The sequence below is a fragment of the Rhineura floridana genome, chromosome 1, assembly GCF_030035675.1.
Source record: "Rhineura floridana isolate rRhiFlo1 chromosome 1, rRhiFlo1.hap2, whole genome shotgun sequence".
NCBI lineage: Eukaryota > Metazoa > Chordata > Lepidosauria > Squamata > Rhineuridae > Rhineura > Rhineura floridana.
The window spans coordinates 83241267-83313355 of NC_084480.1; the positions used below are offsets into that span (position 1 = coordinate 83241267).

A 72089-nucleotide genomic window follows, 5' to 3' on the forward strand; every position below is an offset into this window, starting at 1 on the left:
TTTCCTACACTCCAGTTACAGAACCGAGAATGAGTTGCAAGCAGAACAAAAGGCTTGTTTATGTTTCCAGTCAGTATCGGATACTAGCAAACAGAGATTGGCAGAACAATATTTGTTCTTCCTGGAGGCAGAACACTCTGTACCTGAAAATGAATTGGGAACTGAGTAACTATGGGAGGGGCTGAAGATGTAGGGTTTATTAGGGGTGGGGGTAGTAGAGTATAGCTTAATAATCAAAAAGAACCTGCTTGAAAGGCATTTTCAGATTGTTATTTATAATTAATTAATCTATAATTATAATATAAACATGCACTTTTAAACATACCCTTTCCCTTGTTTTTATAAGTATGCTTATTTCTACATTACTTTCTGCCTCTTTTAATAGTGCATCCTATACATGTCTACCAGGTAAATAAGCACAGGATCACAGCTTAAAGTTCTGTGGGTGATATCCAACTAGTCATACTGAGAGTAGACCCACTGAATTCAATGGGTGTCAGCTACTTGACCCCTATGATTTCAGTTGGTCATCCTTTTGTTATTATCTCAATAATGTTTTGAAGTAGGCGAGTGCAAATCTACATATTCTTTTGAAGGAAAAAAAAGCATTACAGCTGAATTGTGGACATTGTGCCTACATCTGTAAACTCCATTGACTCTCTTCAGAGATGCTCTTCTATGCACTCAGTGAACACTTGCAGGGGAGGGTGAATCCCTCCTGCCGGTGCCACCCCTGATGTCAGTACACCTCTTTGGCCCCTCTTCCAACTGCTATGCACTCAATTGAATGTATAAAAAGGGGCCCTACAGTTACAGTAGTAGGGGCTTCAACATGATCTAGAACTCTGAACTATCAGGGACCTGGCTCAAATGGAAGCTCCTCTATGCATAGAGGAGCCCCTTTCATGTTCTCCACTAAGTGTGTAGGTGTTGGGATGCATCATGTGCACTGATGGGGGGGGGCAAAGCCAGCAGACACAGGCCTACTCCCCCTCCAGCATTCGCATGGAAGAATAATAGAACAGAGCTTATGTACACATTATCTAGAAGACCTGATTAGGCTATTGTATTCAGACACATGTAGATAGCCTATGTTGTCCATGCTTTATATATTTGCTGCAGGAAGCCCTGTTGTTTTCCTCAGCAATTGTGATGTGTAGAGCTGCTCATAGGCTTGGAGATAATGCCCCTAATCCAGCTCTAGTTGCCTGCAATCACTAGTGGTCCTAGATGGAGATGCACATCCCCACTTGCACCCAAGCAATTCAATGGGGCATAGATATGAATTCACTAGTACATCTGCATTTGCATAGATGAGTTTTACAGTGCATGCATAGATGTGAATTCAGTAGTACATCTGCATTTGCATCAGCTATACATGTGCAAGTCTTCTTCCACAGACAGTTCAAGAAGTTTATTTTACCTTGCCTGGTTAAATTTCCTCCAGATGTTGTCGGCTTTCTGAGGACCATTTGCTTCTCACTGTCTGCACAACTATAACCAAATGATGTTGATCCCAACAACTGCTAACAGCACCAGTTTAAACTGCCAGGCTATATAGGTGAGATGGAAACCCTTTAATGGGAGGGCACTAAAGTCACCCTCATTGTCATCTATGTGCATCAGCTCCCAGTGACATTGTCAAAATGGCCCTTCCCATTTTGCTGCCTGATTGGCTGCTTTATTTGGGAAATGGGGAAGGAACATTTCAGGTATGGGGGGGCTCAGAAGAAAATAGTTGAAATGTTGGGGGGTTGTTTGTGTGTGTATAGGCCAAAAGTAAGCCAATACAGTGTTGAAGGGTCACAGCTCTGTGACAGAGCATCTGTCTTGTATGCAGAAAGTCCCAAGTTCAACCCCAGGCATCTCTGGGTAGGGCTGGGAGAAACCCTTGGGACATAGTACCACTGTAATTGCTTTCTCAGGTGGTGAGGAGGTGGAGCCAGCAACATGTAGCACTCTGCCTTTCTGCAACACTGTCTTGGGTCTTTTAAAAAAAAGGGAATTCACACACACACAAACCCTGCCTTTTGTGGCTGAAAAAGTTCAGTCTGAGGACCAGGCAATAAGCTCAGCATGGGCCCCACCTAATGATCTGTTATGGGAGATTCTTCACCCTTGTGTTCCGTTATCATTGATTTTTCTCTGGACTTTTGTCTACTGGCATTTTTATTTTTATTTTTTGGTCACTTGTCTACACTACTCTTCCCTGCTGGAATTATTGAAACAGACTTGGCTGAGTCTCCAGGTTCTCATTATCTTGGGTTAAGGTGTGTGATCCAGATCTTTCCCTGCTCAGCGCTTTCCCAACCACTGCCTTAAGATTGATGAATTATCAGTCACAATCACCATATTCAGGCTCACTGACATTTGCCTTGCTCAGTCTACAGCAGCGATTGGGAATGCAGCCCCGAGGGCCAAATGCAGCCCTCCTGGCCTCTGTATCTGGCCCTAGGGACTTTCCCAAGCCACACCCCCTCTGCAGCTATAACTTTTCTTATCAGACCACAACAGTGGAAACTGGAGGCTCCAACTTCAGTGTGGCCATGAATCAGCTCTGGATTTTAGTCTGAAATTTCTAGGACCTATCCAAGGTGCTCAGCCTATTTTTTTTAAAAAAAATAGATTTCAGGACTACAGACAGCTCCTTGAAAGTTTTCTCCATGGATTCACTGACCTACTGACCAGAGCCACCACTCTCCACTGGACCACACCCCTCACCAATCCTGCTTTGCACTCTCCTAGAGTCTTTTTGCTTCTCCAAGGCCGTTCCCAGAGTTCATTTGGGAAGAGGGTTTAATTGTTAAACCACACTGAGAATTGTAGCTCTGTGAGGGGAATAGGGGTCTTCTAACAACTCTCAGCATTGTTAACCAACTACAGTTCCCAGGATTCTTTGGGGAACACATGACTATTTAAAGTGGTAGGATACTGTTTTAAATGCCAAGTGCAGATGGGCCTGAAATACGCCCTTCAACTCTGACAATGCTTCTTGTTTGCCTGGAAGGAAGATAGAGAGGGCTGTGTGTAGAAATTAGCCTATTTTACGAAGTAGTGCTGAACATTCATTGATTTGCCTGCTTTTGCTTTTGGCCCTGCCATCTACTGGCATGTGGCCTCCAGAAGGGAATATGGCTCTCAGGCTGAAAATGATGCCCCATCCCTATAGAGTCTACAGCCAATTCAACAGGCCCACAAATATTGAATCTCATTTGCACAAGTGCTTGCCACTTCCCTTTGTGCTGCCACTGGTACACCTAAAACTGTTGAGGCCATCCTTCTTACTGTTTGTGCCATCACAGTGCTGTCCACTTGCCTTCTGGCTCTGATCCTGGAGAAAGCAAAATTCACACTGAGCCTTGGCCTGAACTGTGCCTCTTCTATGTCTCAGGAGTGCAATGCAGAGGAAGCCTTCCCTGCCCATCTTGTCATTCCTCCTCTCCCTAGCTAACAGGCACTGAGCTGGTCAACCAAAGAGCAAGGTATGCAACAAAGCCATGGGCCTACACTGCAGAGTTGACCATTACAAGCCAAACGAATAGCTTACATTTCTTTTCCTCTTCGCACGGGGATAAATGAGGCTACTCCTGGAAAGAAGAAAATGTTGCTTTTCATTGAACTTTTTTTTTTTTTTACAAATAACACAATAACCCACTTATAATGAGTGGTGTGTCACATACTATCTCCCCATTTTTGAAAAGTGTTATCAGTTTTGTTATAAATGGCTCTGGAATGACAAATGCTGTTTGAACTTCACTGCAGAAGAGCAGCATCCAAGAGATGGTCAACCTCAATTCACTTCAGTTCAGCTGTTGCAGTTTTTCAGCAGCAAAAATCATGAATTTTTCTATTCTGCTGTTTCTTTGAGAAAATTACATAAAAGTTACTGCAATGTACTATCCAAGGTGAAAATGACATGACTATTTTCTGTACTAGAATCTAAAGGGGAAAGTTGGTACCTGCTGGATATGTGTCATATATGCAGAATACTATGGGAGATTGTTCAAACGTTTAGGCCAGAAGACTTTGGCGCTACACTACTGTCCAAATTCACAAGTGCATTATGGATTAGATCCTCAGTAGGTATAAAACTGACTTCACTGAGTAGTCTTCTTTCAAAGTGAGAAGTGTTCTAAAGAGAGCAGGTGTGCCATATTCCAGAGAGCCATATTCCATAAACACTTCTCTGAAATGTTACCAGTTCTACGCACAGGACCAGCCAGACAGGCCCAGCTTTGCAGTCTCAATGCGTTTGGATTTGTTAGGCACTGGGGAACATTTTGGGACAAGCTGGGCCTGTACAAAAGGGACAGGCTCCACTTGAACCAGAATGGAACCAGACTGCTGGCACTTAAAATTAAAAAGGTAGCAGAGCAGCTTTTAAACTGACTGAGGGGAGAAACACGACAGGAGCTGAGGAAGGTCCAGTTCAGAATAAACCTCCCCCCTGGGATAAAAACCAAAGAAATGATGAAATTTTAAAAGGGGTAGGCCTAGAAGTAGGCATTGTGAGAGCAGGGGCACAGGATATAAATTCAGAAGAGCAAAATTACCACAGGCCTAACCACAAGTGCCAAAGACACTTGAAGAGAGACACTGCTTACAAGTGCCTGTACGTTAATGCTAGGAGCCTCCGAACCAAGATGGGAGAACTGGAGTGCTTGGTCTTAGAGGAGAGCATTGATATAGTGAGCATAACGGAGATCTGGTGGAATGGAGAAAACCAGTGGGATACGGTTATCCCTGGATATAAACTATATCGGAAGGACAGGGAAGGACGTATTGGTGGCGGAGTCGCTCTATACGTGAAAGAAGGAATTGAATCCAGCAAGCTGGAAACCCCAAAAGAGGCAGACTCCTCCACAGAATCGTTGTGGGTGGTGATACCATGCCCCAGGAGGGACTTAATACTGGGAACGATCTATCGTCCCCCTGATCAAAATGCTCAGGGAGACCTTGAGATGAGATATGAAATTGAGGAAGCATCCAAACTAGGAAATGTGGTAGTAATGGGTGACTTCAACTACCCGGACATAGACTGGCCGCATATGTGTTCCAGTCATGACAAAGAAGCAAAGTTTCTAGATATTCTAAATGACTATTTCCTAGACCAGTTGGTCATGGAACCGACCAGAGGGACGGCAACCCTGGACTTAATCCTCAGTGGGGACAGGGACCTGGTGCGAGATGTAAGTGTTGTTGAACCGATTGGGAGCAGTGACCACAGTGCTATTAAATTAAACATACATGTAAATGAATGAATGAATGAAATATTTATTAGTCAATAGACCTTCAAGTCGGAAAAGATACAAATATTAGTATAAAATACATAAGAACATCCCGTCAAAGGACATTAAAACTTATTTAAATAGTTATTAATAAAATGTACTTAAACAGATTAAAATGATTAATTGATTAATCCGATCTGATTATCTCCTTAGTTCGATATCTATACACAGTAAAGTCGTATTAAGATAAAATTAAATTGTTTATAAGATGGGATAAAGCCTAGATTCCCAGCCTCTAATTTAAGGGTAGGGAAAATTCTTCCTTATCTGAATGGCTGTGTTGATAAATTTGGCCACAGTCGAGGTGATCTTTTCGTTGTGGCCCTGTAGAACAATTATTAGTAATGCTTCAATTGAACGGCCGGGAAGTTTTGATATAATTGGTAAGAGAAGATCTTTTCTAGGTTTCTCATATAGTTTACAAGAGAATAGAACATGGGAGATGGTCTCTATTTCTGAGTCGTTACAAAGACAGTACCTGTACATTCTCGGTATTTTTTTATATCTACCGGAGAGAAAGTTTGATGGTAGGACGTTGAATCGGGCTAGCGTAAATGCCCGTCTGTATTTAGGGACGAATAACCAGTATAGGTATTTCATCCCTTCTGAATTTGGAATAATATTCATGCCCAAGGCCCTCGGAGAACAAGGACCATTCATTGAGCTTATTATAGACTGGTTGTCGATGTCTATTAGTCTGGATTTAACCATGGTTCTAGCATTATGATAGTCCAAATCTAATATTTCTGAAGGGTGGAGACCCATCGATTTTAGCTTCTCCATAACCTTTGCTGTCCATGTTACATTCGATAATGGGTCATTTAAAAAGCAGGCCAGGTAAGATTCAGATGTTAGTAATTTATAACAACGGATCCAGAAGTAGATGATTTGTTTCCATATAAGGCAGGACAAGGAGTTCATCCCAGCTTCTAATAATAAGGAAGCTCCTGAAACGCAGCTAGGGACTCCAAATAGAGATCTTAGTGCAGAGTATATTATTCCATCCAAATTTCCTTTATAATAAGGAAACCAGACGGGGGCACCATAAGTCAACATTGGGATGATTTTAAATTTTATAAGCTGTATTGCTGCTGGGATGTATTTTCCTCCGTTAGTGAAAAAAAAACTTATAGTTGCCCCAAGATTTTTATTTGCCTTAGCTTTTAAATAAAGAATATGGGAATTCCATAGTCCAGTCTCCTGGAAACAGATCCCCAAATATTTGTACGAGTTAACCTGTTCACTTATTGTGTGGCCCATCTTCCAAATGTGTCTGTCTTTTCTTCTCGAGAATATCATGATCTTAGATTTGACATAATTTATCTCTAGAGAATTTTCCTTGCAATAGGAGTTAAATCTCGTAAGTAATCTATTGAGTCCAAGGCGAGTTTGAGATATTAACACCGTATCATCAGCGTATAATAGTATTGGAACTTTTGCTACTCCTACTTTGGGGGCATGAAATTGACTGTCCTCCAAAATAGTAGGGAGGTCTGCCAGATAAAGGTTAAACAACATTGGGGCTAGTACACACCCTTGTCTCACTCCCTGTGTGGATGGAATTTCATTTGTAAGATGGCCCTGATGGTTGCAGCGGATCTGAACTGTAGTGTTTTGATATAGAGTTACTATCAGCTGTAATAGTCTCTTATCAATGTGGTAAGAAGCTAATTTGTTCCTCAGGCGTTCGCGGCAGATGGAATCGAACGCTGTTTTTAAGTCTATAAACGCTACATACAGTTTGCCGCGTTTTGGCTTAATATGTCTGGAAACTAATTGTGACAATAAAAGACAGTGGTCTGTGGCAGACTGGCCCGATATAAAACCTATCTGGGCTTGATTTAGAATGTTATTAGATTTAACCCAAGTGTTCAAAATTGTACTCAGGAAGGTAGCATATACCTTTCCCACCACAGACAACAGACTGATAGGTCGGTAATTAACTGGGTCGTCTCTGGGGCCTTTCTTATGTATTGGGATTATATATGCCTTGAGCCAGGAGGTAGGGATTCTACCTGTATTATTGATTGTTGTAAAAAGAGTAGCAAGCCTGGGTGCCCACCAAGTAATACCACTTTTAAGAAGTTCTGGGACAATCCTGTCAGGACCAGCTGCTTTGCCATTTTTTAGGTTCAAGACAATTTCAGCAACCGTTTCAGGTTCTACAGAGGCCCATTCAGGTGTTACGCTAGTGCCAATTGGTAATAATGTGGTGTTTAGTGTTTCTGTACTATTAAACACCTTGCGATAATGTGATTCCCAGATTTCTGCAGTAATATAACTATTATTGCTAGCTATTTGGTTAGAAGAAGCCCCAGATACAATTTGCCAGAATAGTTTGGAGTTGCGAGTAGCAATGGCTACTTCAAGCAATTGCCATGATTTTCTTATTTCATCCTGGTTTTTTTTGCCTATGAGTTTCTTATAATCTTTACGTAATTTATAAAAAATGGGTGGTAGATGTCTTTCGTTATTTCGTCTATAATTACGGTAAACTAGTACCAGCTCCTTTTTTAGAAGTTGGCATTCCTTATCAAACCATTTGTTCTTTGGAGTCTTTTGATGTGAAGGTCTGAAAGGGCCTTCTACATATAACTTTGAAATAATTAGACTGGCTAATTGTTCGTAAATATCTAAACCCTTAGGCGAAATACCCGATGAGTCAAACCGTAATGTCAAAGGCTAATCTGGGGAGATAATACAAGTTGTTCAAATTTTTGAAGATGCTGGGGAGTCCAGTTAGCTCTTTTATAGATATCCGGAGTTGTTATAGATGTGCATAACTCAGGTTGAATTGTTAGATAAACATTCTCCCGAACCCTAAGGGAATATTCGAGGGGCAAATGGTCACTGTCCATACGGTCAGCAACTTTAAGGTGATGACCTAGTAGTTCCTTCCTATGGGGAATAATTATGTAATCTACAACACTTGACCCGAGGGGGGAATGGAAGGTAAATTCTCCCCATTCGTCGCCATGCGAGCCATTTAAAATGTATAATTGGTGTTTTGCAACAAATTGAAGTAGCGCAATTCCTGCTGTATTCATTGTCTTATCTTTCGAGTGTCGAGCCTTGGTTGTAATTTGACTTCTATTGACATTTGTGAGTAGGCCTGGTTGCGGAGTATTAATTACACAAGAAGCAGTTCTTGCATTAAAATCCCCAGCAAGTATTGGGTATGCTTGTGGAAAACATGATGTCCAATATTCAAATATAGATTCAAAATTTACCCAACTTGATATAATGTCATCTCTATTCAGAGAGGGAGAAAAATATACATTAAAGATTATTATAGACGTTTGTAACAAATTGAAATCTAAATGTAACGTGGCTAACATAAAACCATCTTGCGTATTCCCCATATTTGGGAGATCTGTGAGTCTAACATCTAATTTAGTTGAGACCGAAATACTCAGGCCTTGCCTAGCCCTCCTTTTTTTGACCTTTGGTAAGGCTGGGGTAACAAAAGTAGAGAAACCATTAAGATAAATCATCTCTTCGCTCCAGGTTTCCTGAAATAGGATTATATCAAATTTATTTAGGTAGTCCTGGAAGCCTGGGACTCCAAGTTTTGATTTCCAACCCGCGATGTTCCAGGAGATAATTTTTAAGGAATGGGGTAAATACCACTCTGTCAATCTATCTCTTGAATACCCTCTGTTAAAGAGGGGGATGCCACACAGCAATTCTCCACCCTTTTTTTGAGGCTTATCTTTGGTGGAGCTTCATTTAATAATTTGCATGTTGTTGATCCTAACTCGTGTGGCTCCAGATAGCGTGACGCCAACCAGTCAATGGGGGATGTTCTATGAGTGGAGTAATCATAATAAAGTTCTCTTTGATAAGGTCTCTCTGGGCGCCTTGTGTGTAAGGATTTGGCTTTAAGGTTGTCTTGCGCGGGATGTTGAGAATCACTTATATTATGAACAACAATGACTGGCTTATTTTCGTTAAGGAAGATTTTATCAAATAATTTGTCCTTTGTTTGGTTCAAATCTAAAGTATCTTTATTTGATTCCTTATTTTCTGATGAAATCCGGAGTGAAGTTTGTCGATAAAATTGTAATGTTTGTTGGGGTGCTTGTGAAGCTAACAATGTTGTTTCTATGTCTTTAATTACATTCCCGGCCCCGAGTTTTTCATTTGATGTTTTTGCAGTCTTATCTTCTTCACATCTCGCTGCGATGGAAGCAGTCCCCGCCGACTCCTGCAGATGCACCGCGACCAGCCGACCAGCAAGTGCTTCAAGTCGCGTCAGAATCTCCAGTCTCTGGGCGAAAGGTAAGTGACTAAAAGAGAGCAACAAAGACTGTTCCTCTTCTATTTCGTCTAGAGGATCGTCCTTGAGTTGTAGCCCACCCCGTGGTAATGGTTTAGCTGGAGTGGCTGAACTTTCTTGAGTTTTTAAGGCTAGCAACTCTTTTTTTGTAGGTTCTGTTTCTATAGCTGTGTCTAAATGAATATTTAAGTTGAGATGTTCTTTAAATTGAGGTCTTTTATTTTGTGACAAAGTATCAGGTATTAAGGTAGGTAGAAAAGATTGGGAGCTTGATGTAGTAATCCTTGGTGACTCTAAGTCAATCAATAGGTCATGGTTCTGTTGATTCTCATGTCGTTGTTGAATATGGTGAGTAACATTCGTGAGAATCACTTGGTTTACCTGATTTTCAAAAATTCTGGTGACAGTTATTCCCTGATGAGCTAATGCCACCTTGTTCTGTCGGATATACTCTGCCGTAGTGCGCAAGTTGAAGACGATCATGGCACGGGCCTTGTGGCCGTTATAGTATAAGTATTCCACCTGTTTAATTTGATATGCTTTTAAAGGCTCTAAATGGGCATCTTGTAATATTTTATTCAAGTGTCGTTTTCTTTCTTTAAGGGAAATGACACCTGTTGGTTTTGGATAATTCAGAAGCGCCAATTTACATAAATTTAGGACCAATTTCCACTGTGTGAGAGGTTTCATTGCTTTGATATCTTGTTTTGTTTTCATTTGCTCTTTCTCTTTCACAAGTATGTTGTGCCACGGATCTTGTGGATTATTTTCACACTCGCTAATGTTAACTGGAGAGTTACTTACTGAAGGTAGAATAAAAGGGGGATTATTAGATGGAAAATCTTCGCATTTAACGTGGGTATTGTCTTTGTTGGCTTTTTTTGGAGAGAAAGATTAGTTTTCTTAACTGAATCAAGTTGAAGTTTGTCTAGGAGGAGAAAAAGCCTCTTGAAGTTCATTTTGTTTCCTTTAAAATGCTTTTGGGATTTCATATTTTTGCTTTTTTTTACATTTGTTACATTCCGTCTAGATCTTCTTTTTTTAGATTTAGTTGCTCTTGTCATTGTAGGTTTATTTTCACAGGAAATATCCGTTATAGGGCTGGGTATTCTGTTTGTAGGAGCAGACTTTTTTCCCGTTGACAAAGGAGGAGAGAATAGTGCTTTTTGCTGCAACTCCACTAATATTGTGAGTAACTTATTGCATTTGCTTAGAAAAATCTTCATTTTTTCCAGTTCTGTAGCATACATAAAAAGCCACCCTTTCAGGGAGACGTCTTGACCTAAGTTAAAAACGTGCTCCAGGTCAAAGATATTAGATCCTTCTTTGTTTAATAAGGATTCCTTCTTATCAGTCTCTGGGTGCAATAGAATTTGCTCTGTTTGTCTTGTCTGGGATGTAACAGTTTTTTCTTCTAAGAAGCTTTCATTAGACTGCAGTATGTTGTTTGTTAAAGAATCCTTTCCTCTCTCGCCTGGAGAGGTCATTGCTTTAGTTGCCAGCTGGCTTTCGGCCAAATCTATTTCATCAGCTAGGCTTAAAGCTACAGGCTCCGTTCTCAAATCTTGATACGGAGTCCTAATATTTATAGACCAGTCCAAAGGAGAAGATTCCAGGTGCAATGCACTCTCCTCCTGGCGATGTTGAAGTTTGATGGGAAGTTTAGTGAAAAAGGAGGTAATTTTCGTTTGGAGTTTACAAGCCTTAATTATCGTCTCGGCTTCCGTCTGTAAAGGAGGAGTGGGCAACAGTTCTTTCCTTCTTCTCTTAAGTTTCTTAGTTGGAAGGTTATCATAGCATGGAGAGCCTCCCAGGGCTTTCCGCCCTTTTCTTGTCAGTACCATTTGAAGCTCCGAACTTAACTTTTATCAAGAATTCCACTTGCAGATAAAAGAAACAGTGTGAGTAGAAACAGTGGGAGTTGTTTTAACTGCACTCTTGCAATGATTAAGCTTTTTAGACTGTTCTGTATTTATACCTTGTTCTTGTATCTTATTACTGTCGGGCAGCTAGTAATACACTCCTCTTCTTTATTTAGCTTTGGTTATCTCTTCTCAGCAGATTATTCAAATGCAACAATTGCTAATAATAACAAAGGAATACTTATCCTCTCGGAGCTCTATTCCAGTACTACCTAGCTCGGCGGCCATCTTTTCCCCAATCCCATACATGTAAATGGCCAATTGCCAAGAAAATCCAACACGGTCACATTTGACTTCAAAAGAGGAAACTTCACAAAAATGAGGGGATTGGTAAAAAGAAAGCTGAAAAACAAAGTCCAGAGGGTCACATCACTCGAAAATGCTTGGAAGTTGTTTAAAAACACTATATTAGAAGCTCAACTGGAGTGCATACCGCAGATCAGAAAAGGTACCGCCAGGGCCAAGAAGATGCCAGCATGGTTAACGAGCAAAGTCAAGGAAGCTCTTAGAGGCAAAAAGTCGTCCTTCAGAAAATGGAAGTCTTGTCCGAATGAAGAAAATAAAAAAGAACACAAACTCTGGCAAAAGAAATGCAAGAAGACAATAAGGGATGCTAAAAAAGAATTTGAGGAGCACATTGCTAAGAACATAAAAACCAACAACAAAAAATTCTATAAATACATTCAAAGCAGGAGACCATCTAGGGAGGCAATTGGACCCTTGGATGATAAGGGAGTCAAAGGTGTACTAAAAAACGATAAGGAGATTGCAGAGAAGCTAAATGAATTCTTTGCATCTGTCTTCACAGTGGAAGATATAGGGCAGATCCCTGAACCTGAACTAACATTTGCAGGAAGGGATTCTGAGGAACTGAGACAAATAGTGGTAACGAGAGAGGAAGTTTTAGGCTTAATGAACAATATAAAAACTGACAAATCACCGGGCCCGGATGGCATCCACCCGAGAGTTCTCAAAGAACTCAAATGTGAAATTGCTGATTTGCTAACTAAAATATGTAACTTGTCCCTCGGGTCCTCCTCCGTGCCTGATGACTGGAAAGTGGCAAATGTAACACCAATCTTCAAAAAGGGATCCAGAGGGGATCCCGGAAATTACAGGCCAGTTAGCTTAACTTCTGTCCCTGGAAAACTGGTAGAAAGTATTATTAAAGCTAGATTAACTAAGCACATAGAAGAACAAGCCTTGCTGAAGCAGAGCCAGCATGGCTTCTGCAAGGGAAAGTCCTGTCTCAGTAACCTATTAGAATTCTTTGAGAGTGTCAACAAGCATATAGATAGAGGTGATCCAGTGGACATAGTGTACTTAGACTTTCAAAAAGCGTTTGACAAGGTACCTCACCAAAGACTTCTGAGGAAGCTTAGCAGTCATGGAATAAGAGGAGAGGTCCTCTTGTGGATAAGGAATTGGTTAAGAAGCAGAAAGCAGAGAGTAGGAATAAAGGGACAGTTCTCCCAATGGAGGGCTGTAGAAAGTGGAGTCCCTCAAGGATCGGTATTGGGACCTGTACTTTTCAACTTGTTCATTAATGACCTAGAATTAGGAGTGAGCAGTGAAGTGGCCAAGTTTGCTGACGACACTAAATTGTTCAGGGTTGTTAAAACAAAGAAGGATTGCGAAGAGCTCCAAAAAGCCCTCTCCAAACTGAGTGAATGGGTGGAAAAATGGCAAATGCAATTCAATATAAATAAGTGTAAAATTATGCATATTGGAGCAAAGAATCTGAATTTCACATATATGCTCATGGGGTCTGAACTGGCAGTGACCGACCAGGAGAGAGACCTCGGGGTTGTAGTGGACAGCACGATGAAAATGTCGACCCAGTGTGCGGCAGCTGTGAAAAAGGGAAATTCCATGCTAGCGATAATTAGGAAAGGTATTGAAAATAAAACAGCCGATATCATAATGCCGTTGTATAAATCTATGGTGCGGCTGCATTTGGAATACTGTGTACAGTTCTGGTCGCCTCATCTCAAAAAGGATATTATAGAGTTGGAAAAGGTTCAGAAGAGGGCAACCAGAATGATCAAGGGGATGGAGCGACTCCCTTACGAGGAAAGGTTGCAGCATTTGGGGCTTTTTAGTTTAGAGAAAAGGCGGGTCAGAGGAGACATGATAGAAGTGTATAAAATTATGCATGGCATTGAGAAAGTGGATAGAGAAAAGTTCTTCTCCCTCTCTCATAATACTAGAACTCGTGGACATTCAAAGAAGCTGAATGTTGGAAGATTCAGGACAGACAAAAGGAAGTACTTCTTTACTCAGCGCATAGTTAAACTATGGAATTTGCTCCCACAAGATGCAGTAATGGCCACCAGCTTGGATGGCTTTAAAAGAAGATTAGACAAATTCATGGAGGACAGGGCTATCAATGGCTACTAGCCATGATGGCTGTGCTCTGCCACCCTAGTCAGAGGCAGCATGCTTCTGAAAACCAGTTGCCAGAAGCCTCAGGAGGGGAGAGTGTTCTTGCACTCGGGTCCTGCTTGCGGGCTTCCCCCAGGCACCTGGTAGGCCACTGTGAGAACAGAATGCTGGACTAGATGGGCCACTGGCCTGATCCAGCAGGCTCTTCTTATGTTCTTATGTTCCTTTCTGGGCAACCTTTCAAGGGCCACATGCCAGTGGTGGTTAGGGCCAGAAGTAAAAGTCGGTGAAGCAATGAATGTAAAATTTACCTTTGTACAGAAGGCTACTTTCTACACACACTTTCATACCCCTCTCTATCTTCCCTCCAGATATCCAAGAGGAGGTAATATCTAGTTCAAGGACATATGACATCCAGGCAAAAACACTTGGGGTGGGAAGCAGGGCAAGCAAAGGGTGTGGCCTACGGAGAGTCCCAAGGGCCACATAGAGAGGCTAGGAGATCTGGACCTAGCCCTGAGGCTACCCACCCCTGAAACAGAGCATATAATTATAACGAGTGGACTATAAAGTCTACCCAAAATACAGATGGACTGATTTGTATGAATTAGATTTTTTCTGTCTCTGTCATCTACACCTAGAACTTAAAAGAACATTGTGCAAATGGTATCACAAACAACAACAATATTTACAGCCCATCCTTTCCTTTCCATTTTATCCCCACAATGACCGTGTGAGGTAGGTTAGGCTTAGAGACAGTGACTGCCCTAAGGTGACTCAGTGAGCATCATGGCTGAGTGGGGACTTCAGCTCTGGCCTCCCAGGTCCTTGGCCAATCACTCCCCCACACTGGTTCTTACAAATGCTAAATGCCAGCATATCTCATAGACTACTACCATCTTAATTTTTTTCTTCCTCCTCCAATATATCAGTAATTGGGGTGTCAACACTCAAATCACAATCAGCTTGCAGTTTGTGGCAAGTCCTCAAAAGATCAGTGATAAGAGCTTTGGGACATGCCAGCAGCAGTACAACAGGAGGCTTATCTCCTGACAAGAAAGGGTCATGTTTATCAGAGCAAACAGTCCAACATTAATATTAGATATGCACATAGACCCTTCCTTTAAGGTGTGCTGTGCATGCATACTTCCAAAACTTGTCCCTTGAAATGAAGGTCAAGATTTGTTTTCTTCACTGTTGAGAGGGTGTTTTTTTTTAAAAAAAATCAAAAAGAATTCATTTGATTCAGTGCAAAGATCCTTCACCAAAGATTCAGAAGAGACTACCTAGAGTGACCCTCTGGCAGTGACTTGTTAATGTCACATTGGGTGGAAACACACCAGCTGCTTAAAAAGTTACCAACCATTTTTTCTCTGTGCGATTCAAAACAAATATGTCCCAATATACACACCTTTATCATTTATTTCTCTTTGATTCTCTTTTGGTCCTAATGAATCCGTGTGCACACCAGTGGGCGGAACAGATTATTATGCTATACTCAGATGTGCATTCCTTACTGATTGCCGCTCCACCTTTAATGTCATCATCAGTCTCTCAACTGTTGTGCAGGTATGCAGGTGTTTTCCACATGCCCACATGCCCCTTTTATTTCCCTTTCCTCCCTTTTTTCCCTTTTTACTTTTTCAGAGCGGTAATTTAACGCTCATGTGGAAGCGTTAGCAGAAGAAGATGATTACAGCGGAGCATACCTCAGTCTTTTCCTCCCCACCTGTATTACTTCCACCTCCTACTCCAAGTTTTCAATTTCTTCTCCCATCTCCTTTTGCTGGGAAAATGTGGCAGTGATGGCTATGATGACACTGGGAACGGGAAAGAGGCATCACAATGGGGTTGTTGCTTTACATGGCAAGGCAGTGATGGGTTGGAAACCCTGCGATAAGTCAATAGGATGATAAGTCAATAGGCTGAAAACATTGAGGCATGTGTCTAGGAATCGTGACTGTTTGATTTCACTCCTTGGGACATGTCACCGAAGCACTATCTGACGAATGGAAAAGAAGGAGGGGGTGTTTTTACAGGGAAACTTAAAAAAAAAAAACAGACTATTGTCTGCTTATCAGACTCCAGACTATTGCCCACTTATCAAGAAGAAGGAGCTGTTTTATTAAAAACATTGAATTTTACCTTTGCTTTCTTCTTTAAAATATGGGGGGAAAGCCTTTGAAAAAAGTTTGTTTTGCCGATTTACTTCCCTTTTGCGCTCATGTGAAAATATGTTCATTTGTGAAAGCACCATTTTGCATTTTCATACAAACACACAAGCAAAGTAACACTCATTTCCACAATGCCTAATACTGCTGTTCTTTTTTGGCCCACAGAGTCTCCCCTGATCCGGTTCTGTGGGTAGGCTAGTAACATTGCAAATACAAGATCACTGCTTTTTTTCCCCCCTCAGAGCGTCTACTGCTAATGCGCTTTCAAAATATTGAAGACTTTAGAAAGTACGCTAATATGCAATTCACAATACACATGCTATATACAGTATATATAAACGCTGTATTGTATTATTTTCCAAAGGGGTGTGTGTGTGCACAGGTAAACAAGATGCAAAGCATCATGGATAGGGAATTGTAGCTTCCAGGGCTGGAACATGTGAGGGGGTGGGAAGACAGCAGAAAACTACTTAGAAATAACAAATATGATAGAAAAGGGATAGGAAACAGAAGTAGAGCTTTCATTTTAATGCAGAAAAGAAAAGGAGCCACTTTTGTTGTGAGGAGCCTCTCCAAGGGAGACACCAGGCACAGGTGGAGGGTAGGACCCTGGGTGAAATGCAGCATCCAGTCTATCACATGATCAGGAAACCCAAAGCAAAAAAAAGTGTACAAATGTTGAAAACTAAGAAAATGAATGATATTAAAGGCAGCCTAGGTATCAGCAATGCAGAAATTTTTGTTCCACTGCTGCATCCATTTGTCCAAGGAAGGTGGTGAGGGTGGAAAGAGGTTATATAGACAATCAGAAAGAAGAGGATATAGGACCAGAAATGAAATGAAGCAAGTAAACAAGTAGAAGGTTTCTGCAGGTCAGAAGCTGCAGTACACACTGCCCAGTTGCTGATGTCAGAACATTGTGCACCGCCAACAGCAAAGCTTTTCCACTAGACGCACAACAGACTAGGATGGATTAATCCAGCAAACAGTTTTGACATTGTTGTGACGCAGAGTTCAAGGAAATACGCATCCAACACCCCAAACCACAGATTGTGGATTAAAAACGGGCTGGGTTGACTAACGTTGTGTGTTTCTGTTTTCAAAATACAGAGTTGAAGACACAGAAAACCTTTCAAGCGCAAATGTGTTTTCATGCACTTCAGTGTTAGACTGATTAATTTTGCCTCATAGCAATTCCCACTTACCAGGCACTTTTATAAGCAAGAAAAATATTATCTAAAAGTGTGATACTAGTTAAAGCATCTCTCAGTAAACAGAGATAGAAGGATTAAGGATAGATGTTATTTTAAAAAAATATATTCTTAGCATGGAGGAAAAAACCATACCCTACAGTGAAAGTAAAAAATGATTGTAAAATCTGAAAATAAGTGATAGTAGTCAGCTTTGAGTTCTCTAATGACAATTGCACACTGATAAAAGAGGTGCACCAAGAAATCCATACTTACACATCCCTTTTGGATTTTAAAATTAAATCTAGCCACTAATGGACTCAACAGATGTAATAACACATTTTGATTTGATTATTTTTGCAAACATTAAGAAATAATTAGGAAAGCCTCCAAACTTAGTCAGCAAATTAATAGGTCCAGGAAGTTCAAACTGGATTTGCACTATATTTCCTTGTCATGTTTGTTCTTGGGGTGTTGGGGAAAAAGGCTTTAGCACAGATTTCTGATCATCTCCAGATAGAGAGAAAACCTAATCCACTGGTGGTGGTCTCTCTTTTCCCCTTCTCATTGCCCTGCCTACTTTAGTAGTAGTAGTAGTAGTAGAATTATATCATTTATATCCAGTGCTTCCTCCAAGGATATTGGACCCTCCTTTTTTCTCAAAACCATTTTATGAGGGAGGTGAAACTGAGGCCCCATCTATACTATATATTTTTATTTTTTATTATTATTATTATATATTAATATCAATATTAATATATATAAATATATTATTATTATTATTATTATTATAAAATAGCCTGCTCTTGACCAATAGGTCCCAGGGCAGGTTAATGAAATTTAAAAAGTATTAAAAAGAATAAAAACTTACTGCATCCACAGGAATAGGGTGGGTCCTGAAAACATACATCTCAAATACTGAAGGTCAGGGTATTATACATTCTAAACAGTCCTGGCTTCCCACAAAGAATGTAGGGAGCTGTAATTTGTTAAGGGTTCTGAGATGTATTAGGAGACCTCTATTTCCCTGGTTTATCAATCATTTCATCTTCCCAGGGAATTCTGGGAGAGGCAGTGTGGTGTAGTGGTTAGAGTGAATCCTTACTCAACCATGAAGCACACTGGGTGACCTTGGGCCAGTCACTGCCTCTCAGCCTAATCTACCTCACAGGGTTGTTGTGGGGATTAAATGAGGAGGTGGAGAGCCATGTACACCACCTTGAGTTCCTTGGAGAAAAGGTGGGATATACATGCAATTAATGATTCAATAATAGTAGCTCTGAAATCCTGTTCATACAGTCGTCATAAGTCGGGATCGATTTGAAGGCAGTCCATTTGCATTTTTGAGGGGAATTTGCAGGAATACCTCTCTCCTGCAGAGAGCAGGGATCAATTTGGTGTATACGAGGTGAGACAGTAGTTTATGTATCCTGGTCCCAAGCTGTACAAGGCTTTGTACACCAGTACCAACACCTTGAATATATGTCATTATAATTGGCAGATTGTGCAGTTCTTTCAGCAGCGGCAAAGCATGGTGGTGATAGTCTATTCCAGTGAGCAGTTGACCCACTGCATTTTGCACTAGCTGTAGCTCCCAGGCCAACCTTAGGGGCTGCCCCACATAGAGTGCACTGCAGTAGTCCACTGGAAGGCAGTGGTCAGGCTATTGTGATCCAGAAACAGCTGTAGCTGTATTACTAGCCAAAACTGGTAAAAGTCATTCATAACTACTAAAGTCTCTAGTGACAAAAATGGGCTGCATTTCCTCAAAGGCAGCCATCTTCTTCAGAGACAAAAGTGGGTTTGGCCAGAGGCAAAGTAGTTAGAGCAACAGATGTGACTCTTACCTTTGTACAGTAGACTATATTCTAGCCGTGCAACACACACACTCTCCCCACCCATCATCCTCTCTCCAGGCATGCAACAGGCATCTCAAGAATATGTTCCAGCCAGGCAAAAGCACCTGAGAAAGGTGCAGAGGAGGGCAAGTGAGGGCTAGGGAAAGGTCTGTGGAGAGTCTTGAGATCTGGATAACAAGGCCTGGAGAGCACCACATCCACACTTCAGACCTGAAGTTCTTAGGGAAAAATAAAATTGATGCTGCTAGCACGAAAAATTATCTCACACAGGTTTCATTTCTATTTCATGTGCTACATAGTGTTTTGGTGATTTTGACTTTTCAGTGGATGTGTGTTTTAAAGTTAATGCAGTTTCTCACTGCGGTTTCCAAAAGCTCCCTATGCCTGGAATCCCATTATTCCTAATTAAAGAGCCATTTTATTTTCTTGCCAGTGTATAAGTTCCATTAATGGTAATGGGAATTATGCATGTGCAGTGATCTGAGAACAGCCTCCTAAGGTATTGTGTAAATATTTTACAGCTGATTGGGCACTGCCGTCTAACTGAGCAACATGATATTCTGTTATAACACCAGCGTGTAAAGCTTCAGTTGTACAATTGGGCCTGTGCATACTGGTCTGACTCCTTCGTGACTAGGAACAAAACACTCTACTCAGCTTTATCAAGCAAATCAGAGACAAGAGTAGAGCATCTTGTTCAGTAGTGAGGGCTACACTGGGTCATGGACAATTTGCATATGATAGGCAAATCCCTGTTGTAAATATAGTGCTCTGCTGGGCAGCCTTGACTCACCTACATCTTAAAACATTAAATCAATCCAGATCTCTACAAAACTGAGACAGCAGCAGATCTTTGGTCTTCCTTGTATTCTAAAGCTTAGCAAGTGTATGAAACATGGCAATGAAGAAATATCCAATGTACATTTAATTCAGCTAAAATCCATGCAGTTAAAGAATTTAATATAGGTTATTCATGAATGTTTTGTGGAACTGCAATTTCCACAACCTCTTACTGAAGTTAAAGGTACTAACTGTCCAGCACCCTGATAACAAAAATTGCTTAGCTTTGCCATTTTGTATGCCTTAACTCCTCACAAACCCTTGCTTTATAGCCTACATGTAATGCGTCAACCAAATAATATATGTTTGCACAAGATTTAAATGTTTGTTTAAAACATTGTTAAAAGTTAACAGAATTAATCCCTGTTTTGTGTCAATCGAAAAACCTTCAAGAGATGTACTAGTGTATCATGTGGAAAAGAGGAACAGAGATGCGGCTTTGCAACAATACTTCAGTGATACGTTTGGATTTGATGGCAAGAAAATATCTGTGATGGAGGAAATTCCTATCAGACTTTTATTATATGACTATGACAGCAAGATTTTTGGGTGCGTAAAGATGGAAGATGGAAGATGGACCCAATATGGATAATGACAGAAGAGCGATTTAAAATTACTGGACTTAGTAGATTTGATGAGTTGGATTAATTGACATGTTTATTTAGAAAAAAAAATTGATTGACATATATCTCAAGGATTGGAAACTTCTCTTTGACTTTTTGTGGAAGATTAAAATGATATGATGTTAATGAGATTTGAAACCAACTAAGATAACCGTTGGAGGAAGGTGATTTTATAATCTATTAAGAGATAGGTTTGTTATATATTATAGATTTATAGCTGAACTATGACAAATTGGAAGTCAATATTCGTTCTTTTATATATATATATATATATATATTTCTTTTTGTATTGTACTAGTTATTGATTTGTGTTGTTTTCTTTTTGTATTGTTTTGGTTTTGAAAATTGGAATAAAAATTAATTGAAAAAAAAATGTTTGTTTTTGGATGGAAGGATCACTTGCCTGGCCAGAGGAAGACAGCAGCACATACATACAGTTATTAAATCTTTTCTTAGCTAGAAAATTAGTGTCAAATTGCATAAGCCTATAAACTATGTCGGCATGAGACAGTCTCATTAATTTGATGGCTGAAGGTAGGCTTCTCAAGCAGCAGGTTTCTCATCCTCTGATTTTTTTTCTTTTTTAATCAGCTAAAATAATGAGCTGGGGGTTGAGTTGCTTAACCAGGCCAAGAGAAGAAGAAAGCCGAATCATCTTAAAGCACCAATCCTGGATTTAATAGCCTACAACAAAACACTAAGCAGGTCAGCGTCATGGTTCAGCAATTCCTAAAAGCCCTGTCTGCTTCTCAACAGCTTATCAGCGGTCAGTATAAAAGAGCTCCCAATGAGCACTGATTTACAGCACTGAGGGGGGTTGCAGTGAAAATGAAGGGCAAGGACCATAATGTGCTTAGCACGTTTATTGTTTTAAACAAAAAATAAAATCCATAAAACAAAACCCAGAAAGCTCAGAAACAGATTCTGCTCTTGTGATAGAGATATCTTGCATTTTACATTGACATAAACAGGTCACAGTGCCTAGAAAAGCTTAACAGACAACTCAGCAGCAATCTGGTTTGTTTTTTTCTGGGTCAATGTCTAGCTTTATCTTGTTAAGCCAACTAATTGAACACAAAACCATATGATACAAATGAGACAAGTGCATTAAATAAGACAAGGTTGTGAAGGGGGTGGGGAGGATGGAACAGGTGTCCTTAAGTGGGGTTCAGGGAGAATATATTTTCTTCAAACTTGTTCAATTTAACCTGACCATATTTATGCTAAATCATTGAGATGATGTTTTTGTGTGTGTGTGTGTGTGCGGGGGAGGATAATCAACTACCAGCCTTTCAGTTAATATTTTGGTGTGTTGGGGGAATGGGAAGTAGTAATGATATTGTATAATTGTAAACTATTGCCCCAGTCTAGAACACCACATATGCTCCAGTGAACACACTCTTGCACAAGTAACTGGCCCATAGGTTATTCAAAAGAATACCCATTCAAACAGGCTTCCACCTTGAAATTACATGCAGAGATCATGGCAAATGACTTGATAATGACTTAGCGTCATACTTGCCCCCCCTACACAAACACTTAAAATTAGTTTCTTGACCACTCATTCTCAGAAGATGTTCTATGTAGCTTGCAAAGGTGCTAAATGGTGAATATTCATTGTACCCAATAAAATACTGTTTTTATTCCCAGTGAATATTAGTTAAATGGATCTTCATTAGTCTAATGAGGCTATCTCACTTTGATGTACTTGCTCATCCATGAGGTTCAAATGTGCCACCCAGTTACTATATGTTTATGCAACCTGACATGTAATCCTACACTTATTTTATCTCAATACTGAGTTAAGACTTTGCAATGGACAGTTTTTCATTTCCTTGCCTTTTGGACCATTATTGTCAAATCAGGGATTTGCAATGGATCCAGACATACCTTTCTGAAAATTTAAGGGCTCTTTCTCTTTGTGTAAAGGACTCTGATCCAGAGGAAGCTCCTTCTAGAGGAAGGGGAACATCCCCTAGCCCCATCTCTCATACTCTTCCAGAAGGTCCTCTGGAAAATTTTGCTCCCACAAATCTGAATCCAGCTTCATATGTGTATTTTTTAAAACAAAACAAAACAAAACAGATTTTTCTACTTTGTTCTCTCTCTGTCTCTCATTTGATTAGAGTGCTGTGACTGCAGACTGGTGATTATATTTATTATTTTATTTATTTATTTATTTATTTATTTATTCATTCATTCAACTTATATACCGCCCCATAGCTGAAGCTCTCTGGGTGGTTCACAACAAGTAAAACATCTGATATACAATTAAAACCACATATCAAACAATTTAAACATACATTAATGATATCAAAAATTAAAGCATATGTATACACATACAAATGCATATTAAATATTAAAAAAGCTAAGATACTAAAATACTAAAAGCTAAAAAGAAACTAAAACTAAAATGCCTGGGAGAAGAGGAAGGGTTTTACCTGGCGCCGAAAAGATAGTAATGTTGGCGCCAGGCGTACCTCATCAGGAAGAATATTCCATAGTTCGAGGGCCACCACTGAGAAGGCACTTTTTCTTGTTGTCACCTTCCGGGCTTCTCTCTGAGTAGGCACCCGGAGGAGGGCCTTCGATGTTGAGTGGAGTGTACGGGTAGGTTCGTATCGGGAGAGACGTTCCATCAGGTATTGTGGCCCCGTGCCGTGCAAGGCTTTATATATCCTGATTTCCCATTATAGCACTTTAAGTGGCCAGTGATGCAGTTAGGAAATATTAGACTCTGAGTTTAATGATCTTTCAAGTGGGGAACGGGGCTTTTTAGGTACTTCAAGATGTGGTATATCAGCCCTGTTGCATTTGGAGGCCCTCTTGCTCACTTTCCTGAATGGGGCCCTGAATCTGCCTGAAGTCCTGCCGTGACAGCACCACTGCAAGTGGTCATGGAGCTAAATTTAACACAATTATGCTAGATGTATCTTCTGAAAACAAGGATGACATTCCAGCTGAAGCCATCAAGTAAACAAAACCTGCCAGGGGTATGATTTGTAACCACTACTGAAGAAACCAGAGGTCCATGTAGATCCTACTAAAGTGAATTATTATATATAATAGCACTTCCATTTTCCTAGTGCTATTAGGTTTGCCTTTTTAACATAAATGCTTAAGTTATGATAAAAATAACCCAGCCTAGGTCTGTGTCAGTTCTTTTCAGTCTCAGCACATTTGCTATTAGCATAAGAGATGCTGCTTATGGCAGAGCCAGCCGTGCTTGAAATTTCTGAATTAATGGATTTGATTTCCTCTTGAGACAAACCATCAGCCTTGCAGTAATGGAAATAGATATAGTTGGTAAAACAAATAAAACGCTGGCATGCAGATGAAATGAGTTTTGGTTTAAAATAGTAATGTTGCAATTGAAGGGAACAATTACAGGGTTGCTTCTAGGCGCAAAAGAGATACCATGACAATGAGGTAATGTTGTTGTTAAATGTGTAGTCGTTTCATGGAAGTGCAAAGCTGCAGATGTCATTTTTTATATTAAAAAAGTGGGGGAAAGATTGGGATCTTCAGTCAAGCTGCCCAACCACACTTTCCTAATTTTAAAAAGAACTGATATTTTTGACCTTTTAAACATTTCTCCTTGAAGGCAAAAAGTAGACCTGGCTTTTCTTTTTTAAATGGGTTGATTCTTGGTAAATCAGCTTCCTGGATGAATTACAATGGCTACTTTGCTAGCCCAGCTCATCTGTTGCAGCATTTCATAAACATTAGGGCCCAGAAAATAAATAATTATAATAGTTGCCAATATTCTTCTCATTTCAACAGGATGATGGGCTATGTCCTGTATACATTTCTCTCCTCTGGGTGTTTTCACACATTACCACATGTGACAAAGAAGCTAATGCACAAGTCAATTGCAGTTCCATTTTTTGGAAATGTCCAAAAAAGAAACACATACCCATAAGAAGATGTGCAGGTTCCATATGCATCTCTGGAGCACTTGGATCTGTCCCTCAGAGAGAGCTGCTTCTACAAAAGAAATACACGTTTCCTTTTCAGATGAAGCAACGCGCATCAAGTCTAGCACATGCTCTAGCGTAAATGACAAATATATACAAAACAGTCAATGTATACATGCCACATTGCTTTCCAGAGAATTATTCATTAACAGCCCATAATTACACAGCACCCTATTAGCAGCCCATGATTGTGGTTGTACTGTAACTATTAACACTGTTGCTCCCACCCCCCTTCCCAGTTATACTATATGGAATTCCTGGCAACTCCAGTGATCAAGACGTACATATGCTACATACAGCAGCTTTGCATATAAGTCTATAATAGTTCCTTCTTTTTTCTTTTTCTTTTTTTCTAGTCTGCTTATCCACACCTACCAATGCTCAAAATTTGGGTCATGTCAACAACCAGAAAGGGGGGAAAGGACAATTTTATTTTCCAGTTTTCAAAAGCATCCTTGCCCTAGAGATGGCTTAGATGACCAAGGTGGCTAGGTAAGTGGTTTATACATGACTATATGCAGAATTTGAATAAAATCCTGATCTCAGTGTTTTTTCCATCAGTTTTTTTTATAGATCCACAGGAGTGGCTGTATACTATAGTCAGCATGGATTTTTTGCATTCTGCAATGTTAAATTGAAAATACCCCCATGCCATTCTGATGCATCCCATAAGCTCGTTTCAAAACAAAACCTTACAAAACATATAGTCCTGAACTCAGAAACACTTGCTTAACAACCCTCTAAATTTTCATGGTGTTATACACAACAGTCAGAAAGAGTCAAGAGTTCAAAGTGTAAAACGAGAGGAAAAAAATCCAGACCCCTGTTGAACTTTTTTCTGTCAGTGGTCTCATAATTTATTGAAATTAATTAAATATCAGCCATGTTCACAGAGTACCTGTAATCCTATTACTGACCTTGTCCCATACTCTGACCTTCATCTTCTGCAGTTTAAAAGTTAAAAAAATGCCTGGCATAATTAATTTAAGAAATTTAGCATTGAACTCAATGATAAGGCCGGGCATGCTCAGTAAGAACCAACTGTCAGAGTTCTCAAAGCCAGACGCACAGCTGCTTGGCTTGGCTAATCAGGTGGCCACACCCATACCAGACCTTTATTTCACTTTAGACAGTCATGGCTTCCTCCAAAGAATCCTGGGAAGTGTAGTTTGTGAAGGGTGCTGAGAGTTTTTAGGAGATTCCTGTTCCCCTGACAGAGCTCCAGTGGCCAGACTGGTTTAACAGTCATTCTCCTCTTCTGGGTACTGTAGCTCTGTGAGGGAATAGGGCCTCTCATAGCAATGCTCAACACTCTTCACAAACTACACTATCCAGGATTCTTTGGGAAAGCCATGACTGTCTAAAGTGAAATAAAGGTCTGGTGTGGATGTGGCCAGGGCCAGTTTTCATTTAAATCTGGGTGGGAGACTACAGATGCCCGCTGTAGAATAAAATGGTGGGGGAAACCCTGAAAAACAATGATATTGTTCACAATATTTTCCTTTTGGAAAGGAAAGGGGCTTTCCCTTTGCCCAGTGCCTGCCCACCCAATCTCCTCCCCTTCTCCCTCCTCCTCACCCCTCCCCCAGGTCAGTTTCTCCTATCCTAAGCATGATTATACAGGAGTAAATCCCATTGAACTCAAAAAGCATGCAAATGATCAAACCTGCCCTCCCCTCCTCCTTTCTTCTATCCCCTCCCTTTTGCCCCTTCTCCATTCCTTTGCCCTGCCCCTCCCCTTCCAATCCCCTCCCCCTCATCTTCAATGGTCAGTTTTACCTATTCTAAGCATGAATGCACAGGGGTAAAGCTACACAGGAAGTGGATTGGACTGTGAAAGACCTATCCAAATTGTATTTGCATTTTGACAAATTTGTAGGGCAGTACAATATTTCAGAGAGGAGATCAGGTCTCCTGCTCCCCTAGTGCCCAATTTCCCTGCTTTTTAAAGTTTGATAGAAATATCTGTTGGCTATGGGTAGGTTCTTAAACCACAATGTTTTTTTGTCTATGAGTGAATAAAGATTCAGTTGCCATCATTATCCTCATCATTATCATCAGCCCCTCAGTGTGAATGATGCCGATGCCAACAGGTCCTTTCCCTGAGGAGCTTGCAATCTAAAATTCAACATACGGGAAAACAAAAGAAGAGGAAGGGAAAGGCAGGGATAAACAGGGAAGGAATATGCAGTTGTTTCAGCTATGTCTGCTGAGAATTTCTTTCAGGCTAGGTTACAGTTAAGATATGGGAACAAGGGGCCTGCACGAAAGACTTCATGGAATAGGTGGGATCTGAGGTGGGATTAAGAGGAAGGAAGGAGACGTCATGCAGATATTCTGGGAAGCAGCTCAAAGCACATGGAGCAGCATGGGAGAAAGAGTGGAGTCTTTTGAGGAAGCAAAAGACCATTGGATGGTGGAGGGGGGTGGAGCTGAAGGAATGAAAAACCCTTGGCTCCAAGTAGGACAAAGGACCATGGGTATGTAAGGAGTGGGATGAAAAGCTACCCTCTGTACCTGCTAAAATTAGACTTCTCACCCCCCATGGACACATGGAAAATCAATCTTGTCTGCCACTATCTGGCCCTCAACCTAACCTACCTCACAAGCAGGCTAAATGATAACAGTAAACATGGAATAGAAATTATTATTATTATTATTATTATTATTATTATTATTATTGCACATGTGTGACTCATTGTGTGTGTATGGCAGGTTATTTCCATTGCTATTAATGGTTTTGGGTGTATTTTTTCATCTACAGCTGGCACAGTCTGCAGGTAGATGAATTTACCAGTACCTTGAGGCAAGCCTGTATAGTATGAAGCAGCGTGTTTACACTTGCTATTTTACAGAGCTCTCCCTGAGATTTTACTGCTTTCTTCACACCATCATGCTTACATAAATACACCAGCGTAGTACTAAGCAGGTTGCTGAATCTCAAAGCATTTCAGAGTCCCCCCCCCCCACACACACTTAAAACAAATTAGTGCCAGAACACATCCTTGTCTCCAATGTGTTTACTACCTTATCTGGCATTTTTAAAAGAAATGTTTTAAAGCAGATGATGTGTTGCCACAGAATTAAGTACACACTTAATCTATGGAGGAAAATAAATGTCTGACAGGAAGATTTAGATCTACCTCCCTTCCCCACTTCCCCCGACATGGCGGCATAAATGTTCTTCTCCCCGTCCCCCAATTTGACAGAGTAATAAAAATCTCATTATCTCTGAATAGGCAGCAATTTCGCTATCTAATCTTTTTACCAAAAGGTTAGTTAATTAATCAGAAACAAATCCTGATTATTATTTCAATAGAATTAGAAAGACAAATCACCAGAGTCGAGCTAAATAGGGCAGGCCTGTGGTTTAACCCACCTCATTTGCATAGAAGTACAATGACTGTCAGGCTGAGAAGCATCCATTGAGCAAACAGCCCCAGGAACATCAGCCAGCAGATGGTTTTCTCTGGTAGCTAGCCTTTCCTCTTCTCTAATGCCTGTGATCCCATTACTTCGCAGAATCCGTTACCAGGGTAACTGTTAAATTGCTGTGAAAGGCATGGTAATAAAGTAACCTGTCACACTGGCAATAAAAGCAGCAGAATTTTCCTGTTCACTGAACTTTTCAGCTCATCAATACTCACTTTATGGCAAAATTCACCAGTCCATACGGGTCAGCAGCAAGGATTGTTCTATGAGCCTATTGAAAAGAAACTAAAGTTCATGTAAACACAGGAAAGATATAATTAAAAAGCTGGGCCCTGGGCTGGACAAAGAGCTCTTCCTTTACAGTCTAACAGAGAAAGTCAGGAGGAGGCAATTATTAGATACTTCGGCTGCTCCTTTTAAAAAGGGTATACTGTTCCATCAAGGAAGAAAAGTAAATTCATTCAGTGGGCATTATCTGTTTTGATTGTTAAGACTCTGGCTGGGTAACAATATTAAGAAACAAGTAATAAAAATGCAATAAAAAAAACAACAGTTGCTAGCAAAATCTTCAACTCATTCCCAGTCAGAAAATCACACTGGGAATGCCTCTCCACCACCACCCCATCACTCTTTTAAGGCAGCTGTGTAAAACTGCTTTCCTAGTCATTAGATTTTTTTTTTTTTAAAACCAAACAAACCAATATGGGGTGATATCTCTTATTTATTCCTATTTGATATATTTCCCTCCCCCTGAGATCAAATAACTAATTCCAAATTCTAAAATTTATTTTGATCTGTTTATTTCACCCCTAAATGTAGTTGTGGATAAGATGTGCTTAGAATTGTACTATATTCTTGACCACATGTTACATATAGTATGGAATCAATATAAACACTTTTCTGCAGCTGGTTAAACTATGTTGGAAGGCAAGTAAAAGAGCTGCCATCAGCTAAGGCCTAAGCCACATTAAAAAAAATCCATGTATTAATTATGTGTGGCTTACACTTCAAAATCCTTCGGGACTGGTAAACATTGGACTCTGAATCGTTCCGCTCTTTGATTCTCGGGAGGCTTTCAAGCAATTTCATGTGAAGGAGGCTCTGTTTTTATCAGTTCTGGGCAAGGTGTAAACTACCCAGCTCTTTGAAGTAAAACTTAATTAAGCAGTGATCTCACATGAGGTATCACTTTTCAAATGGCTGCATAAGAGGCATGGTGGACATGCAAGGTTGGTTGCTTTTCCTGAAGAGCACATTCCAGATCCGGGGCCCACAGCTTCTTTTCTTCAAAACAAACTAGGGGTCTTTTTAAAAGTGCAATTAACATAACATGTAGTTTGTCCCTGTGTCTGCTGAACCTCAGAGTAGAAGGATATTAAAAACCAACTGCTCCTCTAGAACCCTCTGCCTGCTCTTTTCTGAGGACAGGCTAGTGTTGATGGCACCCATAGCAAGGCTTTATTGGGAAGATCTTAATGCTAGGGAAGGGCACTCAGAGAGAAGAAGCTCCCTGACATGTTCATGGCCCAGATGGTTTAGAGGGCTTAGCATGACCTAAATTAGCATCCAAAAAAGATGTTTGAAAAACAGGTGTTAAGTGGCAGAGTAGCTTTTAAACTAATTCCTGGGGAAAAGCCGACAGGAGCTAAGAAACATCCATCCAGTTCAGGAAAATTATTCCTAAGGGATAAGGGTGAAATTGTTTATGATTGTCCAAGTGGGAAAGGGATAGAACTAGGCAAATAAAGTGTAGGAGTACATGATAGCAGTTCAAAGAAGCCAAAGTGCTAAAGGGTAAAACACATGTGTGGGACCCATCTGGAGAGAGGCACTGTGAACAGGCTAATGCTAATGCGAGAAGTCTCCAAGAGAAGAATGGTGAGTTGGAGTGCTTGGTTTTAAACAGAGCTTGGAAAAGTTACTTTTTTGACCTACAACTCCCATTAGCCCCAGCCAGCATGGCCACTGGATTGGGTTGATGGGAGCTGTAGTTCAAAAAAGTAACTTTTCCAAGCTCTGGTTTTAAAGGAGAACAGAACAGAAACTTAGTGGAATAGAGAGTACTAGTGGGATACATGTATCTTTGTGTACAAACTCTATAGGAAGGACAACGAAGGGCATTCTAGAGGTGGTGTCGCTGTGTACATCAAAGAGGATATTGAGTCCAACATACTAGAAATCCCCAAAAGGGTAGACTCCTCCACAGCACCATTGTGGGTGGCAATATAGGATCTCAAGAGTAATTTAATACTGGGGATATACCACTTTTTCCTGAACAAAATGCCCAGTGTTCTCTTGAAATGGAGAATGAAATCAAGGAGGCATCCAAGGAGGAAGCATTGTAAGGGTGAGAACAGGATCCACCTGGTGGGGTGGTTACTGACCTCTCCACTCTCACAGACCATTTTAATAGATGAGCAGGGCCACTCATCTGTTAATCACCTGATGTTGCAATTACACTTTTTACTTTGCATCGCCAGCTTTAGCCACACCTGCAGAGGAAGATTGTGTGCATCGCTGATGCACTGAATTCAAGCCGTCAATTCAAAGAAACAATAAGTGCACTCCCAATTCTTCATTTGTACTAAAAAGTCAGCGCTTTGTGAATTTAGCACCTTTTTCGGTTGCTGTATGGGCCAAATTCCCAATTGTCCTTCATTTTAGCCACAGTTTGAAGTTTCTTTTTTTTTTTTTTTTTTTTTTCAATAATTTTTATTCAGCTTTTCATAAAACATACAAGACGAAATCATAAAACATTCAAAGACAAAAAACAAAATCAAAAATAGTTAAACAAAAAAAAAAAAAGAAAAAAAAAACAAAAATAAAAATAAAAAATAAAAAATAAAGAGTAAAATATTGACTTCCCATTTGTCAAAGATCAAATCAGTTATAAGTCTATAATATATAACAATCCTGTCTCTTAAGTCATATTATAAAATCACTTTCCTCCAGTAGTTATCTTACTTAATCATCAAATCTCATAAACATTACTTTATTCTTTCCACAAAAAGTCAAAGAGAGGTTTCAATTCTTTAAGAAATATATCTATCAATTTTTTTTTTCCAGATAAGCATATCGATTAATCCATCTCATTACTAATTATGATAATCTTATTGTCATAACCATAGTCAAAATAAACATTTCAATTAATCCATCACATCAGAATCTGTTAGGTTCAGTAATTTCAGTAGCCATTGTTCTATTATCCCTATTAGTTCCATTTTCCATCTTCCATCTTCAGTAGTCTTGTTAAGTCCAGTAATTTCAGTATCCAATCTTCCATTATCAGTATTCCATAATAATCTTGCTGTCAAAGCCATAGTCATATAGTAAGAGTCTGATGGGAATTACCTCTATCCCAAATATTTTCTTGCCATCCATTCTGAATAGGTTGCTGAAATACTGCTGTAAAATCATATCTCTGTTCTTTTTTTCAAAATACACTGGGTCATCTCTTGAAAGTTTTTCCATTGTCACATGGCTGCAGTTAATTCCATAGATTTTCTCTATATTGGGCTCCATCACATCATTCCAGTCCAGAAGATTATCCATGCCATTGATAACTTTATCTCTAGAATCTTCATTAATTTCTTCAGAGATAACATTGAATTCCAAACAATAGATTTTATTTCTAAAGTCCATAGACTCCAAATCTTGTTCCTGTTCCACGTTTGTTCCAATCTCCGGGATCTCCTCTCTCACAGGGACCCCTGTTCCAGTCTCCAGGGTCTCCTCTCTCACAGGGACCCCTGTTCCAGTCTCCAGGGTCTCCTCTCTCACAAGGACCCCTATGTCTTTAATCTCCTGTGTCTCCAAACAATAGATTTTGTTTCTAAAGTCCATAGACTCCAAATCTTTTTCCTGTTCCACGTTTGTTCCAATCTCCGGGGTCTCCTCTCTCACAGGGACCCCTTCCAGGGTCACCTCTCTCACAGGGACCCCTATATCTTTAATCTCCTGCTTCATTTTACTCAATTCAATTTTCAGCTCCTTACAACCCTGTCGCAGGTTTTGTTTCGTTATCTCAATCTCATCCATTATTTTCTGAAACATAGTTATTTCCAGATTCTCAGCCACTTTCTTAATTGCCATTTTAAAAGAAAAATATAGGAAAACCACTTCTTATTTCAGCAACAATTGGGTTAATACTCCAAACTTGGTGACATCACAGTATACACAGAGCAGACAGCCTTATCTCTCCATGCTTAAGTAAACAAAATGCAGTTCCCAGGATCGAAACAATTAATGGCGGTCGTCAGGAAACAGATTCGTCAAAATAAAATTGACCAAAAAGAGAGTAGTCTCAGACAATATAATATTCTTCAAAATAAAAATCTGGAATAGAAATCCCTCTTCTGTGTATATCTTTAGAATGCAAATCCAGGACAGCTTTTTGCAACAAAAACAGAGATAAGCTATTAATTAGTGAGTAGCAGAGAGAAGTTATGGCTCCCCAGTGAGATGTCAAAAACCGATCAATCTGGCAAATCTCTTTTAAACAGCAACAATTTAAGTCAAGTAAAAGAAAAATATAGAAAGAAGGGTGCTTGCCTGTTAGTGCGTTCTCTCTTAGAAGATAAGATGAACGTTCGCTTTATCAGATAGAGCTTGTTGTTGAAAATCCGTCCCACGTTCGTCGGCTGGACCTCGTCCCATAAATTAATGAGATCTGGTCGTCCCAACAAAAATAGGCTTTGAGGTTAATCTCTTCGTTTCTCCCTACCCGGGAGAAGTTTAATCAGTCAAAAAAAAAAAAAAATCTGACTGATATATCTGAATAAGCTTCTTTTGAGGCAGGAGCCCGTCTCAAAAGCAGGCACAGGCTAAGTCACCCTTCCCGGAAGTCCCACAGTTTGAAGTTTCAAGCATCAGCTTGAGGTTTCCAGTGCCTGATGTCATACATAGCTGGGCATGGCTTGGCCAAATGGCCTGGTGGGTCAGTGGGCTGCAGGTTCCCCACCCCTGCCATAATGGGTGACTTCAGTTACCCTCAAACTGTCTGGCTAAATATGTGTTCTGGTCACAACAGGTAACATTTCTAGGTACAGGTAACATTTCTAGGTACATTTCTAGGACTTGGTGTGAGTTGTAAATGTTGTTGAATGCACTGAGAACAATAGTGCAATAAGCTTCAATATATATGTAAGTTGTCAATTGCCAAGGAAGTCCAATAAATTCACAATTGTCTTCAAAAAAGAAAACTTCTTAAAAATATGAGGGGCCTGGTAAAAAGGAACTTGAAAGGGAAAGTCAGGAGGGGTCAAAATTACTCCGGAATGCTTGGGGGTCATTCAAAATCACAATAGTAGGAACTCAGCTAGAATGCGTTCCGCAGAACAGGAAAGCTACCACAAAGACCAAGAGAATGCCAGTGTGGTTAATGAGCAGAGACAAGGAAGCTATTAGGGACAAGAAGGCTTTTTTCAGAAAATTGCTTCACATTCCAGGAGAAGAGATGCTGGTGTGGGAAGGAATCACCATTTGAACTCCATGTGGTCTGGAGCATCTAACATTTCCCAAGTTGCACATCAGGGGCTGCCGCATATTACATATGTGATGTTGGCATGAGAAGGAATCACACAATGTCTGAAACTTCTAAAGTTTCCTAAGTTGCACATCTGGGGCTGCCCCACTCTGAAGGGAATGTGAGAAGGCCATTAAAGTCAAAAACCTTCTGGTTTCAAGACATTTTAATTTGTTTGTTTCTCCTTTTATTCAGAGCATTATTTCACTCCACATAAATAATTCTTCTCCCATCCTCCTTCACCATATTTTGAAAGCACTGGCTTCATTCTCCTTCACTACGCCCCAAGCTATTATTTGACACTGACTTTGAAAGAGGATTTTATTATGATTTTGTAAATCACTTAGCTGGAACCAGCTATCAGAGCGTACTGAACTCGAACCTAGAAAAAGGACTGGCAGTTATTATATTTGTTCTTCCAGTATGAGATGTCCTTCAAAGAATTTCCTGGAGTTCTCAGGCAGACAAGAACATGATTTTCTAGAATTGAAAATGCTGAATAGTCTTTAGTGAGGATATATATTCAATATGAGGGAAAATCAACAAATGCTAATTCCCAGGAAATAGAAGTTTGAATGTGCAGTGGAAAATTAGAGTTTTAGGGCACAATCCAAGTCATATATACAGCAGAGTGAGGTGAGGTGGATACCATAGATCCCTGGCTGAGCTGGCTGGGTCCCAACTCAGCCAGGCCATGTCGACATCCTCCGCTCCTGGCACAGGCACAGCGCAGCCATGGGGTAGCCAGCCCAACCTGGTTCAGTCAGGAATCCACTGGAGAACCCCAGTCCACTGTAGGGAAGCTGGCAGAAGCTAGTGCAAAGCCCCCAAAAGGGTTGCTCTGGGGGTACATCGGGGGAGGGGCTAGGGGAACTTATGCTACATCCAGGTCCCATTTGCCTCTCTCTGCAGCCCAATGTCCTGGCAGCCAGTTTTCTGGGAAAGGGAGTGGTGGAACAAAACATTTGTTTTGTTTTCTTCCACCATGCCCTGCTGGCTCAGCCAACATCCTTCCCTCCCAGAGGCCCCTGAATGGCAGCTGGATATGGCAGCCCCTTCCATCAGCTCCGCCTCTGCTGTCACCGCTTTCATTGGCCTCCAACAAGATGGATTGCTCTGCTTTGGTTGTATCCAAGTAAGTTATACTTAAAGTGGACCTACTGACATCAATAGAATGAAATCCATTGATTTCAATGGATCTACTCTGAATATGACTTATTTGGATACTCCCCATCATTGTATTAGCCCCAGTCTTGCAACATTAGTAGATTACTGTTCAAATGTGATGATGGTGGTATTGTCGCATGGCCTTGATGTGAGGAGGAATAGAGGGGTGGGCAAATCTGTCCATTGTTGTTTCTCTCCGTTTCTCATTTTTCAAACTTAAGCGCAGTTCTCCACATTTCTGGATCAATTTGCTTTAATGAAGAAAGTCCTCATGAAAATTCATCAGTATTTTATACTGAATTTCTCCTACTATGCACATTTTTCTTTGCAATTTTCCCTAATATGCACATTTTTGCAAAGCAAATTTTCCTAATGCAATTTTGTATGTTATATTCATTAGTATATGATTTTTAAAGCACATTTTACCGTAGTATGTGCATTTTTGTACACATTACTTTGCTGGAGAAGTGTACCGAGAAGTTCAGAAAATTGTGAATTTCAAAGGGCGGCTGTGTTTCAGTTCATGTACTGTTTCAGTTTGGATAAGTGTGAATTAGATTTAAATGTGAACTGAATCTAATTTCTCTCCCATTCCTAGGGAAGGTACTTCATTGTTTCTCAGAAAAGGATAAGGAATGTCTACTATTTTGCTGGAGGAAAGCCTCTACCTTTTCGGGAAAAAATAATCAAGAAAAGGTTCCAGAGATGGTGTAGATGGTCTAGAGATGGTATATTGATGTATGACAGGAATAACCAACACGGTACCCTTCAGATTTTATTGGATTCCAGTTCCATTCTAGCTCCAATGGATAATTGTTTGAGGTATCTGTACAAACAATGAAACACACTGAAACTTGCTGCATTCATATGATGAAGTCTTCAAAAAACATATTCATAGCAGGGGTCCTTCACAGGAACACCAGAAGCTGCCTTGTACCAAATCAGGCCATTGGTTGTGGAGCTTAGCATTGTCTCTGTACTGAGTGTCAGTGACTCTCCAGGGTTTCAGGCAGGAGTCTTTTCCGGCCCTTCCTGGAGATGCCAGGGCTTGAACCTGGGACATTCTGCGTGCAAATTCAAAACCGATGCTCTAACTCTGAGCTATGGCATGTCCCCTTACTGTTAAGCTCCTGGGAATATTGTCCTGAATTCCTTGCCATGTTTTTAAAATAAAGAAAGAAAGAATATGTAGTAATGCAGTGACAAATCCAGCAGCCTTTTCATGCATGTTTCAAATTCCTTCAGGTGTTCAAGGAAAAGAGTAATGGTCCATATACATTTGATTCAAAACAAACGGAATTGTAGGAGATATTTTCCATTGGCTTCAACACAATTTGGAAACCTTTGCTCATGCAAATTTCTCAAGACTTAAGGTAAATTCATTTGGAGATTTGCCATCTTAAGAATAGAAAACTAGAGTATGATGATAATCTTATATACATTTACCTAGAAGTGAGTCTCACTAAACTGAATAGTACTGGTCAGGGATGATGAGAGTTGTAGTCCAGTAACATATGGAAGGCAACAGGTTCACCATCTCCATTACAACCTAATACCTGAAGTTGTCCTGAGGTTACATATACACCAGAGTTCTTCTGTTTCATTTCCTTTGTATCATTTTGATCTTCCCTTTATTTTTCATTGTTCTTATTTTCTCTCTGTTGAGTATGCATGCGGGGGTATCTACCCATGAGCAAGTAGGGATGGGTTTACATCGGTTTCCCCCATTATGGAGGCATATTAAATATCTGGCATAAATGTCAGCTTTGGAAACTATTTGCTCTGCACTCATGCAATTAGTTTTGTGATAATAATAAAATGCTAGCAGAATACAAACACAAAGCAGGCAGAAGTGCACCCAAATGTAGTTAATTATTTCAATAAATATTCATGGACAGTTTCTTGTGGTGTTTGCCCAGCCTTACTTAAAATTCACACAACAGGAAATTAGGCTGGATAAGAGTTCATGGCATAATGAACATGCAACAGATTTTCAGCTGGTGTAAACTTACAGTGATTTCAATGGAAGTCAGTAAATTTCCTTTTGCTGAGAACTGTCCAACACACCAACATATGCTTAACACCTTAAGTGCTAGATCTTCTTACTTTTGACATCTTATTCCACAGGCAGCATACAAATAAGGATTTTCCCCCAAAAAATGTCTATGTAACCCCCTTTCCATTTAATGTTCTTTCATGCTTACTCATTTATGAAGAGTGACAAGAAAATCCTATCCATGTCTACTATGAAGCAAGTCTTGTTGACTTCATTAGGACTTACTCCCATGTATGTGGGTATAGGGTTGCAGCCAAAAAACTCAGTATCTACTATCTACTCATTATCTACAAAAACCTAGTATCTACTATTGTAAATGACGATGGTGTTAAAACAAACCAAAGCAGGTGAATCTCACAATTCACAATTAATCTATGGAGCACATAGAAAAAACAATATTGCAACAGCTAATAATGTATAAACAGAGTAAATAGTGACAATACAGCCTCTGACTATTCCAGATCTTTTAAGTTTTAACTTCCAGTGCTTCTGGCTGTTTAATGTTCTTAAAATCTCATCATTGTTTTATTCTGTGTTTTTACTGCTTTATTTGTAAGCTGCACTGAAAATATTTTTAATTAAGGGTGGCATATAAATTCTAAAAATAAATAGTGAATAAATACATGAGAACTATGTATCCACAGAAAGGAATTTGTCATTTCCTCCCCTTCCATTCCTGCAATTGCTGTTTCTACTTCTAGAATGCTACTCTCCTGATTATCTGAGGCAGCTTTTCAGGGCTGTGTGGGTTCTTTTGCCGGGGCGAGAGGCTGGAAATCTCCCAAGCATATTAGATTGCACAAAGACATTTGGCTCCTTGCCAAGGGATGTATACAACCATCATGCTTTCCATTTGAAGTTTTCACAGCATGTGACTGGTAGTGCCAATAAAGAGAATGCTGAGGTCGAAGGATCATTGTTCAGGCCAAGAAGAGCCTTGCTGTATCAGGCCAAAGGCACATCAACTCCAGTGTCCTGTTCTCACAGAGGCCAACCAGATGCCAATCAAAGGCTTTGTATTGCAAGAGCATGACAATGGCTGCCTAATTGTATAGATCACCATTAGATGTCATACACATGAACAGGAGTTATAGGGCACATCTGTTAGATGGAAATCTAGTTGGTGAAATGGCTGCCTGATCACTACTAGAATGTTTACAAGGTAGCTTATGATAAAAAGATTTTTTTAAAAAAAAACACGATCGAACAAATATAATAAAATCATAAGATTTAAAATGTTTAGATCCAGCCTAAAGTTGCTGGTGTCCATTGGGACTGGTAGGACAGAAGCCAAGGAGATCAACAGTAGGTGGAGCCAAAACTAATGACGGGCAGTGTCACCTCCTGGCTAGTAAGTAAGAAGGGAGGGAGGTGAAGACTGACTGAGACCAGACTTAGAATCGTGAGGCAGTGCCTCATTTGCCCTGATGGAGTAGCCTCCACTGGGCCCAACAATAAGAACAATAAAAAGCCTGGCAAAATGAAGCATTTAGGAACGCCACAAGAGAAGGGTGCAAATTGGAGTCCTAGAGAGAGGGAATTCCATAATTACGGGACTACCGCTGAAAGGGTCGTGTCACTGGTACTCACTACTTTATTGACCTTAGTGGTGGGGCAGACAGATGAACCTCCAAGGCTGATCTTAGGACTCAAGCTGAAATATATATGGGAATCGATTATTCCAAATAATCTGGTCCCAAATCATTTGAGACTTTAAATGTTAATACTAGCACTTTCAACTGAGCCCCAAAATGAATAGGCAACCAATGCAAGCAGTGCAACATACATGTGATGTGATCAAACTGGCAAGTCCCCACAAATCCTCTGCCTCCCTTTCCTCTGCACCATCTACAGAGATCTCTGTAGGAATCTCAACCTTGCACCACCATTGCCACCTGAGAACCAACTTGATTCCCAATAGTATGAATGGGTATGCTATATACAGGCAAAATTTAATGGTGCATTTCAGTTTTACTGAAGCATATTCAACTTGATGAGTAAGGGCTTTCCTTAACTCTGAACATTTCAAATGCATTTGCTTAAATGCAAACAGTGAAAGCTGACTGAAGCAGAGGCAATTATAGGAGAAACAAATCATTTGTTATATCTGCAAGTTATTATATCTGTGGCAGCAAAGAAAATTAAAACTAAAATATTTATAACTGATAATGCTATACCTTCCAGAATACTTTGAAATAACTTGATGTATGCCACACATTGTGATGTAAAACAAATAATTATATAAAAGGGAAAATATTGTATATGTTAATGATCCCTAAGGAGGAGAAAGATGGCATCCGGCAGATAACAGCAAGTTTAGTCACTCTCAACCCTGATATAAAACATCAAGCTAAACCAAACTAAACTAGGGGAATAATCTCTGCCCCACTCATTTTGTTGCTTTTTTCTATGGGATGTTTTTGTTGGCTGGGCGTTTAGATTCTGCAGGTCTGCCTTCCGTTATCTCCTTTGGTGTTTGTTTGCTTCCTATAACCGTCTGTCTGGGAGAAACAAAGATAGCTGCTCTTTTAGAAAATAATAAGACTGTGAAAATAAAAATCTGGACTTAACCAACAGACGAACAGAAAAGGAAAATAAAGGAAATTCCCGGCTCTGAGAAGGTTTGGAGACACCAGAAAGTGAGTAGAAGTTAAACCTTTTTTAACTAGAATTGGCCAAAAACTCAGTTCTAGACTGGGGTGATACCCAAACACTCTAACATGGTATACACGAGACGAGATTACCTGACTCAGGGGCTTGATATTCTGGAACTATCAACAGTAGAAAAAAAGCCCGAACAGTTGAAAATCACCCAGTATTTCTCTCCCAAAGAGCAGACAAATTTATCTGGTACGATGAAAGAAAAAGGCCAAGAGCTTACTTTGGAGGAAAAGGGCTCTGAGTCTGCTAAAACTTGGACTAATGTTGAAAGCAGCAATACAAGGAAAGAGACTGTAAAGGGCCTTCTCTTGGATACACCTATGGATTGGTCTCTGGATTTAAATGGAGCAATCCAACTGGAAAGTCCTGCTTTTTTAACTCCCTCTTTGGCCCAGGACATTGCGCAAGCAGAAAATTCGGCAAGCTCCTTGATAACAAACAAATTACAGGTGGTAACTATAGACTTGAGGGATATGGAAAAGGGATCACCTGGGGCTGGCTCTGATAGCCTACACCTCATGGCACAATCTCCGATTATTACATCAAGTCCCACCAAACTATTGGAGGGAAAAAGTGTACTGAGTACAACCAGCTATTTACCCTTAGATTGTTGGCTCTTTACATTGACTAAGGACATTGAACACATCAAAAACTTTATTTGTGAGGCAAATAAGCTGTTAACTACACTTGTGGAGGCGTATAGTAAACTCCCCCTCCATTCTGACCCTTTATCTCGATCTAACATGGCTCAACCGCAACAAATGTCCCAAGCAAACGCTAAACAAAAGGACAAGGGAAAACAGGTGACCAATTTAAGAAGACGCCATGGTAAAATGGCCAGACCATCTAAATTGAGTAAAAACATCAAGCGCCCTAAATTCCGTCAATATGTTAAAATGAATTTCTCCAAACTCTTTAAAATTCTAGAGTCACTCACTGACTCCAAAAGAAAACAACATGTAAATCATCCAAAGCAGTCCATAACTAGTGACCAACTTAAAGGAACCGCTGAACCCGAGATTCTAATGGTGTCTGCTCATCTAAAGGATTCAAAATCTCCCAAATATAATCAGAATACTTTAAAACGTATGTGCCCTTATTCCAATACTAGGGAGGTCAAGATGCAGAGTCCCACCTCAAAATGGCAATTAAAACTTATCCGTAGGAAATTAGTACTGACAAACTACCCAAAACCGTCCAGATATCTAACTCAAAGGGAGCGCAGAATTCATCTGTTGCATCTACTCAACAGCGTTTTGCCCAACTGGTTCTCACCAGCAAATATATCTTCAGTGGAATATCTATACTACAATAGCTACATGGCGCGAGCAGTGGTGAAGTTTGACTCCTGGGAGCATGCGGATCTTCTGCTGCAACATAAATTCAGTCTATGGCACCATGGCATTGAAATAAAGAGATTTTTATGAACGTAGCAGTGCCACAACCCCTTTGCCTAAAAATTCCAACTAAAAACCTGACAGAAAACTTTGACGTGAAGCATTTAGCAAAACACGCAGAGTTAAACTCGAGCCAGGATGTTTCCACACATCTGGACCAACAAGTTCATCTTAGCGTCTTTACAACTGAGCCTCAACGATCCGAATTGACTCAAATACCTGCGACCGAGGAAGAAAGTGGCCCATATATCGAGGAGGAAGTAAGACTGTTGGAAGCTTATATAGATCTCTCAAGTGAGGCGCAATTTGACATAGTTCAAAGATTGCAAAACTTGACATCGCTACTTACTAACAAATCTTTAAACGACGTACATCCTAACCAACCCTTAGAAGGAAAGTCTCCATCAGAAACCTCCTTGTCGGGATCAGACAGACTAACGGAATCAGTTGAAGAAAGCTTAATGACGGCACCAACAGCAACGTTACAGTCTTTGAAACCATGATGGAGTAGTACTCAACTCCCTACAAATCTTTCCCTCCTTTCCTGGAACATTGCGGGAGCAAAATCTAAAATTACTGATCCATCCCTTTTGATTTATCTTAAAAAGTTTGATGTGATTTTGTTACAAGAGACCTGGGCTATAGATCCAATAGATATTGATGGATTTATGACTTATACCATGCCAGCAACACATAGCGATAAAGGAGGTCGCCCTAAAGGCGGCCTCTGTATAATGGTTACCACCAAACTAAGACTACAATTGAAAAATCTACCATGTTTGCCAGGACTGGCCATGACTCTAGTTCTTAAAACGAAGGAGTCAAGTCTGTTACTGATAAATGTCTACTTTCCCCCCATTAGACAGAAGAAACAAATTGAATCTAGATACCAATTATTAGAGGAATACATACTTAAACTATTAGCATCTCATCCAGAGGCCATAATATTAATAGCCAGCGATTTTAACGCCAGAACTGGCCCTAGTGATGAGAAACTGTATAAGCATTTCCGTCAAATTCCCCCTAAGTCATACGAGAATTACAAAGTTCCTTCCCGCTCCTCGAAAGATAAAGGGGTAAATTATGCAGGTTTTTCTCTTATACAGATGACTTATAGACTGAACTTTACCCTGGTAAATGGAACTGTTGAGGGTGATTGGTCTGGTGAATATACATATCTGTCAAACGCGGGATCATCCACTATCGACTACTTTATTATTCATAGGAACTGGTTCAATATGGTAGCTTCCTGTTCTGTTGATATCCGAACAGATACCATTTACCCCTTATATTGTCACTTATATGGGGATCACAAGAGATTCGCCCCGTAAATACCCCAACTTTAAACTGGGAACCTGTTGAGTCCATCTCTAGGGTACGTTGGACAATTAAAGTAGAAAAACACTTTAGAGAGATAATATACTCTCCATCCATGGTCCGGCTCAGAGAAACATTACTATCAGCAATACAGGGAGAGCCTACAATACAAGCTTATCAGAAGATGCTTTCTGAGGTCCAAACAAATCTGACCATGAAATCTACTCCCAGAGGGAACAAAGGTTCTAATTGTCATAAACAATGGTTTGACCAGGAGTGCCAGGCCCATAAGAATCTTCTGATCTGTAAATATAGAGAATATAGGTTTCAAAATCTGACAGAAATACCGGCGGAATATAGAGAATTAAAACAGAGTTATAAAAATCTAATTAAACGGAAAAAGTTAGAAATCCAGAAATCATACTGGCAAAAGCTGATCATGGCCTCTAGGATTAAGAACACTACACTATTCTGGAAGTTAGTTGCTAGAGGATGGCCAAATTCAATATCAAAATTGGACTCCCATATTTCAGTAAACCTATGGGAAAGTCACTTTCAAAATATCTATGTAAGTGATCAGAATAAGACCAGTAATGTCGAAATACCGTTAAAAGATCTTCCTACCTGGCCCCCAGTGACTGAGAGTGAAGTGATCACACTAATTACTTCCCTGAAATTAGCAAAAGCCCCCGGTGCTGATAATATCACTGCTGAAATGATCAAAACTGATCCCAAGTGGTGGGCACCTATATTAGCTACACTCTTTACGAGTATAGATCAGACGACCATCATCCCTGAAGACTGGGGTTTAGCTATTATTGTTCCAATATTTAAGAGAGGAAATAGAGCTGATCCATCGAATTACAGACCCATAAGTCTGTTGAGTGTGATCAGCAAATTATATGCTAAACATCTGCTAGCAAAACTCCAATTCTGGCTTGAGCAGGAAAATATTCTCGAAGATGAACAAGCTGGGTTTAGGGTAAATCGTTCTACACTTGACCACCTACTTGTTCTAAAACATCTAATAGACAAATACTCAAAGCGCCCGGGGGGGGGGTTATATGCAGCTTTCATAGATTTTAAATCTGCATTTGACCTTATCCCCAGAGACAAACTGTGGGCTAAATTAGAATCTGCAAATATTGATAAGAGACTGTTATTGCTTATACGTACCCTTTATTCAAATACTTACGTTCGCATCAGATATAATAGTGTTGGCAATTTAACAGGGCACATTCCAATGACAAATGGAATAAAACAAGGCTGCATATTAGCTCCAACGCTATTCAATTTTTATGTGAATGCCTTAATTAAAAGTCTTGCAAAAATTCCTTCCCACCATCCTACGCTCTCAAATAGGCCAATTTCAACATTGTTATATGCTGATGACGCTGTGTTAGGTTCTCTTTCACCAGTTGGTCTTCGGCGTCTCCTTTCAGCTCTTAGTAATCACTGTAAGACTGAGGCATTGGTAATCAACTATGAAAAGACCAAGGTGATGGTTTTTACCAAAAAACGCACAAAACACTGATGGAATCTGGAGGGTAATGCTATAGACCAAGTAACTATCTATAAATATCTTGGCATATTTATTTATTTATTTTTAAAACTTATATACCGCCCGACTAGCAATAGCTCTCTGGGCGGTGAACGTAGATACAATAAAATACAATATAATACAAAAACATCAGTCTAAAATCAAATTTCACAATCTAAAAACAGCAAAGGCTAAAATCAAATTACAAACGTTACAATCATTAACAAAAAATTAAAATGCCTCGGAGTAGAGAAAGGTTTTAACCTGGCGCCGAAAGGATGATAGTGTCGGCGCCAGGCGAACCTCCTCGGGGAGACTATTCCATAGTTCGGGGGCCACCACTGAGAAGGCCCTTGATCTTGTCACTGCCCTCCGGGCCTCCCTATGAGTCGGGACCCGGAGGAGGGCCTTCGTAGTAGACCGTAGTGTACGAGCCGGTTCATAGCGGGAGAGGCGTTCCGACAGATATTGAGGTCCCGCGCCGAATAAGGCTTTATAGGTTAATACCAACACTTTGAATTTGGCCCGGAAGCATATTGGAAGCCAGTGCAAGCGGGCCAAAACAGGTGTTATATGGTCAGACCGCTTCGTTCTTGTTAGCAGTCTGGCTGCCGCATTTTGCACCAGCTGTAGCTTCCGAACCGTCTTCAGAGGTAGCCCTACATAGAGCGCATTACAGTAATCCAAACGTGAGGTTACCACGTATTACACTCATCAGGTACCTGGCAAGCTCAGGCCAAATGTGCGCAGATAACTGCCCAAAGAAGTGTAAATGCCCTTCTTTCTTTCTACTATACTAAGGGTGGCCAACATATTCCATCAGTCTTAAAAGTATTTACCTCCAAAATTGTCCCACAACTACTATATGGTACCCAGGCTAGCGCATGTACAAACTTTTCCTTATTAGAAATAGTACAAACAACATTTCGTAGGTCCATTTTAGGAGTTCCATCCTGTGTATCAAATAACATCTTACGCCTGGAAGCTGGTCTTCCAACACTGGATTCACGTATATGGATCCTTAAATTAAAATTTTGGTTAAAATTAGTGTTTTTTCCAGTGGGATTGGCTCCTTTAGTACTTACTGACTCCTTCCATTCGGAGTGGAGAAATTCCCTAGTACTAAAACTTACATCTTTAGGCCTATCCCCGCCCTTTCTCCTTTCTATGGGATTCCAGCAAGCTAATTTATTAATTACCAAAAGAATTTTGGATACGGAAATACAAAATCAACGCTCTTTTAGACATATTAATACAATTGGGGAACCACGTAGCTCGCCCTATATACCTGCGAATCACTTGAGGATCTTAGTGGACTATAGAATAAGAAAAGCATTCACGAAGGCCAAATACAATGTTCTACCCTCTACCTTATTAAACGGTAGATATCAAAAAAATACCACTCCTAGAGCGTGTCTGCCCATGTGGCAGTGGCTCTTTAGAAAACATCGACCATGTCCTGTTAAATTGTGAGTTTTACAATGAGTTAAGACAGCGATTTATTACTCCTCTTCTCCAACGAATCCCAGGCCGAGACTCTGCATTATATACAAAATACCTTTTAGCAGATGTGGACCCTTCTGTTACATTCCCAGTTGCAAAATATTGTGCTGCAGTAATAAAGCAACGCACCTTGCTGGTCCCACATGGTGTTTTATAATTTGATAGTTTTAAAATATCTTAAATCGAACAAAATTTTGTTCATTTTAGTTAAATGTATGTATTATTGGATATTGTTTTACTGCTGGTCTTTGACCGTATTAATAAAGATTTGGATTTTATATGTTAATGATAATGTCTTATTTCTAATATTAGAATTAACCTATGCAGACCCAGTTCACCTCATCTGTGCTTTCAGTGTACTGAAATAAGCAGAGGCCATTCACAATAGCAATAATATAAGCTTTAGTTTGCTTATATTAGTTTTTAGCTTTACTTAAACAGCCACAAATGGATCTTTTTTGCATTTCATTGTTATTTGGCCCCACTGTTTATGTTTTCCCCCTTCTATGCCCATGGAGCCAATAAGTGGGCTCTAGTTCATGAAAGTTTTTGCCATAATGACATTGGTAGGTCTTTCAAGGTGCCATATGACTCTCTTCTGTTTTTGCATCAGACTAACATTGCTTTCCTTCTCAAAATCAGTACACAGCTTAGCAGTTTTTGAAAATAGAGATTGCTAGTACCAGTGATAACAATTGCCAGATTATCACATGGCACATAGTATACATACCTGCAATACATAACACTATTTGTGTTTTCTTGAGATTTCTTCAGTTTATTCTATGGTGTGCTGCTCCACATCCATTCACCATCATTAGTAGCAGATTATACCAATTACAACAAATATGGATACACCATGAGGAGAAACATGGAATATTCTCTGTAAAAGCTATGCAGGATAAGAAAGTATTCAGGTGTTGTTTATAGAAAAGGAGGGAGAAACAGTGATGGATAGCTGGAGAAGCAACTGCTGCACTGAAGGGCCTGCAACAGCAAAGGCAGATTGTAATATGTCCCTGTTATATAGGCAGGTCCAAATTTCTGTACATGACAGATAGATTTGCACAAATCATTTCCTTTCAGTTTACACAATCCTGCTTGCTAAATGGGAAAAAGCACAAAGCAGAAAAAATATAGCAACTTCACTTGATTAAATCTAAAATACATTGGGATAAATTTCACCAAAAAAATGATGTGTACACAAGCCTTAGTCTTTTCCATTGGTAGCAAATTTGTTGCCCACAGTGAATCTGACAAAAGCACTGAGCTATAGTTAGCAAGTATATATACTGGAAACGGGAAATTTTTAAAACTGCTTTTCATATTGTATTTTTAAATTGCTGTAACATGCCCTGGGATGTTATGGTGAAGGGTGAATAAAAAAATCAAAATAATAACAACAGTAGTATGTGAGGACATTTATTCTAAATTGTGCAGGTTTCTGAGATTGGATATATTTTCCTTGAAAACGTTGCATTCCATTACTCTTACCACCCCCCAAAATATGAAGGCATACCACCCCAACTTTGTGCCATAGATAACATCTCTTAGTAGCAGAATATGCAAGCATGCTGGGTCATGAAACTAATTATGTTTCATGATGGCAAAAAGTCTCAGTTCCAGAGCTTGGGACAGTGCTCTAATATAGATGAATGTTCAAAAGACACTGCACTGTGCTTCGTTTTCCTCTCCTCATTTCGCTGCATATTTATTCTGACTACTTCTAAATTATTCATTTCCTTTAAGCAATCAATATTAATAATGTGATTTGCTCCTTGGCATTATGAGTTGCACTCCTGTTTAACTGACTGTAAATAAAGGTCACTAGGAGGCTTCCTGCTGCTGTTCTGAAGGTCCTTGCCTAATTAATTCCCTACACTTCTTTTCCCTATGACTCTGATTAGCTGTTGCAATCAAGCTTTGCAATTAGCTGTCTCCCCACACTGAGATTTGCTCATTGCAGTTCAGCCTAAGTACACACATTTGTACACTGTTCAGGTCTCTGCAGGAATTGAAATCCATTTCTTTTATGTCTGTTGGCCATGCAAACCATGAAAGATCAGATTGTTACTAGTTGCATGTAAGTACTGCTCATTTGTTACCTATCTTTGGCTTGAAGCTCTTATAAATACTAGTGACTTTTTAATCGTTTTCTTCCATATTTTTCAAGAATATCACATATAAACATAAGAGCATGAAAAGATCCCTGCTGGATCAGGCCAAAGGCCCATCAATTCCTGCATTCTGTTCTCATGGTGGCCAACCAGATGCCTATTGGAAGCCCACAAGCAGGGCCTGAGTGCAAGAGTGCTCTCGCCACTCCTTCTCAGCAACTGGCAGCCAGAGGCATGCTACCTCTGACAAACAGAGCCAGATTATTTGTGTTCATTTTAAAAAGCTCAAGTATCCTGCTCCAGCAATCCTTTTTGCAGGGATAGTATACTTGCAGAAGAGCTGCTCCAGAAGTGCAGTTTGTATGTGGATCCTGCTTAGGATCTGAAAACAAGAATATTGCAGTGGGTTTGCTGTAGGAATTGTGGGCTTGTCCTAAGGCAGTATCTGGCTAGAATCTTGTATTTAGCAAATGTATTCTGATAACCCTGGATATTCAGGTGATGGGAGACCAAGAGCTGGCTGTATCTTCCATTTGTTAGGGAGATTACTAGCTAAAAAGACATTAACTGCATGCTAAGGAACTGGTCTGGACACTTCTGTTTAAAATGAATGGGGGCATACCTTTTTCTCCCCCCTAAGGTCAATGTAATCCAAGTCCATATGTGTGTACAGGAACAAAGACTCTGCAGTTTTGAGTTGGAGAGCAAGAATGAGACAGAGATGAGACTGAGATGGGTTTAGGGCTTTGTAAGCTAAAAACATCTGAGAATGAAAAGTGCTCCTTTTTGGGAGCTGATGGGGGCAGTTGATCTGTTGTTTGATATTATAAGACAACTTAAGCCAGTGACCGTTCCTCTGAAGGGAAAACAACCCAGGTTAGTGTTATGCCTATGGAACACTACCCAAGCACTGAAGTAATATTACTGATCTTTTTCCTATGAATGGGTGATGAAAGACAACTATGTAAACTGGCAGAGCAGAACTGAAGCTCCATTTGTACATGTGCAATGGATAGGGTTGCCATATTCCAGTTCCACAAATCTGGGCAGGTTAATTTGCATATTATGTAAAGTATTTGCATATTATGCAAATATCTGCATATTAATATTTGGATTGTCCAGTTGTTTTGTTTTTGTGCCTAGGAATTACCACCAAAAACTGGGGAAAGATGTGAGAAATCTTTTTTTTAAAAGCAACATTTTCAGCCTTAAATGCCTAGACTCCAACACTATGTTTCCAACACTATGGAGTATTTATTGATTGATTAAGAGAATTTATATCCTGCCCTTTTGCTGTTAAAAATAGAGCTCAGCACAGCTTACAAATATAATAAAAACAATAAAAATACACAATCAATATAAAAACATAATAAAAACACAAAATAGCAACAAACATAAAGTAAGTCAGGGCAGCAGTACGGTTAACCATATACGATATATTTCAAAGATGCGGTGGGTGGAGAAAAACAAGAAGCCAAAATGTTAGGAAAAGGAGTCTTTCACACCACATGCTCAGTTCTAAATACTGTTGCAGCAAGTTTTACAAGTTCCTCCAGTATTCCACTGGTGCAGGCACTCAGACATTCAAAGTATCTGTATGTTTCTTAGGTTTTATAAAAGCAGAGCTTTGCTTAACTCAAAATTTCTTCTCCCTTTGATCAACCACATCTACACAGTTTCCACCTCCATACTCAAAATGAAACTGGGCCTGGAAGTGTGCAACAACCCCACACATACCTTGCTAATTAAATTATCAATGCCAGGATGTCTGTCTTATTGACTACTCTCCTGCTTCCCCCCCCCCCCCGGGCATCATGAAAGACCCAGTCCTAGGCTCAGAAACAAAATAAATATCTGGTCCTCTTCAAAGTATTGATAAGCCTCTTGTTTTAATTGAAATAATAATTATAAATTCTTGCTCTTATCACTAATGGGAGTTAATTATCTTGCATATGCTGCTGTTGCTTCTATGGCTGTAATGGAGTGAGGTTAAAGATAAGTGAAATGCAAATAGGGAAAAAAAACACAGAAGGCAGTAACACTTTCCTAAATGTAATACCATACCAACCACAACAAGATTCCTATGAGTAAGGCAAAAAACTAAGCATCTCACAACCAGTCAGGATTCCTAACCAAAAACCAAAAATATGATAAATGAAGAAGTATTTATATAAGCATGACTATCAAATATATTTATTATTTACACAAACTGTAACGATATTTATAGTGCAATCCTAGGTTTATTTATTCAGAAGCAAGTCCCAGTGTATTCAGTGGGGCTTACTCAAACAGGGACAGAAATGCAACCTCAAGTGATAAGCAACTTCATTCACACAACCCAAAATTCCGAATCATGCCACTTTATGCTGTTTTGCAACTGTTTATACTTGTTTTTATGGTTATTGGATTTTAAATGGCTTTATTTCTTGTTGTGAGTTGCCTTGGTTTCCAACCCTACCTCACAGGAGTGTTGGAAAGACTCCATACGCACACACTGCAGATGTATAAATACATACAGCCCATATAACAGTTTATTGTCAAACCAGTTGGTCATTGCGGAAAAATCAGTATTAGTTTTTTAAAAATCAGTATTAGTTTCCTACAGAATAAAAACTGTAATACCTAAGTAAGCCCTGCCTACTTGCTTTAAAATAGGACTGGAGAAGGGGGCAGAAAGAGTTAGAACACAAACACAATTCTTTTTTACATTCACTCCAATGTCCCATTGATTTTGAGCACATTCATAACCATGTCTACTCAAAAGTAAGTCCTATTGAATTCAATGGGATTTACTCTGGGCATATGGGATTAGCATTGCTTTTACAAAAAGCAAGCATTGGGAAGGTTTTCAAAACACTGCCTAAGATCTGACTCCTGCACACAAGAGGAAAAAAAACTGAAATGTATATACTTACCCAATTTATGAGATTTTCAGATAACAGGGGGTGAAACCACCATTTTGTTTTCTAGACACTGCCTCAGATCAATGAAACTGAAACACAATCCCTGATTGGCTGCAATGCTGAACGGGCGGGGTTAAAGCTAGGAAGTACATACAGTACTGTTTAAAGAAAGATTTAATAGTCGGGGGGGCGGCTGTCGTTTTTATGCATATCTCGAGAACCGGACCACCTAGAAACTTAATTTTTTAAAAAAATTAAAGCTGAGAATCCGGGCCACCTAAGGGGCTAGCCGGGCACCGGGTGGCATGCATAGAATCCAGGCAAAACCCGGCTAACCAGGCAATATGGCAACCCTAGCAATGGATCCAATGGAGATAAAGCATGGATAAAAGTACAATGCACAGTCCAAGTAATATGTAGTGCCGTAATTCAGTGGTAAAGCACATACTTTGCATACGAAAGATTCCAGGCTCAGTTCCTAGCATCTCCAGGTAGAGCTGTATGACACTAGCGATGGGTCAGGATTTCGCTAATTTCAAAATTGAAACTGGATTTTCTCTCTGGTCCTCACATTTGTTATCATGCAGACCAATCTTGTGTGCTGCAAGTTTTTGCAACTTTTATTGACACCGGATTTTTCCTTGTCAAATATATTGATATTGATAATGACGATGTTGGGGGAGGAAATGTTTACAGTGTTTGCTGAGCCAGTACTTTGGTTTTTATTTGATACACTCAGCAGCACCAGCAACAACAGCATGCACATAGACAAACACGCACACACAAAGCCCACCCTGAAACCTGCAGCCAGTGGGAAACAAACAATAGGCAGACAGGCAGACACTTCTCCTCGGCTCGCAGTCCCAGATCTCTCAGCACCACAGATCACTTGGTGAAGCAGCGACGGCTTTTCCAAACTCCCGGGACTGCAGCTCAAATAAGCATGCAGGTAGGCAGAGTGTAAGGAGCTAGCATAGCATAGGTGAAACTGACTACCCTACTCTTTGCTGTGCAAATGTGAAATTAACTAGAGAATCTCTCTGCTTCTCTTGCTTTCTCCTATGACTGGGGTTGAGGGGAGGATCCAATATGATTCAGGGTGAAGAGGATGAACACATGAAGCAGGGATTGGGTGGGTGGGCACTGGACAGGCAGAGAGAAAGCTGCTTTCCTTTTCTTTCCAAAAGGAAAACATTGTTAGAACCAACAATATTAAGTATTGTTATTTTTCAGGAGAAAAAATAAAAAAGATAAAAGGAGAAGATAGCAGAAAACAAATGAACATGGTTTCCAGTTTGATGGAATGTGTTTGAACTGGAAACAACAAGCAGTTCCAAATCCTCTCTGAAACACTACAGAACTGCTGCCAATCAGTATAGGTCAGGAGTATCCAACCTTTTTGAGGCCTGGGGGCTCACTTTTACATTAAGCAAACTGTCATGGGTACCACAAAACATCCACTTCACTGAAGAGAAATTGACAATGATCAGAAGTCTCCCCCCCCCTCAAACAGGGAAAATACCTACACCTCCTAAAAATAAATAAAACACAGACTAAAAAGTAGACATCCCAATAAAATACACAACCCCATGCAACCAAACGCCCCCCCCCCAAAGCAAAAACCATTCAATGAAAAATTGGAAATGGGAGGGTCAGGATGACTTGGGGGGTACTAAGGGGGATATCTGACTGTTCCTGGATGCCAACAGGCCCCATGTTTGGAACCCCAGGGGTAGAAAATACTGGCCTAGATGGACCCAATCGTCCACCTTGTTATAAGGCAAGCATCTACTCTGCTGAGCTTCCACTGGCTGTTAAGAACATACCTATTTACTCAAGATTTCCTAGCCTCTGATACCAGTTGAATGATTTCTAGCTACTGTATTATGTTGTTTTTATTGGATTGCTTTTATTATATATTGAATTGCTTTTGAATTGTTTTGGAGTGAATTTGTTTTACTGTACATCATCTTAGTAATATTTTAATGAGAAGCGATATATATTTTCAATACATAAATGATCTTCCTATGCTTTTGGACATAGGGATCTCTGTTTTTCTTTGCCCACTGACTTAATTTTGGATGTTTAGCCCAAGCAGAAATGCCAGCTACGTCAGACCTCAATGGGACTAAATTGGCTTTAGAACCAAGCACTTTGGTGTACATGTTTTGAAAATGTGGCACCAACAGGGCCCTATGTGTGGTTACTTATTTATACAGAAACTAGCAGCTGGATCATCTAGTGTAATCCCCACAAAACAGGGAACTCTGGGAACTGTAGGTCTGTGAGGGGAGTAAGGGTCTCCTCTCAGCACCCTTAACAATCTATAGTTCCCAGGATTCTTTGGAGAATTCATTTTTAAAGTGGTATAATAGTGTTTTAAATGTGTTATTACAGGACTGAGGGGTTAGTTTAGATTATGTCTGTGGATACCCTCCAAGGCTGAACTGGTCAAGCCAGTTTCTTTGTTAAGTTAATAGCTCTGGCCAAGTGCCACTATTAACATGTCTAAAGCCTTGATCATGAGCAGATGTATAACCATAGGATCAAATGGCTAGGGATGCTCCTTGAGAAGGGTAACCCTCCTCCACCCCACCTGGCTAGGGCCAAGAGGTAGCCTGTGTGTTTTTGAGTTAGTCTGATCCAGGAGCTGGAAAGAGAGAGAGGCTTGCTCTCTGTGCTGAATTCCAACCTATGGCTTTGGGGTGCCTCTCCAGAAACCTAATGGGGAAGCAAGATCCGTTGGAGTGTTAATGCTGTGAGCCCCTTCCATCTTATTCTTAGGTTGTATATACGTGTAAGTAAAACCATATATCCCCAAAACATAACAGCCTCCAGTCACACTCATTCCAAGGAAACTGAATCCGGGGTAAGCAATGGAACCCCTGGAAGTATCTCACAGCTTAGAGACTGGGGTGTGCGCAAAAGTATAGTGTAGATGCAGTCTAAATTTCAACAGCAGCAGATCCACTTCTGCTATTGCTGCGGTATCCATCTCTGAATCCACCCCCGCTGTTCTTTTCTATTAATGTAAGAAAAGAGAAATGAAAAGAGAGAGAAAATGCATATCCCATTTTCTTCAATTTTACTTAACCATGGAGGGAAATACGGCAAGCCTCAAAATCTTTACGACCAGTACCTTACCTACTCTTGTTCTGACAGCAGCAAGCCAAAGCATGCTTGCCCTGAACAAGCAGATTTCTCTTTCCTTTCTGTTCCAGCGAGTGTATTCATTTAATCTCACAGGGGATCTGACAGCTTTTCCTAGCTCTTAAACCAATTCTTTAGCACTCGCTGAAAAGTGCTCTAAGCCAAAGGAAAGAATGCTGACTGGTGCTTACATGCAGAGACCTGCCATGGGCTACATGTGCTCAGACTAAAACCATATATTTTCCAAATTCTGTTTCTCAGCATGACTGGAAGCAACTAACCCAGTTCTTTGGTGTCACTCTCCTAATGAATGCACAGTATAATTTATTCCCTAGATGAACACTATGACGCAATAGATAAAAACAAATGCATACAGCCAAATATTTTATAGGTTATTTTGAATCGAATACTTGCCTCTCCACACACTAACAGGACCCTTGCAAAACTATAGTTCCCATGCCACTTGCAGAGAAGCCGTGACAGTCAGGCTGGCCAAAGACATTTTGCTCCCTGAGACAAAGGACAAGATGGTGCCTTCCATGTACAGAAACTGACTGGACTGATCATACATCAACACTGATGAGAGAACAGCATTCTGCACCACACCTTAGGACAGCAGGCTAACGGGTGCAGGGCAGACCATGCGGCACACACAGCTCTGTTGGATTTCAGAGCTGTGTGGGGAGCCTACCTGCAAACAGCAGGCTTGCTGCTTCAAAATCCCAGCCCCAAATGCATGGATGGCAGCAAGACAGGGCTGCTGGGGATGTGATGGGGGGTGCACAGGCCCATAGCCAGCCTAAAAGTTCAGGGGAGGGGCATCACAAATATGGGGGGGAGACAATTTTTGTAATAAATTTAGTTATTTATATTTTGAAAAAATAATTAGGGGGCACAAAAAAATTACAGGGCATACCCCCAGTCCCACTGGCTATGGGTCTGGGGGCGCAGCCAGTGACCATGGCCCCTTCATGCAATTGGAATCATGTCAGGTTTTGAATGCCCAAACAGGTGTTGCTCTCACCCATGCTTCTCCCTGAAAACGTTTGCATATTAATTGTGAACCGTAACAGCAGTTGCTTAATTAGAACAGCACTATCATGCATCTAAGAAGTAGCAATGAGTTTAATGCTGATTAAATAAGAGTCATAAACACATTCTCCTTTTTAATAAATGATCTGCAAAATGAAGATTAAGAGGCTGGGCTTTGTATTGTTCAAGGCTTCATTGAGGAATAGTTGGTTGTGTTGACCTTTTCTGCGAGTGGCTATGATTTACAAAGCCCATCTATGCAGAGAACAGAGTTTGCATGCTATGACTGCAATTATGTAGAACTGAGTGGAATTTTGATATCTTCACAAATACAATATCCTTTTCTGATTCCATTTCATATTTAAATAATTTACTCAAAAATATTACAGTACTGAATGAAAAGAAATTTTGTGTAAAGTTTCAGGACAGTTTTAAGTATATTATGCATCAAAGGGTAAGGCGGAAGAGGTAACAACATTATGACAGAGCAAGGCTTAGTCCTCAGGTAAGATGAGGTGAAATGGAGGTGGGTGCAAAGGAAGAGTTTTAAGCCAATTGCATTGCAATCCTATGTGTTTCTACCCAGAAATAAACCCCATTGCATTCAATGGATCTTACTACCCAGTAAGTGGGCATAGGCAGGGGTGTAGTTGTCCAGGGTGTCAGGGGGTCTTAGGTCCCTTACCTTTTTGGGAGCAGGGTCCCAATAGGGACCCTATGTCTCTAGCATCCTATGAGCCAAACAATATGAAAGGGGAGTGTGTTGGCTACTGAGAAGAGTGTTCTAACATGCTTCCTTGTCCTTCCCTGCTGATTGGAGCCAATCAGAGTGAAAGGAGGTGAGTCAGCCACTGAGAAGACTCTTCTCAGTAGCTAACACACTCCCCTTTCATGCTGATTGTCTCCTAGGGCTATAAACCTGTAGAAACTGAATTCAGTAAATCAAGCACCATCTCTGACACTGAGAAAAGACAGTCAAATGATGACAATGACAGAGAATCAGAAAGCAATATTTAATCCTGGCCAGATTATTCTATAATTTTGGAAGGGTGTATGTGCTGTGAGGGTTGTGTGGCTGTGACCTTTCTGAAGGGACCCTGCACTTCTGAATTTGCCACTGCGCTACTGGGTATAGAATTGCTGTGTAGATATATGGCATACTTTATGGAAGCACTCAAAGAAGCAATGTTAGTGGCATGATCAGGACAGAAGTTTCTATTGGCCCCAGGAAGGAAGCTTCCATTGGTACCAATGTAAGCTTTCCCCTCTGGGTTAAGAGCAGAGGTCTCTTTTCAATGGGATCATTTTCATGGGGAAAATTTTAATGGGGAAAGGGTTAAGCTCCTTTCCCCTACATGCACAATTGTAAATATGGTTTTTCTGTATTCTAAAATTTAAAATAAGTTTATATTGTTTTAAATGCTTTTTGGAAACGCTTTTATTGCTTGTAGAAATTGTGTTTTGTATTTTGACTATATTGGGTTATTGCTTTTTATTGCTGTTAGAAATTGGATTTTGTGTACTGCTTTGAGGGCCTCTGGCCGTGAAGCATTTTATAAATAAATAAATAAATAAAAATCTATTTTAGCCTGAACTTGGCAAGTACATGAAGAATGAAGTGAACATTAAATCTTCCCTATCAGGGCCAGACTAGAAGAGAAGGTAGAATATGCATGTCTTCTGAAGGCTTAAAAGACCACACTTGAAATACAGCTGTGAGCAGTTGTGGATTTAATTGGAGAAGTGACAGATGGAAATGATGCTTCACTCTTTCCTCTATTTGTTTTGATCAAAATTGTCTACCCAGCTGGTTTCCCACTCTTGGGGGGGAAGCTATGGGACCACACAACTGTTTCCCTCTGAGAAGAAAATGTTGAGCAGAAAAAATGGCTGATGCAGAAGGAGTTGTTCATCCACCAATACAATTTTATAATGCCTTAAAATTAAACCATTAAATTATTCAATATTTATATTTTGTGATGTGCACACAGGTTCTTTTCATCTGCCTCAGAGCCATGATCAAAACCCGGATATATATCAGTCCCCCGATTTATGATATGTAGGGAATTTCTACAGGAAATAGCAGTTATGTAATAATGGACCCAAAATGCCACTGGAAGGCAGAAAAAATATATTATTTTCATCAGTGACTACATGTCTTCCTGTATCTGTGTCTTCCTGTGCACCAAACCTTATGGAATCCTAGTCTTTTAGGTGAAACCTGCTATTTTAATTAACAAGGGCAAATATCCCCTTGATTTTTAAGAATTCTTTTGCCAATCAAATATAGGCCTCAGGAGACCTTGCCTTTATCATCCCTGACTGTGTGTAAATTAACAAGTTAAGTATTTATAATCAGCAGCAATTATAAACCAAACATTATTGTCTTAATTTTGTGCACAGGATTAATCCCTGGGAACATAGGAAGCTGCCTTACACCCAGTGGAGACTGGTGGCTCTGATGTCAGCACCTTGGACAGCTCCTTGGAAGTTCCAACTGAAACCTGGAGCAGATACATTGCCCCACTGACATTGGAACCACCAGTCTCCACTGCTTGTACTAGATCAGACTATTTGTCCACCTCACCCAGTATTTCTTGTTTACCCTTGTTTACCATGTTCTGTTGAACATGCTTAGAAATTCTCCCTCTAATCAGGAACCCTGATATATATAAAAAAAATGTAAATGTGCTGCCTTATTCTGACTTATGGCGACCCTATGAATAGGGTTTTCATGAGGTTGAGAGGCAGTGACTGGCCCAAGGTCGCCCAGCGAGCTTCATGGCTATGTAGGGATTCAAACCCTGGTCTCCCAGGTCGTAGTCCAACACCTTAATCACTACGCCATACTGGCTCTCATGATATATAAACGGGCTCTTTATTACTGAGGTGTTTAATAGAATGTACTTAGGATAGCTATTCAGCCCTTCATGCTAAATGCACAAAGGTCTAAGAGGAATCCCTACATCTGGGGATGTTGTGGGTGGAGCTTGCGTATATGCTCCTGTCCCTGTCTGAAGGATTTATATTCTACAGGCATAAGCCTGTTTCATATATAATGCTAGCATGAGCCTTTGGTTTGCACACTCCTTATTCTCCTCTCTCCTCTATTGTGGCCACAATGAGATGAGAAACATACATTTCTGCTTTTTCAAATAACCAGAATTCATTTAACCAGAATGTAAATGAACCCAAACTTGAGGAACTATGCTTAACTACAGCTAAGAGGATCAGAAACCATGGTTGACACTGGCTTATTTCAGCTAACTAGGGTGTAAACTAACCAGTGTTTCTCCGAGTTCATATGTAATGGAGAATTCTGGTTAGCTTAATAGGAGAAGCAAAAGCTTATCCCCTTCTTGAGGTCTTATCAGAGGGCAAGACGGGAGGGCACAGTGTGCAAGTCTGAAGCTTGTGCATTTAACACTAAACCATAGTTTAGTGCTGCATACAGAAAAACCCATGTAGTTTATGAGCTGTGCATCACCATTTTTTCCATGCTGAAACTGAAATGAATTTCAAGGTGTAGCAAACGTAGTGGCATTTTCCAAGGGTACAAACACAATGAGCATGATAATTAAGTCAGTAGGGAAATGCATGAACTAATCTAAGGTATGTAGGAATTAAGTCCCAATGGACCTCAAAAGACTTACTCCACAATAAATTACTTAGAACTGGGCTGTATTTCAGTTCAGTTTATTGTACAATAGCCAGCCAGGCTTTTTGCATATACACCCTTGTGACAGCCCTCTGAAAATCCCAGATGAAGGAAACCAGGCCCACTCCTGTAGTTCAATTCTTCCCTCACTGGCACAAGCTGTCCCACCCCACCTGCCTTTTGTAACCTTTCCTAAGTTACTGGCAGCCCATAAGGTGACTGCCCAAAATAAGAGCAGTAATATAAATTTGAGTGTATGTCCCAATATGTCTCCAGTACGTGACCAAGTATTATAAGGGTTCCAACACTGTTTTCAAAACTTATTACACCCCAGCATAAACCAGATCCAGGCAGTGGTTAAAGCGAAGAGGAAAACTTTTATTTTTAAACCAAGGACTTCTCTAGGACAAGCACATAAGCATGATGGTTACACTGTTACAGATTCAACCTTTCCCTGAACCCTATCTCTCAATGTTTCATTTTTTTTAACTTTTCCCTTTCCTAACATCTCATATCACTTCTCATTCTTGCCTATTCCCTTCTCTACCTTTAATCCCAACCCAAACTGACCTTAACACTCAACTAAATAATTTCATCACAGCCCCAATCTAAACTCAAATGCTTAACTGAGAAAAGTCTTTTGACACCCTTCCACTTCTAAACATTCCACTTGCAGGATTGGCTAATGTTGGAACAGGGTGGATCCTAGACCTGTCCATCACTACCACCCCCCAAAAAGACAAAGAACAGATGAAAACAACAATTAAAAGAAGATGAGGTAAATGAATTATATAAAGCATACTAAAGTGCTGCAAAAGTTAATTATTTAATTATGTGGTTATTAATTAAAATAGCTCCAAGAGCATATACTATCACCAGGGGAAATAAAAGCTTTCCTCCCCTCTAAGGCTGGCAGGTTAACATATTTAGTATCTTGGTATGACATATAGAAACCTGTTCATGCCAATAAAAATCCAATTGTGTTTTAAAAGTATTCTCTCCAATACCAGCAATAAGGGGGTCAAGTTATCGAATTCGTAAGTCTGAATATAATGGGCATTCTAGAAAAAAGTGAACCAAATCCTCTAACTTCCAACACCCAGCAGGACAGTGTCAGCTCATCTTACATTGGCCATTATAGCACCCCTTTACCTCCATTAGCTGCAGAGTATTTAATCTACATTTAGTTAAAAGCCACTTGAGGCAATATGAACAAATAAAGGCCAGATATCGGGGCAGTTTCCCAGGGAAGTCCGTAAAATTTTTATACAGTGGACACTAGTGTGATAGTAGCCTGGAAGTCAACATTGGTTAAGCACCTTATGACTCCCAAATGGCCACCACTATAGTCAAATAACCCACAGAGAAGCCCAAATGAGAAATTATCCTGCACATTTTGGTAGCCCATGATTCTGGCGCCATATCCTCATATGCCATTACAACAAGAAGGGAAGCCAGTTGAAAAATCATCTTAAGCCAATAATAAATGGCTGCTTTTGGGGCTAAAGTTTTCATTAAGCAGCAGGTTGTCTCTATGCATACAACTGCCTTCAGGGTAGACCTAGGGACTCCCAGATCTCTTGTCAGGAACTTATGTTGTTTGGAGTCCAAAGCAGCAATGTCTGAATGCACCCCTATACAGAGACACCAGACAGCAACTAGGGCAACAGCTTAGTCTTACAGAGCTCAAGAAGGGGTGCCACTAGCCTACCACCTGGTCCAGCCACATAGCGAAAAATAGCATTAGCCATTGCATTAGCTGTTAATGCAGCAGTTTTCAAATGAGTGGACCAAGAAGATCCAGAATTTTTAAACACCACACTCAGATATTTATATAAGTTGATTTACTCTAGTCACTGACTGTCTAGCTGCCATCAATATTTCTGTCTTTTCTTACCAAACAGCAGTATTTTAGTTTTGGAGCAATTAAGTTGTAAGAGTTCCCTAAGAATTGGGCTGTGTCTCTTGTGAAAACAGCTTAGAATAGGTTTATATCTCAAACTAGAAATTAAAAAAAAGTAATAGAAATATCTCTATTACTCTGTTAATATTAATTTGTTGATAATTCCTTCAGTAGCACTGTGGCATTAAGAAACAGGAGCTAGTTCATAGAATCATAGAATCAGAATAGTAGAGTAGGAAGGGGCCTATTAGGCCATCAAGTCCAACCCCCTGCTCAATACAGGAATCCAAATCAAAGCATTCCCAATAGATGGCTGTCCAGCTGCCTCTCGATGCCTCCAGTGTCAGAGAGCCCACTACCTCTCTAGGTAATTGGTTCCATTGTCGTATGGCTCTAACAGTTAAGAAGTTTTTCCTGATGTTCAGTCGAAGGTTCAGTTCTTTGAAGGTCTCTTAAGATGCAGTTACGAACAACTTATATGTAGGGTTTTGAAGGACTGCAGGCAGAGAATGAACCATCTTGAAAGTTTGTGTGCTGCTATGTCTGCCTGCAATACCAGTGTAATATGCCTTCCATACAGATGTGATTTCATGATTTATGATATTCCAGTGGAACTATAAGTGCACTTCATAATAAGCACTTATTTGCTGGCATGGCAAACCTCAGGATCAGGATGGTAGCAAGTAGCAACGTATGCTACAAAAATAGCAAACCAGCAAGTATATGTTATACTCTTCAAGTGCTGAAACTCAAGTAATCCCAAACGGAGTTGAAGGCGTTCAGGCACAAATGAAAAAATGAATCCAAATACAGACTAAGAATAATCATAGACATAAATACCAGTAATCCATTGTTTTAAGAATAGACCATGAGGGTCCAAAGAAGCATTTGTTGTTGTTATGTGCCTTCATGTCGACTACGACTTTTGGCAACCCTATGAATCAGCGATCTCCAACAGCATCTGTCATGAACCACCTTGTTCAGATCTTGTAAGTTCAGGTCTGTGGCTTCCTTTATGGAATCAATCCATCTCTTGTTTGGCCTTCCTCTTTTTCTACTCTCTTCTGTTTTTCCCACTTTTCTAGTGAATCATGTCTTCTCATGATGTGTCCAAAGCAGGATAACCTCAGTTTCATCATTTTCGCTTTTAATGGTAGTTCTGGTTTAATTTGTTCTAACACCCAATTATTTGTCTTTTTTGCAGTCCATGGTATCCTCAAAGCTGTCCAACACCACATTTCAAATGAGTTGATTTTTCTCTTATCCGCTTTTTTTCATTGTCCAACTTTCACATCCATACATAGAGATCAGGAATACCGTGGTCTGAATGATCCTGACTTTAGTATTCAGTGATAAATCATTACATTTGATGACCTTTTCTAGTTCTCTCATAGCTGCCCTCCCCAGTCCTAGCTTTCTTCTGATTTCTTGACTATTGTCTCCAGTTTGGTTAATGACTATGCCAAGGTATTGATAATCCTTGACAAGTTCAATGTCCTCATTGTCAATTGTAAAGTTACATGAATCTTCTGTTATCATTACTTTAGTCTTTTTGACGTTCAGCTGTAGTCCTGCTTTTGTGCTTTCCTCTTTAACTTTCATCAGCATTCATTTTAAATCATTACTGGTTTCTGCTAGTAGTATGGTATCGTCTGCATATCTTAAATCATTGATATTTCTCCCTCCAATTTTCACACCTCCTTCATCTTGGACCAATCCTGCTTTCCGTATGATATGTTCTGCATATAGATTAAACAAATAGGGTGATAAAATACACCCCTCTCTCACACCCTTTCCGATTGGAAACCAATCGGTTTCTCCCTATTCTGTCCTTACAGTAGCCTCTTGTCCAGAGTATAGGTTGCGCATCAGGACAATCAGATGCTGTGGCACCCCCATTTCTTTTAAAGCATTCCATAGTTTTTCAGGATCTACCAGACTATTCCAACCAGTGTGCCTCCATATGTTGTTGGACCACAATTCCCATCTTTCCTGATCATTGGCAATGCTGGCTGAGGCTGATGGGAGTTGTGGTCCAACAACATCTGGAGGCACACTGGTTGGGAAAGGCTGATACACAGTCAGAGGCTTTGCTGTAATCTATAAAGCACAGGACGATTTTCTTCTGAAATTCCTTGGTCTCTTCCATTATTCAATGTATGTTTGCGATATGATCTCTGGTGCCTCTTCCCTTTCTAAATCCAGCTTGGACGTCTGGCATTTCTCGCTCCATATATGGTAAGAGCCTTTGTTGTAGAATCTTGAGCATTACTTTACTTGCATGAGATATTAAGGCAATAGTTGGATAATTACTGCATTCCCTGGGATCCCCTTTCTTTGGAAATTGGGATGTATATTGAAGCTTCCAGTCTGTGCGCCATTGTTTAGTTTTCCATATTTCTTGACAGATTTTTGTCAAAATGTGGACAGATTCAGTCTCTGTAACTTGTAGCAACTCTATTGGTATGCCATCTGTCCCTGGTGCTTTGTTTCTTTCAAGTATTTTAAGAGCAGCTTTCACCTCACATTATAACATTTCTGGTTCTTCATCATACAGTTCCTCCATGAATGAATCTGCCACCCTGGCATCTCTTTTATAGAATTCTTCAGTGTATTGCTTCCATCTTCCTTTTATTTCATCTCGGTCAGTCAGTGTGTTCCCCTGTTGATTATTCAACATCCCTACTCTTAGTTTAAATTTCCCTTTCATTTCTCTAATCTTTTGGAATAGGGCTCTTGTTCTACCCTTTTTGTTGTCCTCTTCTATTTCTATACAATAACTATTGTAATAGTTCTCTTTGTCCCTTTCAGATTTAGAATGAGTCCCATTCACAACAGTGAAACTGCTTGGTTTTCTGGCTCCACAAATGAGCACAAAAACAAACAAACAGGAAAAGGCACTAGAATATCTGTTTTCATAAATCATTTTGACAAGCATATTTGGTTTTAACTATTTATATTTTACTTCATAATAAAAAGCTGAATCCTTTTGAATCATAGGTCCAAACAGTCCTTACAATATTGTTGTGCTCACCCCAATCTCTGAGGGGCTACAGATTTCCAGAGGTTCCAATGCTTACCTAGGGTTTGGTTTCCTTGGAATGAAGATGACTGGAAAAGGTGATGTCTTTATGATACATGGTTTTATTTACACATGCATACAATCTGAGCACAAAATGGAAGGCTTCACAGCATTAACACTCCAACAGATCTTGCTTCCCCATTAGGTTTCTAGGGAGACACCCCAAAGCCATGGCTTTGGATTCAGACAGAGAGAGCAGTCAGGCTTCTCTTTCTCTGCTCAGCTCCTAGCTCCATATCAGACTAACTAAACACACAGACTACCTTCTGACCCTAGCCAGGTGAGAAGGGAGGGCTATTCTCCTGAAGGAGCATCACCCCAGCTGTTCCTATGGCAACACATCTGCTCCTGACCAAGTCTTTAGACATGTCGATCAGGTTGACAGACTTGGCCAGAACCCATTACCTTAACAAAGGAACTGGCTTGACCAGTTCAGCAAGTTCCTTCCAGATACAGAATTACAGACTTGGAAGATATTCACAGACATAGTCCAAACTAACCCCAATCCTATAACAATACATTTAAAACACAATTCTACTACTTTAAACAGTCATGGCTTCCCCAAAGAATCCTGGGAACTGTAGTTTGTTAATGGTACTGAGACACCTATTCCCCTCACAGACCCCTGTCATATAACAATATGATATGAGTAAAAATATCTGCATAAATATATTTCCAATATAAGTAGAAAGAAACAAAAGACAAGCTGGGGTGCTGTAGGAAGAAAAGTGGCAGGTGGCCATACACAAGAGTATAATGAGAAGACAAAGACTTCTTAGACAAAATGCTGGAACAACAACAGCAAAGAGAAGTACAGGAGTGGAAGAACGATAGCGTGTTGAAGCAGAAAGAGAGAGTGTCGAGGAAAGGAACAATGAAATGGCGGAAATTCTGTGAGAAAGGGTGACAGATAGGAACAGATGGGCAAGAAGACACCCTGCACCAGTGGAATTATGGAACTGCTTTCAGGCATTTGAGGATGAGACTGGAGGACGGCTTGCAGAGGAGGAATTACAGGAGACCTGGTGGGATACCAAGAGAGAGACTGAAGCTCAAGCAGATGCAATGAAATGCAATGAAACCATGCCCCACGACAAGAAGAAGATAAGAGGAGGAGGAGTGTGACACTTCCTACAGTTTGGGATTGAAACCCAAGTATGCCAAGAAGATCCATGGATTGCCAAGTATGCTGTCTTCCTGGAGAAGGGATTAGAGATGTGACTGAAGGGTTACCATAAATCATAAAGCCCTCTGAAACATATCCGTTTCTTCTCATCCATGTGGGAATGAATGATACTGCCAAGCAGAGCTACGAAGACATCACATCAGACTTTGAAGCTCTGGGAAGGATGCTTAAGGACTTTGGGGCCTAGATAGTTTTCTCATCCATCCTTCCCGTACATAGTAGATGAGTAGAAAGGGAAAGAAAAATATTCTGGGTGAATGACTGGCTACTATGGCAGTGCTGACATGAGAGGTTTGGATTCTGGGACTATGGGCTACACCTCCCAGAAGATGGACTGCTGGCAAGTGATGGGTTGCACCTCACAAGGATTGGAAAGAATGTGTTTGGCCACAGCATGGAGAATTCATCAGAAGGTCTTTAAACAGAATCCAAAGGGGGAGGAAGACATGAACTTGGAGGTAATGATTGATGAACACTTATGCACAATAACAGGAATGGAGAGAACAGCTCTAATAGGGCCCAATAAAAGTCTTCATAAAATTGTAGGAAGGAAACCAGACCATAAATTCCATAGCCTTCAATGTCTGTATACTAATGCTCAGAGTATGGGAAACAAAAAGGACCAACTTGAACTCTTAATACAGGAGGGTAAATACAATTTCATATGTATAACTGAAACTTGGTGGGATGGCTCCCATGACTGGAATACAGCAATGGAAGGATATAACTTGTTCCAAAAGAACAGAAGGAATTGAAAGGGAGGCAAAGTGATGCTATGTGTTAAAAATATATATCCCTGCACAGAAATATAGGAGGATGAGCTTGGTGGTCCCACCAAGAGTATCTGGATTAAAATAATGGGGCAAGGAATAAAAGGAACATGATGGTTGGAGTCTACTACTGACCACCCAATCAAGAAGAAGAAAAGGATGAACCATTTGAAAAGCAAATTGCCAATGTTTTGAGGAGGCATGATACAGTAGTAATGGAGGGCTTCAATTACCCTGCTATCTGTTGGGCGACAAATTCTGCCAGTCATGGTCACGCCAAGAAATTCCTAACATGTTGCTGCTACCTTTCTCCTATAGAAAGCAGAGGAAGGAACTTGAGAATCAGCTACCCTTGACTTGATTCTAACCAATAGATACGACTTCGTGGGTGAAGTGGTAATTATGGGAACTGTGGGGGAAAGTGACCATGTTATACTTGAGTTTTTGATTTTAAAGGAAGCAAAAGCTGAAACCAACCATACATGTACCCTGGACTTCAAGATATCCAATTTTAATCAACCCGGAACAATGATAAGTAAGGTTCTATGGCAAATGACCCTAATGAGAAAAGGAGTCCAAGACGGGTGAAAGTTTCTAAAAAGGGAAATTCTAAAGGCACAATTGCAACAAGGAAAAAAGGTGGAAGACAGAAGAAAAAGCCAGTGTGGCTCCACAAAAAGCTTAGTGATGACCTAAAAACAAAACAAAAATGACACATATAGGACGTGGACAGAAGGCCAAACCACAAAGGAAGAGTAAAGACAGGTAGCACAGAATTGCAGGGATGGTGTCAGGAAGGCTAAACCTGAGAATGAGCTGAGGTTAGTAAGAGATGCTAAAAGCAACAAAAAAGCTTTCTTTAGGTACATCCATAGTAAAAGACAGAGAAAAGAAATGGTAGTCCAGCTACTCAATGAGGATTGCAAAGATGATAATAGATGACAAAGAAAAGGCAGAAATGCTTAATTCCTACTTTGGCTCAGTCATCTCCCAAAAGAGTGTCTATGATCTTCCTGGCAAATGTGAAGTACAAGTTGAAGGGGCAGGATTGTAGCTTGAGAATGATAGACAAATGGCCAAATAATACCTAATTACTTTGAACAAATTCAAATCTCCAGGGCCCAATGAACTGCATCCTAGAACTCTCAGAACCTGTCTATTATCTTTGCAAAATCATGGAGGATGGGTTAAGTCCCGGATGACTGGAGGAGGGCTAATATCCTTGTCTTGAAAAAGGGCAAAAAGGAGGAACCTGGGAACTACAGACCAGTCAGCCTGACATCAATCCCTGGGAAAATCCTGGAGTAGATTATAAAGTAGTCAGTCTGTAAACACCTTGAAAACGAAGCAGTGATTACTGGAAACCAACATGGATTTATCAAGAACAAATCCTGCCACACTAATCATCTCATTTTTTGATTGGGTAACCTCTCTGGTAGACTGTGGGAATGCTGTGGGCATAATATATCTGTCATGCCTGAAGCTGAAAGATGCAGGCATACACAGTTCTGTGAAGCTTTCTCTTTTTATTAAAGTTACAGTTATGTCAAAAGCTTTCCGACTCATTTACCTAACTATGCTTTCTAGGAACGAATTCCCTCTCTAACTCTGACTAAGCATGTCTTCGCAGCCACAGACGTTGACACAGCAACTTCCCCCCCTTCAGCACCACCTTAAATAGGTTCCTCTTTCACGCAAAGACACCAGCTCCTCCTTAACCATAACCGTTGCTCTTCACACCTCCAAAGCCACCAGGAATGGGGAGAAGGTAATGGACCTCAGCTTCCACCTCCAAATGAGGAGGACTAACAGTCTGTTCAGGTGTGGGAAGCACTCCCTCCCGCAATGATGCATTGACCACACCCTGGATCCACTTGTTCAAACCCCCTTGGCAAGCTTTAATAAGCCAAGAAGGGCAAGGGTCGAGAGGACACGTTGCTGGCTGCATCATTGGAAGCACCTTGTCTACATCATCAGGCCACATCAACTGAAACCGTTCCCAAGAAGTTGCAGCAGACGCTTGAAATAGGGATGAACAAATCTGTCAGTATGGCTCTCTCTCAGTTTCTCATTTTTCTAATCTTAAATTCAATTCACATTTCTGCATCTTTTTTTAAAAAAACAAGTCCTTATGAGAATTTGCCAGCATATCTGTGCACTTTTCTCCTAGTATACACATTTTCATTTGTAATTTTGCATAGCATATACATTTTTGCAAGTAATTTTCCTTGCCATGTCTTTTCAATATTCTTTTCATGAATATATGCATTTTATGTACACTGTCTCCTAACAGATGCATTTTTGTACACATTGGTGGTATTCAACTAAAAATAGTGCTAGTGCAAGAATTAACTGCTAGTACAATGGGATTTCCCCCTCTTCTCCCCCCACGTGTGCCATGCGCTATCCCAAAATCTGCTCCTGAATAGATTTAGGGGGCCCATGGGAGGGAGAAGAGGGTGAAAACTTTTCACTGTGCAAGGAGAAATCCTTGTACAGACAGTTTGCCATAGTGCTACACTGAATTCAGTGCACTGTCTGTCTGCAGAACTGCATCTCAAAATGCGGAGAACTGCAAATGTCAAAGGATGGCTGTTTTGTTTTGTGTATTGTTTTGGGAAGTTCAGATTTGTAACTGAATTTCCCCCCCATCCCTACTTTAAAGTGAATTAATTCATTACAGTTTGAAAAAGTTAATATAATTAAGGTTATATGTTCATTTTTCTGAATAGTGATGGTTAAAGTATTGCTCTAAACTTTAGAATCTAAAGTCTCCTTGTATGAAATTATTCATATACACAATATTGAAAACAGACATGCAGCCTCAGTCTATAAATTTTACACATCATGAGATATTACTGTAGTGAAAGAGAAGGTCTAGACTGAGTTTATTTTTTATTAATGACAGTTCCCTTTGGTTTGATCCCATTTGGACTTTATGTTGGGTGTTACTGCCTAAAAGGAGACTCCCTTCAAGATTACAATTCCATGTATGACCTTTTTGTAATAGATTCACTAAAAAGAAAAGAGAATAGTCGTTTATACTGCTTTTGTCAATGATTCATGCTATCTAAATTTTAAATGAATGAGAAGTTTTAATAATATTAGCCATGTTCAATCCCTTTTGTCATGTTGTCTTTTCTGTTTAAAATAACAGTGTCTGTCCAGATGATGAGTATGGGCATAATCCACTGGGAAGTTCTCCTGTGCAAACTCCTTTGTAATTAAATCTACTTCTGCTACTCCCATTAAGAATCATGTCAATGGGACTTGCAAAGGAAACCTTCCCAGTGGATAGTTTTGCTAAGTCCATCATCAACAACAGTAGAGCCCTTTCAAACGTTTGTTTCTTTTTCCAGAGGGAAAGTTGGAGATTTACAAAGCATTTGTCAATGACTGAAACATGGAGGCTTACAATAATGCATATTATTTAGTATCATCTATGGGTATAAGCATCTTTAAACAATCTGAATCCTATTTTCATCATATATCCCTTTCTGAAGCTGAGTCGGAAACAAATTAACTGAGTATTTATGTTGTACAGATTCCAGAAACAAAATCAGAAAAAAGTCAAGATTTAAATGGCTGTGAAATCCAACACTTCTCCAAATGCAGCATTTCTTATTACTATCTGAGACTGCCACTTCCACCAAACTGCAAAGCACTCTTGACAATTTGCTAGGCCAAGCAGTGCTTATGCTCTAGGGGAAAAATAGTTGCTGTCCATGCAGCCAAGTTATTAATCTAGGGGGAGAAAAATAACCTCGCCTCCATCCACTCTGTTCATGGGATCTCATAGCAATCCTAGAGACTTGCAGAAATAAACCAATAGGCTGTAATAAGAGTTGATGAGAGAGGAATATGCCATCTGGACCAGGCAGCAGGGTTCACAATAAACAGATTATATAGAGGCACATGACATCCAAAGTAAATATAGTACATAACATTAAAAACCCAACACTAAAGCTGGTGGTCAATCTCTTTGCCACCACACCAAAGAAGACTCATGACACAGATATGGAATAATGTTATATTTAAAATATAACAATTATAAATAAAAGTCAATTCTTCCAATCAAACTTAAACTTCCTTCGGGCAGGTGAGGATACCTATCTGTGAGGGTTTCTTATCCCTCCTGTTCCCTGGGCATGTAAGTCTCTAAAGACTAGGACTCCCTAGCAAAGTATATGGGTAAAATTATCCCACTTTGCCATTAGAGTCAATAACATGTTTACAACCTCCACATCCCGGCCCCACCGTACAGGCGTTCACCCTGATGCGCAAGTTGGTCACACAAGAGCACCCCCAAGATCCCCACCAGCCACGCTTGACTGGCAGTTCCCTAGTGAGTGCCCTTTAATACAATGCCTCGGTCACCTATTTTGTACCCCATTTTCCTCACCTGCCTGAATACCATGCCACAAGAGGGGATCAGCCAAAGCTTGTTCCCCTCAACCCAAGGAAAACAATGCCCTAAGACCCAACCAAAGATCCTCCCCCAAAAATCACAACCTTTCTCAGAAAGATGTACGCCATCCTCACGATAAAGGATAGCATAAGAAAACCTAATTCTGTGATGGGGAATAAACGCACTCCCAAGAGACAGAACCAGGTGCCTAACTTTTGAGTTGACCCAACGACATGACCTATCAATCCTAGTGGGGCGGATGGCCCCCCTCCAGACTCAACACTCAAGCATATCCGACCACACAATAATGAGGTCCGGATATGTGTGATGAATCAAGCTAAGATCCTGTTGGGCTTTACAGAGCAAGTCCACAGCGGGATGCTGCACTAGGTCATTCTCACCCAAGTGCAAAAGTAAAATATGGGGCTGTTGACGAGAAGACATAACCCTAAATATTATGGGCAATAGCTCAGCCCACTTCATGCCATGCCTAGTCATCCAGGAAAGTGTAGCATGGCTGGACAGCTGCAGCTGGGTCCCAGCTGATGAAGAAGCAGCTCTCTTATGCACCCAGAACAAAATAGAATGCCCGCACATGAGAATCCTCGCTGGAACTGGGAGGTTCCAAACACCTGGAAAAAATGAAAGACAAGTCAGCTTAGCATCAAGGTCGAATATAAGATTTAAACACAGCTGAACACTAACGGCCAATTGCCTGTATACTTTCCATACGCAAGCCCACGAGGGCCGCGGCCGTAGCTGCCCCAATCCAAAAGGAATGCATTCCATACTCTCCTCCATCTCGTCCACTGGCCAACAAGGCCCGCCGAACAACGGCCCAAAACTGAAACTGCGTAAGGGCGGATCTGTTGAGATGTATGAAGAGATAACGCTGGCCCACTGGCCTTACGGAAAGAAAGGCCCTCATCACCAATACAGGGCAAAGTCCAGGGACTGTGCAAGAATGCAAGGTCACCACTCTTCCATGACCCCTCTGGTCAGTCTTGGAAAAACGCAAATAGAGTATCGGCCAGGATACAATCAGTGAAGCATAAAGCTCTAAAAGACCTATCCATCTTAGAAGACGCTAGTACTTCCCCAGGGCAAAAAGCCCCATAAAAGGCCACCGCAGTGAACAACTGTGTCTCATAATGAGAAGAACAGTGTAACAAATAAGGAAAGAATTTGCAAGAGTACATCAGGAGTAATGGGCCGTCTATGGTCCAAAACTCTAGGAGAGGAGCGTGACCAGCCCTCTAAGACCTTTCGGACTCTAAAGTCGGAAGTATATTCCGGAATGCCTTTCGCCTTAGAAATAAAGGCAAGGGCGGACAGGATACCAGCAATTGTATTAACAGCATTACCCTGTCCTTTAAGAAAAACCATAAATTGCAGCAATTGCGATACTGGAATGGGCCAATCAGCAGGCAGAGCACATGAATTGCGAAAAGCTTGGAATTTGTCAAAACCATGCTGATATGCCCTTTGAGTACTAGGGGCAAGCGCTGAAGCAATGGCAGCCCCAACTTCTATCTCCCAAGAGACCATACGAAGGCCGGCATCGGTACTGGATCGGGTGCAGCTCCAGGGGCCAACTCCCGAAATCTCTGCATCTGAAATCGGGAAAGGGCATCAGCCACTTCATTCTGGAGGCCCAGAACATGCCAAGCAACAAACAGAATATTAAATTTTAAGCACTGCAAAACAAATGCACGCACAAGGCGCATAACCCTCGGAGACTTCGATGATTGAGAGTTGACCACCCAATCTGTGGCCTGATTATCGCACCAGAAATGAACAGTGCGATTCTGGAAGGCAGTAACCCAAACATGAACAGCCACGACTATGGGAAAAAATTCTAAGAATGTTAGATCAGAGGTAATGCCTTCAACCTGCCAATAATCTGGCCACATCTCTGCGCACCACTATCTAAATATAATTCCAAAACCGGATCCCCCAGCAGCATCGGAATGAACCTGTAATTCAGCCTCTAAAAGTAGTTCATCTCTCCAGAAGGAACAACCATTATACCCTTCCAGAAAAGTGAGCCACATGGATAAATCCTCCCTCATCCTGTAAGACACTCTAATATAATGAAAACGGGAGCGTATTCCTTTCATCGCCTCGCAAAGGCGCCTAAGGAAAGCTCTGCTGGGAGAGATCACCCTGGAAGCAAAAACCAAGTGACCCACAACCTCCTGAAGTTGCAAGAGGGTGTTTTTTATGCGCCACTGCCTCCTGAAGTCGAGCCCTCAGGACGGTCAATTTATCAGCAGGTAAATGAGAAGACTGGGCAACAGTGTCTAGCTGGATGCCCAAAAAGGTGAGGCTACAAGTAGGGCCTTCTGACTTTTCAGGTCCCAAGAGGACACCAAGCTCCTCTGAAAGCGTTATAAACGCCTCCACTAAATGCGAACACTGTGGATGGCCTGCAGGGCCCACAAACAAAAAATCATCTAGATAATGTGCCGTGAGGGAGGAGCAAGTATGCTCTCTCAATGCCCACTCCAAGAAAGAGCTAAATGCCTCAAAGGCTGTGCATGATATAGAACAACCCATGGGCATAGCTCTATCCACATAATACTGGCCCTGAAACTTAAAACCTAATAAATCCACGTCTGCCGGGTGCACAGGGAGGAGGCGAAAGGCAGACTTTATGTCACACTTTGCCATTAAGGCCCCCCTGCCAGCTGAGCGCACGATTCTCACAGCTTCATCAAATGAAGTATACTTCACTGAAGCCATATCC

At 40.4% G+C, this 72089-nt stretch overlaps 2 long non-coding RNA genes across 2 annotated transcripts; one reads left to right on the forward strand and one right to left on the reverse strand.

The window, feature by feature from the left end:
* The first annotated feature begins 11129 nt into the window (after positions 1–11129).
* Positions 11130–35949, forward strand: LOC133376265 (uncharacterized). The gene is made up of 4 exons (XR_009760440.1): positions 11130–11244; positions 21152–21326; positions 24894–25029; positions 35259–35949. It is a non-coding gene; the product is annotated as an uncharacterized LOC133376265 (long non-coding RNA).
* On the reverse strand, positions 27923–39540 carry LOC133376292 (uncharacterized). Its single transcript, XR_009760444.1, has 3 exons — positions 39461–39540; positions 28185–28240; positions 27923–28088 (listed from the first exon to the last, which is right to left on the reverse strand). It is a non-coding gene; the product is annotated as an uncharacterized LOC133376292 (long non-coding RNA).
* Between the last annotated feature and the right edge of the window lie 32549 nt (positions 39541–72089).